Source organism: Panthera uncia, chromosome F2 (assembly GCF_023721935.1).
Source record: "Panthera uncia isolate 11264 chromosome F2, Puncia_PCG_1.0, whole genome shotgun sequence".
Classification (NCBI taxonomy): Eukaryota; Metazoa; Chordata; class Mammalia; order Carnivora; family Felidae; genus Panthera; species Panthera uncia.
Window position 1 is genome coordinate 14,496,699 of NC_064812.1, and position 72,089 is coordinate 14,568,787.

At 40.7% G+C, this 72,089-nt stretch overlaps 3 long non-coding RNA genes across 3 annotated transcripts; 1 reads left to right on the forward strand and 2 right to left on the reverse strand.

Annotated features, from left to right (window-relative positions):
- Window positions 1–36,235: 36,235 nt before the first annotated feature.
- Window positions 36,236–40,956, reverse strand: LOC125924414 (uncharacterized). Its single transcript, XR_007458408.1, has 3 exons — window positions 40,856–40,956; window positions 39,201–39,335; window positions 36,236–38,132 (listed from the first exon to the last, which is right to left on the reverse strand). It is a non-coding gene; the product is annotated as an uncharacterized LOC125924414 (long non-coding RNA).
- An 8,285-nt stretch (window positions 40,957–49,241) lies between these two features.
- LOC125924415 (uncharacterized) lies at window positions 49,242–56,662 on the forward strand. Its single transcript, XR_007458409.1, has 2 exons — window positions 49,242–49,746; window positions 51,470–56,662. It is a non-coding gene; the product is annotated as an uncharacterized LOC125924415 (long non-coding RNA).
- A 4,599-nt stretch (window positions 56,663–61,261) lies between these two features.
- Window positions 61,262–64,873, reverse strand: LOC125924935 (uncharacterized). The gene is made up of 3 exons (XR_007458624.1): window positions 64,769–64,873; window positions 63,920–64,078; window positions 61,262–61,558 (listed from the first exon to the last, which is right to left on the reverse strand). It is a non-coding gene; the product is annotated as an uncharacterized LOC125924935 (long non-coding RNA).
- Window positions 64,874–72,089: the final 7,216 nt, after the last annotated feature.

Below are 72,089 nucleotides of genomic sequence, written 5' to 3' on the forward strand. Positions count from 1 at the left end.
ATTTGCTTCTTCTAGTTCCTTGAAACTTGCTTTTTTTTTAGGACTTCTAGGCTTTCGGTTCTTCCTTTAGCAAAACTGCCTTTTGGAATATCCCTGTCCTTAAAATAGACATTGGCATTAGTTTTTCTACTAACATCTTTTTTTTCTATCTTGAAATTCTCTGGTCAGGTTGCCTTCCCTTCCCAAACTCTAGATGTCAGTGTGTCCCCAGGTCCACTCCATGGGCTTTTTCTCTAGTATACTCACTTTGCTATGTGATGTCATCCAGACCTGTGAATTCAGTCACTCCCAAATTTACGTCCACCTTTACCTTGCCCTGAAATCTGGATTCTCACTTCCACCTGCTCGTTCAACATTTCCAGGTGTTTCTCTAATAGGCATCTCAAATTGAACCAACTCTCAACCCCATCTGCAGCCCCCATCTTTTTTCATCTCTGCAAAAGGCACCACGTTCCCAATATTTAAGGCCCCAAACTTTGACACCTTCTTTGGCATTTATTTTTTCTCTCTCATTCTGTACCCAATCTCGCCATAAAATGTTGTCTACTTGCTTACCCCCTCTGTCACCTCTCCTTAACTTAACTGGCCTTCCTACTTATACTCTCACTTCACTGCCAGGAGATTTTTTACACAATGGACATATGAATCTTTTAAATATCTAATCCAGGTAAAAACATGACCCTGCTCAGTATCCCCCAAATAACTTCCCACTAGACTTAGGGCTAAAATCTAAAGTCCTCAAGGTAAGCTAAGGATCCTTCAACATTGCCACCGGGCCACTGCCCTCCAGTCTCAGTGGTCTCCTGGTCAGTATCTTAACAGCCCAAGTCTCCTCTCATCTGGGGATTTTGCACACACTATGCCTCTGTGACGGTATTTCTCCAACTTAGTAGTGCATTCTCTTCCTCCTTTTAGGAGCTTCTCAAAAGTCACTACTTTGGAGAATCCTTTTCTATTTTTTTTTTAATGTTTATTTTCAAGAAAGAGAAAGAGTGAGCAAGTGGGGGGAGGGACAGAGAGACAGACAGAATCCTAAGTAGGCTCCGCGTTGTCAACGCAGAGCCCAATATGGGGCTCAATCCCACGAACCATGAGATCATGACCTGAGCCAACACCGAGAGTCAGATGCTTAACTGACTGAGCCTCCCAGGTGTCCCTGGAGAATCCTTTTCCGACCATGATCTTAGAAATTCCTCTCCCGGTTATCTTTATCTCCTTACCTTACTTTACTTTTCTTCATTGCACTGTCACTCCTGGCTTTTCTTTTCATCTCTTTTTGCAGATTGTTTGCTTTTTTTCCCTCATATATGTGTAACATACAGATTTTCTTTTGTGTAAAGAAATAAAGATAAGCTTTAAGAAGTCAAAATAATTGAGCTCTGGTCTACCTGCTCTGAGGCTCATTTGCAAAGAGATGACGTTTGGAGAATGAGTAAGAAGCATAAGACATGCAAGCTCATAATTCCCTCTTCTTGAATTAGAAAACCTGAGACATAGTGCAAAGGAGCTTAGAATTTCAGAACTGGAAGAGGCTCTAGTTAATATGTATGTATGCAGAGAGAGAGAGGAGCCCAATCCTAACATTTTACAGAGGAAACATCTCAGAGGTGAAGGCAAGGAGGAGGGTCTTATCCAGTGCCATTCAGTAAGTGAAAAACAGTATGGTGTTGAGGTGGGGGTGTCTCTGGATATTCCATCACATTTTGGGGGAGGGGCTAATGTTTTGAGAAACAGTGGAAGGTCGTTGCGGCTCTGGAAGGAGGAGAAAAGTAAGATGTGACTATAAGAATACTTTTCGGCAAGGATTGAGCTGTGCTCAATTGTGTGGCTAATTAAAAAAACAAAAACCAAAATAACAAAAATGTTTCGCCTATCTCCAAATACCATCCAGATTCTGATAATGCTACTTCCCAGTTTGAACGCTATAGAATGAATGACATCATTCTAGGCATGTCAAAAAGTTAAAACAAAGCCGGATTGGATTTTATTCAGTTTCATTTCTGTCTGAAATCCTCACTCAGTTTAATCTGAAATCGCAACAACAAAAAAAGGTCGTGGATCATGTCAGAGTTTCTCAGCAATTTTTTGAGTTTGAATTACAACACAATGTGTCTCTAATCTTCTGAGAAACCACCATTGCATCTGCCACATACTACATAAAGCACCGTTATTAAAAATTAACAAGGTTTGTAATTTAACTGGTATTGCCATGCATACTCGTATTTCTTATAATCATACTATTATTCTAATTCCATTAGGCCTTTTGTGCAGAGCCATGTTTAGCCTACTCTTCTGTCATTTGTATTTTTAACTCGTGACTGAGTTACTTTGTACATTTCAACTGCTTATAATACAAAGTGATAACATAAAATGCTAGTCCATCATATTCCCTCAGTCAGTGAGATTTGTTCCTTTTATTAGCACTTGTAGCAAAGAATCTGACTCCATTTAGATGTTCAATTGCTGACTGCTATTAAGCCACACTTCTTCTTTCCTTCTGCCCCACATCTGGCCAAACTGATAAGAAAGCCCCATTCTCTCTCCTTTGGCATGAACGGCAAATTCAAGCCACACAAGCTCTGGCCTGGACATGGGGGCCCTTACCTCTACACACACACCCAAATATCATAAAAACCCCAAGCCAGACTTCTTTCCATACTCTCAAGCCAGTTTTGGACCAGCTTGGGCTTCCTGGCCTGCTCCCCAGAGAGCCGCATTACGCAAGTAATAAATAAACCTTTGTCTACCCGCTAGGGGCATATGCGGTAGCCTCATTCTCAACATCTGACCCAAATTTGGGGATGAGGTCCTTCCTCATCATGCAGAGTGGCTACAATAACACTTCATTTTGGCATGCTGGAGGTTCCTTAACAATTATGTAGAGATACTACCTAAACGGTAGAGGAAAAGATCTCCACTGGTCTACATTATTTTACTGAAGAGACAAAACTTGGCATCATGTTAGATTGAAATTGGGTACAGCAACCCTTTCATTTTATTGGCAATTATTCGTAAAGAAATAAAGCAGATCAGGTGATCTAAATTTCCTTTTTCCTGAATAGAAGGAAGGTTTAAATAACTGACAGCAATAAGCATTACTAGGACAGTTGTTTAAAGCTTAAATAATTGAGGGGCACCTGGGTGGCTCAGTCGGTTGAGCGTCCGACTTTGGCTCAGGTCATGAAGTCGGGGTCCATGAACTCAAGCCCCACATCAGGCCCTGTGCTGACAGCTTAGAGCCTGGAGCCTGCTTCAGATTCTGTGTTTCCCTCTCTCCCTGCCCCTCCCCTGCTCATATTCTCTCTCTCTCAACAAAAAAAAAAAAAAAAAAAAAAAAAGAAATAAGCATTAAAAACATTTTTTAAAGCTTAAATAATTGAATTCTATTCTTTTTGTTTTATTTTATATTTGAGCGAGAGCGAGAGCGAGAGAAAGAGTGTGAGCAGGGGAGAGGCAGAGAGACAGAGACAGAATCTGAGGTAGGCTCCAGGCTCCAAGCTGTCAGCACAGAGCTTGACGTGGGGCTTGAACTCACGAGCTTTGAGATCATGACCTGAGCCGAAGTCAGATGCTCAACGAACTGAGCCACCCAAGTGCCACATAAATAATTGAATTCTAAATTTTTTTCAAGTTTATTTATTTTGAGAGAGAGAGAGAACATGACAGAGAGTGAGGGAGGGGCAGAGAGAAAGGAGAGAGACAATCCCAACCAGGCTCTATGCCATCAGGACAGAGCCTTCACACAGGGCTTGATCCCACAGACCCATGAGATCATGACTTGAGCCAAGATCATGACCTGAGCTGAAACCAAGAGTCAGACACTCATCCAATTGAGCCACCCAGGTGCCCCTTAAATAATCAAATTCTAATAAACACACACAATCTGTAGAATAACAAATGGTGCTTATTTAATAAGGTTATATTTCTGGTAGGCTAAAATAACCTTTGTGTTTAATATTTAATAGAGGTGCTCAAGAAGAACATTGTGGTGAGTAGCTTAGAGTGGAATATGACTATCTCAGCAGGCAATTTGTTTCTTCCAAGCAAATAAAACCAAGGACAGATCATTTTTCTCCACATGTTAAACTACTTGACATAATAGAAGCATTTTCTGCCAAGATTTTGTAAGATACTTTAAACCTACGATTTGTACACTAACATAATATACCTAAAATTATATAATTTGATTATTTATTTGCTGATTTATTTTTTTTAATTCCCATGTCAAAACTGAGTTGGCAGTAATTATTATTATTATTATTATTATTTTGGCAATAGTTCTCAGGCATAGCACACAGCCATTGTTTGTTGGTATAAGACCTTTCTTTCTTATTTTCTTTTTTTTAATGCTTTTATTTATTTTTTAGAGAGAGAGGGAGAGAGAGCAGGAGAGGGGCAGAGAGAGAGGGAGACAGAGGATCCGAAGCAGGCTCTGTGTTGACCACAGAGAGCCTGATGCAGGGCTCGAACTCATGAACCAGGAGATCATGACCTGAGCTGAAGTCAGATGGAGCCCAAGTCAGACACTTAACCGACTGAGCCACCCAGGTGCCCCCTTTCTTATTTTCTTACTATGTTACTGTTTCTCTCCATGTTATGGCTGCCAGATAAAATGCAGGATACCCACTTACATTCAAATTTAAGATAAGTAACAATTGTTTTCAAGATACACATTCAGTCTAAGTATGCCCCATGCAATATCTAATATGTATCTTTCCTATGTATGTATATATTTTTAAAAGTATCCATAACATATGCAGGTTCTTGCTTGAATTTTCAGTAAATATTATCAGGCTTTCAATCACATTCTCCTCTCCCTTTAAGTATCGTTACTTTATTGCTTTTCCCATGTGGATATAGCTCATTTCATCTGGCCAATACATAGTATGCTACCAAGCCAGGGACTACAATACATGCACGTTTTCCTCTAAGGATAATACCTAGGTCATCTCAGCTCTTTGCAAACAGCAATGCTTAAATTATATCCTTGTGCATGTGCCCTTCTGTTCCTACGTTATACCTTCTCCAAGGTGCATATATGTTTAGGAGTGAGATCCTGCAGGGGGCACATAGTTGTTCCTCGTTTTAATATGAACTTCTATTGTCAGATGGTTCTCCTAACAGCCACTTCAGTTTATACTCTTAAGAGTGTGAGTAAATTCTTTTTTTGTTGTTGTTGTTTTTTAGACTCCACGTATAAGTGAAATCCTATAGTATTTGTCTTCCTTTGTCTGACTTACTTCACTTAGGATAATATTTTCCGGGTCCACCCATGTTGTCTCAAATGGCAGAATGTCGTCCTTTCTGTGGCTGAGTAATATTTCATTGTTTATACACCACATCTTCTTTATCCACGCATTTCAGATACACTCTTAGGTTGTTTATGCATCTTAGCTGTTATAAATAATGTAAATAATGCTGCAGTAAACATAGCGGGTACATGTATCTTTTCAAGTTAGTGTTCCCATCATCTTTGGGTAAATACCCAGTAGTAGGATTATTGGATAATATGGTATTTCCATTTTTAATTTTTTGAGGAACCTCTGGACTGTTTTCCCCAGTGGCTGCACCAGTTTACATCCCCAGCGCTGCAAGAGGGTTCCTTTTTCTCCACATCCTTGCTGACACTTGCTATTTCTTGCCTTTTTAATTCTAGCCATTCAAACAAAAAGCAGAATTGTAGCTACAAATACAGGGCAATAACTGATGTTTGCCAGCGGGGAGGGGGTTGAGGGATGGGTTAAATGGGGAAACTATTAGAAACTGACAATGAAAAGATGCCCAATCTCATTAGTAACCAGAGATGTGTAAATTAAGAGAATACTTAAATCTTTTATATTCACTATACTGACAAAAAACTAAAGTTTATTAATATCAAGTGCCAGAGAAGACAAAGAGAAAGGAAATTGTCATTTTATTGTATTTCATTTTCTTTTTCTTTGAGTAGGGCTGACAATGTCACATTAGTTTCAGGTGTACAACATAGTGATTCAGCAACTCTATATTGTTACTTTGTATTATTTTATTTTAGTGCCAATATCATTAACATACGGTGTTATGTTCAGGTGTGCAATATAGTGATTCAACTGTTGCATTGCATCCCTCACCCGGTGCTCATCACAAGTGCACTCCTGAATCCCCATCACCTGTTTCTGCCATCTTCCCAACCATCGGCCCTCTGGTAACCATCAGTTGGTTCTCTGTAGTTAAGGGTCTCTTTCTTGGTTTGACAACTCTATGTGTTACGCTGTACTCACAAGTATAGCTACCATCTGTCACCATAAAACACTATTACACTGCTGTTAACTATATTCCCTGGTCTATACAGTTCATCCCCATGACTCACTCATTCCATAACGGGAAGCCTGTACCTCCCTCTCCCCCTCACCCATTTTATCCATCCCCCTAAGCCCCTCCTTCTATCGATTACCAGTACAATTCTTAATTTTTACGCAAAGAATCTCACATTTTCATTTTGCACGGGGCCCCACCACAGCTGCCCCTGGGGAGAGCACACATGAGTTACATGTGAGGACATGCCTAGAGCCACAAGTTGTAAAAAATACTACTGGAAAAATACTACTGGTTTTTGTTGAAAGTACTTACCTGGTGCAGGGGCAGAAACAAATAGACTCTCCCATTGCTTGCATTTTTAGGGAGATAGATTCCCCCCATCCCTGCCCACATACTCTTAAGTACAGAGAACATACTGATGTTTACCAGAGGGGAGGTGGGTAGGGAGGTGGGTGAAATAGGTGATGGGGATTAAGGGGGGCACTTGTGATGAGCACCAGGTGTCACATGTACACCTGAAAATGATAGTTAACATTGCATGTTAACTAACTGGAATTTAAATTTCAAAAAAGAAAATACACTCTGCATAAAAACAATAAAGATATATTCATGGTCTGGTATGATAGATTTTTGTGACTGTTCCAATTGTTACAGAAAGTTCTCTGTGTATCTCTGAATTGTTCTCATTAATCGACTCGCACAAATCTACGATCCTGCTTGTTTTTGTCTGTTCTGTCAATTTCTGAGAGTGATCTGTTAAAATCTCCAGTACAAGATTAATCGCTACGTTAATCTCTCACTTGTCGCTCTAATGTATCTTGGGTTTACATATGTAGCTGCATGCATATATTTGCTGATCTGTCTTCTGGATCTATTACTGTTTTTCCTAGTAAGCAGTGTTGCTCTTGGTCACTGATTATACCCTGCCATTAAAGTCTGTCCTGTGCTCTACTAAAATTCCTACTCTAGATTTCTCTTGATCTACATTCCCATCACGTTTTTAACTTTGCTAAAATCAACTCTGTCTTTCACTCTTGTATGTCCATTAAGAATGTCTCTTACAGAAATCAATGCTGAAATAGAAGTTTGCTACATACTTGTCATTGTTGTTGTTATGAACACAATCTGAGTGCAGACAGTCCCCAACTCAATGTCAGTTCGACTTATGATTTTTCCACGTTGTGGTGGTGTGAAAGCGAAACACATTCAGTAGAAACCATACTTCAGATTGTGTGTTTTGATCTCGACCTGGGCTGGGGATGGGTAGTACTATCCTCTTCCATGATGCTGGGCGGAGGCAGCGACCACAGCTCCCAGTCAGCCAGCTGGCCCTGTCTACGAGGGTAAACAACTGATAAGCTGACAGCCATTCTGTTTGTCATATGATATTGAAAATATCCTAAGTTTCACAAAACAAATATCATGTGTCACTGAACTACAGATACTCAGGCAGTACACCCTGGAAGAGAAATTTGATCAACAAAGTTACAGCTAGGGCAAGGATTTCACACTAAGCGGGATTTTTTTTTCTATTAAGAATTTGTTGCACCCTCGTGGAACTTCTAAAAATGTTAAAATAAATTTAGCTAATAACAGCATTAATTGAGTGGTTGTTCTGGGTGAGGTACTGTTCTAAGAGCTTTACCTGAACTAACTTGTGTCATCCTCACAAAGATCCAATAAGGTCCTAGAAGCTTCAATACTGTCACATGATGCTGCCATAAGTCAGAGAAACACTGTAATCTATTCATATTGAGTGGTAAAGAGCAGCTCTTTAATTATTGAGACCACAGGTCACCAAATGATGTCCCTCAGCAGTAGGGGGAGAGATGGGTAATGGGACCTGGAAGTGACGCTGGGAGGCAGGAGACAAGATGGCTGTTGAGCCCAACTAGGGCTACAGGGATGGGTGTGACGGCAGGGGTATCTTCAGGACCTGCTTGCTGCCCCTGGGAAGCACACCACTGGCAGGGACATCTGACCAGGTGGAAAAACCAGCTGTCATTGTCAGCATGGACCAAGGTTCAAGCAATATAGGATGCATCAACATCTAAGTGAATACCTGGTTATGCCTTACAGGCACTGCGTCCGGCCACCTTCTGGCGGCAGCAAAGCGCTAGGTTCCAAGGACCTAATGACAATGTAATCGATCGGGCTGTTGGGAAGTTTTGATTCAGTTCCTATGTCAAATTATGGCTCGACAGGAGTTTCCCTTAAATAGTGACAGCTCAGTTAAGCAAAAGGTCACAATAATAATTTTTAAACATTAACAAATGTTTTGGGAATTAATAAAATGATCTGATAAAGAATTTGTAATGTTTTACTTAGTAACACTTTACTATATACTCTATGTGCATATTTAGAAAATAAAAGAAAATATATTTGAATCTATGTACTTCTTTAAATAGCAATTTCAGCTACTTTACTAGCAAGTGAGTATTTTGAATACTGCATCTGCCTCTTATTTTACAGATGAACAAACTAGGCACAGAATAGTTATTAAGTAGTTTGCCGAGGTTATAAACCGGTCAGTATCAGAGCTGAGATTCAAACACAGACAGACCAGCTTTGGTATTTCTGATCTTAACCACTACGTTTTACTGCCTGTCAAGCTATCATTCTGCTAAGTTATTTTCCACTGCTTGTTATTTAATGTGTCATTTTAATGTTATTGCATGATACTAAGTTTCCTTTTTAGGAGAATTAGTGCACATTTGAGGTTCTATTCTTTTATCGTAAATATTGATAAGAGACTGCATTTATGTTCTTTTTTTTTTTTCTTCAAAAAAGTTTCACATACATGTAGATCAACCCAGAAGCAAAGCTGTAACAGATATTTTCATTCTTTAATGGATGGGCAAGACATATTTAGGTAAAATACAAGTTTTTCTAAGCCAAATATCCTTCTTAAATTTATTTTCATTTTTAAATCCTAAATTTATACTAAGGCAGAATCACTGAAACACATAATACATATTTTGAGGTTCAGATTTCTAAACCCCAGAAAAAATTCTGAATCCAAACAGGGCAAGTATTGGATGTCCCAGTTGAACGATTTTCTGTTCAGTTGCTGTGGTTGATGTTTTTTCTATTATTCTCTTTTGTGCTTCTTTTTGCCCTTCTATGTGTGTTTTTCTAGAAGAACAAAGTTTCGTTTGCTTTTATTTTCCCAGTGTTTGGAGCATTGATATGTCTTCTTTCTGTAATTCTGCACATACAAATTGCCAAATTTTTTAAAAAATGCCTCTTAAGCTCTACTTCTCTATCAGTGCTATACTTTATTTCTAAAATATAAGATACATTGGGGCACCTGGGTGGCTCAGCCGGTTAAGCGTCCGACTTCAGCTCAGGTCATGATCTTGCAGTTTGTGGGTTCGAGCCCCGCATCGGTCTCTGTGCTGACAGCTCAGAGCCTGGAGCCTGCTTTGGATTCTGTGTCTCCCTCTCTCTCTCTGCCCCTACCCTGCTCACACTCTGTCTCTCTCTCAAAAATAAATAAAGAATTTTAAAAATTTAAAAAAATAAAAGTAAGATATAGAAAGTCAGTACATTTTATTCACTTCCACCTTTATCCCACCCCTACAGTATATAGTATATTTGCACACTGTTTGCAAAAGTAATCTGGAAATGTAAATTGGTATTGTTGTAGTCATATATTATTGTTTTAAATATTTCATGCTTGCACATGGTATAAACAACCATAAAGACACCAATATGCCTCCCCTTGTTTATGAAATAAAAGTTTATGAAGACGAATGAAGGTTTCTCTATAACCACCAGTGTAAATTACCATCTGCAATTGAGTATTTATCTTTCCCCACATTTAAAACTTACTACACATACACTTTACTATACATATATCTGTGTGTATGTACGTATGTGTATATATATACATATATACACGCAATACATATCCATAAACTATGTATTTCTGCTTTGCATGTTTTTAAGCCTTATGAAAATGATATACTCTACAGACTATTTTACCACTTGCTTGTTTCACTCAACATTATGCTTTTTGAGATTATTTATACTCATATATGTGTCTTCATTTGAATAACTTAAAAGTAGTATTGAATAGAACACAACTAATATGATCATTCTCCTGTAAATGGTCATTCAGTTCCCTTCTTACTATTGCAGACCATGTGGCTGTAAAGATTCTTGTACATGTTTACTTGTCTAAGGGCATCTAGAGTCCAAAACTCAGAATGGAATTATGGAACCATAGGTTTGACTTTACGCAGACTTTGATTTTTTTTTTTTTTTTTTTTTTTTTTTTTGTAGACAGTACTGACTTCTTCCCAAAATAACAGCAGCAATTTACATCCCCAGAGCAGGTGTACTTTCCAACTTCATTTATGTCCCTGTGAACACTTGGTTTTGTCAGAATGCTTCATTTTTGCTTGTCTGCTGCATGTAAAATGTATCTCATGATGGGTTTTAAGGTTTTAGTTTTACTTCCCTCGTTATTAGCAAGTGGGGCATCTTTTCCAATTAGTTTCTCGTCCATTAAGGTTTTGTTTTACCTGTGCATTACCTATTCATTTTTTTTTCTTTTTGGTTGCTTTTTTCTTATGAATTTTTATGGCTTTTTATTCAGGATACAAAATACTTGTCAGTTATGTGTTACTGACACCTCCAAGTCTCCTGCTTGTCATTTTTATAATGTTTTCTGGGGGAAAAAGTACAAAATTTGAAAATAGTCACTGTATCCTTTTTTATTTAGTGACTTGGGTTTTGTGGAGTCTTCTTCCCTTCCTCCTTAAGGTCACAATACTGTCTTCAAACATTTTTAAAATTTACTTTACACATCAAGTCATTAATTCACCTAGAATATATTTTTGGGTATCGTGTAAAGTAGAATTATAGCATGTCTATATGTTCCTAACAAATTATTAAAACGACATTATTGAATTAGTCTACTCTTTCCTTATTAGTTTTAATGTCCCCTCTGTCATATACCATATTTTTGCATATTTGTGGGTCTTTTCCTGAGTTCTTTATCCTATTCTTTTTTAAAAATGTTTATTTATTTTTAAGAGGGAGAGAGAGAGAGAGAGAGAGAGTACACAGGCAGAGGAAGGGCAGAGAGTGAGGGGGAGACACAGAATCCGAAGCAGGCTCCAGGCTCTGAGCTGTCAGCACAGAGCCTGACACGGGGCTTGAACTCAGGAACCATGAGACCATGACGTGAGCCAAAGTCAGACACTTAACCAGCTGAGCCACCCAGGCGCCCCTCTTTATCCTATTCTATTGATCTAGAGCTATGTATCCATTTCTGGGACAGTTTTAGACTTGCTTCATTATTATGTATCATAATACACTTTGATATCTGATAATAAAGCTTATATCTAACATGACAATTCAAAAATTTAGAAGCATCCCCTCACATCAATTTTGATTAGACTCTTTTCAGTCTGCATACAGGGGTCTGCGGGGGCGGGGGGCGGTGCGGGGAGGAATTCAGTTCAGGATGCTTTTCTTAAGTCTTTGATGATCAATGTTTCAGAACATTTGCCACTCTACATTTCCAATCTTGTCCTCAATGTCGACAGCCTTTGTTTTCCATCCGTTTGTCCTTTTCTTCAATATTTCTGGGAAGCTTGTCATTGTTTTTGGAAAGCTTATTTCCACATATCCGAGCTCACATTTTATACTTTCAGTTTGGCTTTCACTTTCTCCATGATAGCGTTTGACCTCTATCATGTGCATTTCCTGTGGTCCTTCTTTATATCCTCTGCCTCCCCTTGGCGATTTATTTTCTTAGAGTTCCCAGTCAGCTTATTCTATCCTAATGGCATTCTGTGCCTGTCTCCTAGAGCCTTCTCTCTGCATTCTAGGATTCCAAACAGAGTCCACACATTTCATTCTGAGTCCAGCGGTAGATAATTCTCAGATCTATCTTTCTCATAGTCTCCAGGATTTTCTCCTAATTCTTATGCTCTATTATTTTGTCATGTACATCGGCTGTCCTCTGTACTCAAATGAGATAGGGTTTTGAGAGCCGTCAAGTGTCGCTGTTTGCCAACAGGCAGGGTATATGAATTTTCGGGGCTCTGACCGTTCACTCTTCTCACATCCATACCAACTGGACAGGTTAGTGTTTTTAGCTTCCAGTGTTTCCCAGGTAGAGCAGCCATTCATTCAGTGGAATTCGTCTACATTTAGACAGGAAGAGGACATAGTGGTATCCTCTCCGTTCTATTACGTGTTTCTTCTTTTGTTTTGTTTTTTACTTTAAATGAATGGAATTTATGAAAATCTGTCATCCCCGGCATGTCCTGTCTCACTAGACCTTTAATCTCAGAATGGCTATGCACCCCGTCCAATGGACTTTGACACCTCTATGTCTTACCGCAACATAGTAGTCTCTACTCTTTGTCTTTAATCTCCCATTCCATGCCATTTATCCACTCCCTTCAGACTGCATCCCAACACTGCACTAAACCATTCATGATAACGTACCAGTGACCTTCCTCCACCATGGCAAATCCAGTGATCAACCGTTAGTCCTCATTTTACCTGACATCTGTAGAATTTGACACAGTTGATAAGGTCTCCCTGTTGAAAGTCTTCTTTAATTGCCTTCTAGAGAGCTCTGCCTTCTAGTTCTCTTCTCAGGTTGGTGTCCCTCACTGTCCCTTTGCATTGGTCCTCATGTTACTGACTTCTTAGTGTTGAAGTGATGCAGTGCTCAGTGCACAGAATTTTTCTCTTCTCCATAGACATTCACACCCTAGTATCACTAGCCTCGTGAATTTAAATACAATTTATACACATATAAATTTTTACATCTACCCTGAGTCCTCCCCTGACTGGCAGTCATGTATCCAACTGCCTGTACAGTATCTTTATTTTAATAGTCAATATCAAACCATATACATCTCAACTATTTTCTCCCTCATATCTGACCCAAAAAATACCCTTCTACTTCTTGGTTAATGACTAAATTCATCTGCTCAGGTTTCCGTAACAAAATATCATAGACTAGGTACCTTGAATGACAGAAATTTATCTCTCACAGTTCCAGAGGCTGGGAAGTCCAAGATCAAAGTGTCAACTGATTTGATTTCTGGTGAGGGCCTTCTTTCTGGCTTATAGATGGCTGCATTCTCACTGTGTCCACACATGGCAGAAACAAAGCCTTTTCCTCTTTTCAAAGGACACCAGCCCTTTGGGATGAAGACTCCACTCTTATGACCTCATTAGCTAGCCTTAATCATCTTCTTTAAGGCCCTGATTCCAATACAGCCACACAGTGAGGGTTAGGTTAGGGCTTCAACATATGACTTTTGGGAGGACACAATTCAGTTCATAACAATGACATTTTCATTCATCTAAGTGCTTGATCAAAATACCTTAGAATACCCTTGACTTCTTTTTTGTTTGTTCCTTTTATATTCTATATGCAATTTGCCAGCAAGTTCTTCTGGCTTAACCCTTAAAGATGTTTCTAAAGTCTGCAGCCCTCTCACTACCATGCCTGCTATGCCAGCTGCCATAATTCTCCGTGTAGGAAGAGCCTCTTTGCTTCTGTTCTTGCCCATCTCTCTGCTGTTCCTTCATCACACAGCAGCTGGGGTCACCACTGGAAAAGGTAAGCAGGATTATAGCATTCTTCTCAACACTCTCCAGTGGCTTCCGATCTCACTTAAAGTAAAAGTCAAGTCCTTACAATGAACTCTCACTCTCTACAATCCAGCTGTCTGTGCCTCGATGATCTCAATCCTACCAACCTTGCCTTTTCTTTATTGCTATTTCCTGAGCATCTGAACCAAGCCCCCACATTAAGGATCTATGGTTTGTTGCACCATCCATCAGAAACATCCCCATACTCATACCCTCAGAAATCCCCTGATAGCCTTAAATAAAAAGACTAACTCTCAACATTTCCTTTCCCCCTTATCATGTTTATTTTTCCCCACATCACTGACACTTGTTATTTGTTGTGTTATCCCATAATTAGAATGTAACCACCATGAAGGCGTGGTTTATTTCTTTTGTCTTACTACCTGCTTTATCCGCACCACCTAGATTACATGGCACACGATTGATGCTTCATAAATAACAAGGAATTAATAAATGTATTATAGGAGTAGCTATTCACAATCCTGCTTGGTATATATGGTGGAACGAGTTGACCCCTACATTTTTAAGCATGCGCTCCTTTGTAAGAGGAGATCAGCAGAAGGTCCACGAGACAGAGTGAACTATGATGGTTAATGTTCATCCATCTAGCTCACCTAATATTGGTTTTCTCATCTTTTTCTTCTTATTTCTTGATTCTTTTTAATGGAAACTTGGGACCTGCTTCATGAGGGGCTGCTAGCTATTTGCAATTTTAAAATAGAAATTGAAAAAGAGAAAACTTGTCTGAAAGGATATATTGCTCATGCCGGGTCTAAGCTATGAGAGGGATAGTAACGCTGGGGAGGAGTCAAGGTCATACTTTGAGTCAAATATGCTGAAGAAAGAGTCAGAAAGGCAGTGACAGCCAATAACAAGGCAAAATAACCCCCAAAAGTGACCGGCCAGATGTCAGTATGTGAAAGCCACTGCTCCACTGTCCAAGAAAGGCAGGCTTCTCTGAATCCAACACAGAAAATAGATTATTTTGGTGCTATCCTGAAAAATGGGAGAGAAATGACTCATTCGTCTTTTGGAATGGTATTAAATGAATGTAGAGATTTGCACCACCTGTTTAGAAAGGGAAAACAATGAATACTGTCAACTGACCAGGAAGACCATTAGTGTTGTCTTCCTTTAACATAGAGAGCACCTAGTTGCTGCAGGCCAGTGCCAGTAGGTCACAAATTACTGTAGGTAGATGTCTGTGAATCTTCCCTTGATGCTGGATTTGTGGAAACACGTTCCATAGATTTAGAAGATGGATTACAATTCTCTCCATCTTCCCTTGAGAAATGTATACAGCTAAGGAGTAAGGCAGTCAAAACAAGTGTCTACCACAGCTCCAGAACAGACATTGGGGGACATGAAGAAGACAAGTCTAATATGTAACTGACATGTTTTGGTGAACAAACATATCCTTTCTTATCTTTAAATGCATGTGACTTCTGGATCAGTTAATCTCCCCTCTGGCTATCCTGGACATATCTCCAAGCAGAGTGACAAGAGGTAGTGAATTTTGACAGTCCAAGAACATTCCTGCATGGAAAGGTGGTGTGCATCTTTCTCCTATTGGTTTTTGAAACGTATCCTGGATTGTTGTTCCTTCAAATAGGTCCTTCCACACCATCCAGGGAGCCCTTGAAGGCGGACATTTCATCTTATTCCTGTTTGCAAATTACATCCCTGGCACAGACTAAGTATTCCAGGGTACCCACAATGTCTGCTGAGTATAGATTTAATGAATGTGGATGTCCAAAAACTGGATCTCCAAACATTTATTGAATAAATAAAGGAAAAAATGAGTTTAGCATTTATTGCACATAAAGTATTTGCACCCCTACTCTTCCCCACCTGCAAGCCGTGATTCGCCTCCATTTCCAGAATCAATCACCATGTGACATACACTTTACTTGTTTATTTGTCTTCTAGCATACTCCTAAATGATAAACTCCATTAGAAATTGATGAATGCAGTCTACCGTATTAATAGAACTATGTACAGAAATTTTGCAACATCCCCCTTGATGAGAAATATATTTGACAAAATTCAACACCCATTCATGTTAAAACATCAAATAAAATATAAACTGGTAGATACACCTTTAACATGATAATAAGTACCTTGCCCCCCAAACTGACGTCGTATTTAATGGGAAACACTATAGGCTGTATCATCTTGTCCACTAAAGTTAGGAGAAATACACGGTTACCCACTATCACCCCTATTATTTAGCAGAACATTTAAGGCATTATTAGCCAACACAATGAGATAAAAGGAAACAGTGGCATTTGGTTTGGAAAATAAGATGTAAGTCAATCATTATTTACTAACGATACGGTGAAAAATCAGGGAAGTTCTCCTTTTCTCTTTGGGACCCTCTGCGGTCTGTGGGTGTCAGCACACCCACACGAGGCCTGGATCTTTAGAGCAAACCACTCCTATTTGGCTTGCCAGTGACAGTGGAAAAGGGCCAGGATGCCACTTTGCTTTGAAGCCCTAACTGCCTGCCCAAAGTTAATTTGCTTCCCCTAAATTGAAGGCTATCACACATCCTCCTGATTGCACAATTTGCCAATTAGCCCTCGTGAGGGCAGATCTGCCAGTCAGTGTAAGGAAATGAATGGGAAAAGCTAAGATTCCTGGATGCTCACCCAGAAAACTTCATATCAGCTGCATAACAAGTGGCTCTCAAAGGGCTCTAAATTTCTACTGTAACAAATTACTACAAACTTAATAGCTTAAAACAACACACATGTATTATCTTATAGTTCTGGAGGGCAGAAGCATGAAAGGAGAAGGCAGGGCTAAGATCAGGTGTCCACAGGGCTGCATTCCCTCTGGAAGCTCTAGGGGAGAATCCCTGTCCTTGCGTTTTCCAGCTACTGCAAAAGCTACACGGGTCCTGACTAGTGGCCTTTTCCTCCAACTTTGAAGTCAGCAAGGTCCTTCTCACACTGACTTTTCTCCGGTTCTCTATCTTCTGCTTCCTTCCTCCACATATAAGGGCTCTTACGATGACATTGGGCCCACCCCAATAATCCAGGCTACTCCCCTCGTCTCGAGGTTTGCTGATTAGCAACCTTAATTTCACCTGCAACCTCAATTCCCCTTTCCACGGAGCCTAACATATGCAGATGCTGGAAATTAGGACACAGACATCTTTGGAGGACCATTATTCAGCCTGCCACAGGCTCTTAGAAGAGAGGCCCCTAATTTTATAAATCAGGAATCTGAGATAAATAAAAAAGAGCTGACCTGCCTCAAATCACATAGCTAACTCTAATCTTGGCTGGGTATGGATGAGAATTTAAAACGCCCATCTCTCAGACCGGATCAGTCTTCACAGAGAAGACACACACACATCATATACTTTAGTCCTCCCTCCATTAAAAAGAATAACTTAGGGGCCTCTGCGTGGGTCAGCCGGTTAAGCGTCCAACTCTTGGTTTCGGTTCAGGTCGTGATCTCACAGTCCGTGAGTTTGAGGCCCACATCAGGCTCTGTGCTGGCAGAGATTCTCTCTCTCTCTCTCTCTCTCTCTCTCCCCCTCCTGTGCACTCTTTCTCTCTCTCTCAAAATAAATAAATAAACTTTAAAAATTTAAAAAATAAAAAGAATACCTTACTCCATTTGTAGTATATAGACCATTTTCAAAGTGTAATACACCATATGGAAATGCTGCACGCTTTTTTATTTCTAAATTCAAAACACAACGCCTAATAATATTTTTAGTATACCAGGTGGCAGTGAAGATGACAGCAAGCACAAATTATGGAATTGAAATCTTCATGACTATTACTGCCAGTGTAACAAATCTGAGCCCTGAGACCAGAAAGAAGTTGTTCTTCTATGAAACACACGTTGAACCTGCACATGTCTGAGGGAACTCCTGTCACAGCCTTGAAACCGGGTGTTTGATCTCCAGGTTCAAATTCAAGCTGACACTGCAGTTACTCTCTCTCTCTCTCTCTCTTTTTAATTAATAACTGTCTGGGCTTCTTTTTCTTGAAAAGGTCAGCATTCAGTAATATCATTAAGAGACACCTCTTTTTCAGTGAGGCAGCGGGGAATGTTTGCTCTCGGAGCCATAGAAATTAGGGAACTGAAGAGGTCAATGTATTTGCCAATGTCACACTCAGGACTGCCTTACATGGAAGCTCTTTCGTGATTTGTTCTGTTCTATTTTGACTCCAGAAGAAAAGGCGCTGTCAACCCCATATAGAAGGCGATTCCACTTTTCTAGTTACACGGTGCTCTTTTCATCTAATTTCTTCTCATTTTATTATAACCCAGTGCTCTTGGTTATTATCTTTCACTTCCATTCATACATTGCCCCATGAACTTATCCAGATAATTTGATCTTCTGAAAGAACCAATTAGCTTCTGTATTCTCTAAAGAGGTCTCCCGCCTCTTTGGAGAAAGAGGAGGCAGGAGGAGGAGGGAATTAGAAGACTGATTCCATGGTGGAGTTTGGAGCCTGAGATTAGAAGAAATAGGATTGTTCTCTCAAGAATAATCTGCTCAGGGGTGCCTAAGTGGCTCAGTTGGTTAGGCATCTGACTTCAGCTTGGGTCATGATCTCGTGGTTCATGAGTTCAATCCCTGCATCAAACTTTGTGCTGAGAGCTCAGAGTCTGGAGCCAGCTTCAGATTCTGTGTCTCCCTCTCTGTCTGCCCCTTCCCCTTCATTCTCTCTCTCTCTCTCAAAAATAAACATTGGGGCGCCTAGGTGGCTCAGTAAGTTAAACACCCGACTTCGGCTCAGGTCATGATCTCCAGGTTCATGAGTTCGAGCCCCACATCGGGTTCTGTGCTGACAGCTCAGAGCATGGAGTCTGCTTTAGATTCTGTGTCTCCCTCTCTCTCTGCCCCTCCCCAGATCGTGCTTTGTGTGTGTGTGTCTCAAAAATAAATAAAAACATTAAAATTTTTTTAACTAAATAAACATTAAAAAAAAGAATAATCTGTTCATTCCTGCCCCAGTGCTGACTGGGATTCCATACCTATGACTCCTTGAAAATCTCAGGCTCTCAGACAAGGAGGATTGAAAGGATGTTACTGGGCTACTGGAGAAAAGTCAATCAACATAATTCTGCTGCAAATCCTGAGGTCCTTCTCTATGTACCAAAGATTTTATGATGATAATATACAAAGTACACAAAAAAAATTGTAACCATGTGTGTTGATGGATGTGAACCAAATATATCGCAGTGATCATCTTGCAATATACACATATATTGAATCATCGTGTTGTGCACCTGAAACTAAAATAATGTTATATGTCAATTATGTAACAATTAGAGATATATTTTATATACAATATATAATACTAAAATATAAAAATAAATTTGTATACATACAAAATATTAGAAACAAAGGAAAATAGACATCAATTCCAACATCAGCAAGGGGAAGGAAGGGATAAGGAGCAGAGACAGCTTTATTGAAAAAAAAAAAAGCCCTTTGAAGGTCATGATTGGTTTTTCATTGTCATCCCAGTACTGCATAGTGTGGGGAGCCTTGAGTGTAATACTAAGAAGTGTGACTTTTTTTTTTTTCCTATCTGGAAAGGAGGTATGACTTAACAGATGGAAAAGAGACTTTGTAGTCATATAAACTTTGGTTTGAAAATCACAGTAATACTCGGTAGCTGGGGGAGGTTTCAAAAGGTATTTAACTATTGTTAGCCTCAATTCCCTCGCTAGGAAGGATAGTGGGTAACAGTGTCCAGATTATAGACTTGTTTTGTCAGTAAGGTAAGAAACTATCCAGATACTTGGAAACACCCAGCATGAATCATGCAAATCTCCAAACATTTAGCTCCCAATTCCACATGATCATATCAAATCTTATGAAAACATTTGTCAGATCAAAATAAGGGCTCTTCAGTGTGGGATTCAAACCATCCACAGCCTGGTGCCTATCTACTGCTCCAACTCAGAGACGTAAGACTATTTACTCATTCATTCAACAAATAGTGATAGAACATCTAGCACGAGTTAGGTACTACATCAAATGTTAGGTGAGTAAATTTTATTCTGATGGGAAAAAATGGTGGAGATGGAATTTTATAGATTTAGATTTTCATTATTCCAGTTTCTTTTCCAAAATAAATATGTATTAGTTTATAATTATTTTTCAAAACCATACCAAGTCTATATTATCCCTCTTTTATTGATGAAGACAGAAAGGCTGAGGGAATTAAGTAAATTTCGCAAAATAGAACAGGATAATGAAAATGCAAGCAGAATTTGAATTATAAAATTTTAAAGTGTGTAATTTTTGTTTTGGTTTCTCCTTGGCCTTTAAGTTAAAGACAATGTTGTTTTTTTTTTATCTGTGTCTTCCCTAATTAATTTTGATAAAGAAATTTGTGTTTTCAAAAATATTTTTATTAAGGTGACATTTAACCAAACCTTGAGGAACACTTGTTTTTTTTCTCCTCTGTGCCCCCATAAAGGAATTTCCTGCCTTAGCCAGAAAACATTGAATGATACAGTTGAGCAATGTAGTTCCTGAATCTTGGTAATTATTTTCTGGCCTGGAGTTTTTCTCCTTGGGAGGTTCAGAAGCATTATTTATACATGACATTTTGAGGTTGGTAACCCTCTTCACAAATTTTCTTTCCTTCCAATGTCAAGGAAAAGAAAATCTCTTTGCATACTTTTTTTTCCCCTTAATCTCAAGAACTCTTCAGACATGTAATCAATTTTGATCCATTTGGAGAGCACTACATCCATTGAGAAAACATGGTTTCTCTGACCTCTATAACAATTGCCCCAATTTTCCCACCAGAACCAAGGAAGGTCTTAATGACATCAAACTCTTAGCAAAATGTTCTCACTCATTATGTTAGCCAGGCTGAGCAGTGGCCTAATTGTTCTGGAGTTTGTTTTGTTTTGTTTTGTCGTCTTTTCTCCTTGGGCTCTAGTGCAGACTGAGATAGTCTTGCTTCTGAGAACCAAGGGCATGAATGACAAACCAAAGGATCGGAATATGCCCCACATTATTCTAAGGAGACTGTTTCTCCTCTAGGAGTCTCCTAAGTCGGAATCTTTTCTCCTAATTGTAGCTCTGAGGCAGCACATTTGACCAACACACAAAGCTGTTGGATCTCCTAAGCTCCTTCTCAGTTTTCCTCAAGTGTTGTCTTTCCCCAGATGTTTAGGGATTCCAAGTTGTATGTTAATTTTTGTATGTGAAGTTTCCCATCAGACCGTCTGATGCATCTCTCTGCAGTGTCGGCTGGAGGTAACCACAGAACGTGGCTCTGGGGCTGTCTTCACTGAGAACACTACGTGTCCGAGAGTGACTGCCAACCATTCTTTCCTGGAGTGACCAGTCATCCAGGGTACTGTCTCTTATATGTGACACAAGCTCCCACACCCTTTGCTTGCATCTGCAGGCAAACATCTAGGTGAGGTTATGTGGCTGTATGGTCAAGGGCCAAGCTATTCCTATGGGCCAAACGAGTGCATTGCTTTGCTGGTTGCCACGGAGTTGGTTCTTACTCTGAGTCTAGGTCACTCCGAGGTGTGCAAACTTTTGCTGCCAACCTCAAATTTGTTATCAGACCTCCTTCGGTGTTTTTCGCTGTGGTTTCCATTTTCAATTCTATGTTGTCTATTTCATGTCTTTCAGGGTTTTTTCATGGTTCCCAGTACTGTTGTTCAGTAAAAAAACAATTAAATGTAAAGGAGAGTTTAAATTGTAGGAAGCTGAGACAACCCAAAAGATCAAACTGCGTAATGAGACTCAAGAATCAGAGATTTCTATCTACTACCAGACCTTACTAATGTCTTCAAGAAGATAAGTTGTCACAAAAACACAGGCAGAGCAGGGAAAGGCCCAGGCCCCCAGTGCTACTTCCCAGGCCCTTTCTGCCTACATCAGATGAGTTATGGCCCAGGTTGACTGATGTGGTTTCTAAGTAAAATGTCACTAACTCTCAAAGCTCTTTCACTTTATACTCAGAGACTTACCTAGTTTATCCAACCTCTTCCAGGGAGGCACCTCTCATGAATCCATGCATCCCAGATTTGTTTGCTGTAAACAAACCTAGACAACCAGGCACATTCTACTAAAAACATTCCTTAGATAAGTATTCTGCTAGCAGAAGCCATTGTTTGATTGACAGGAGGTCTAGTATTAGTAGGTTAAAAGGCAATTAGACTGGGACACAAGGCTTCTTTCTCAGGAATGTCTCTTCCCAGTTGCCCCTCCACCACTCCCTCCATAAAAGGAGTAAATGGGTTGACTTGCTGCTCCTCTCTTCCCTTCCCAGCAAACAGTCAACATGAAATCAGTTTTATCTCATGTGGGCCACTGTCGCATTCAATTCTAATTCAGCAGGTGTAGAAAGAACCTAAATTGTTAGTTTTTTTTTTAATTCTTTCCTCAAATCCCCTTGAAAATTCAAATAAAAAGTACAGAAATAGAGCAGTTGTGAGAATCATTCTTTATCTACATAGAACATATTTTTCTTTAGTTTATCTTTTTTAAAAATGTTTTGAAAAGCATCTCATTGGCTACTCCCTCCTAACATATTATGCCACTAAATGTGTGGAATCTTAATTTTTAGAATTTCACCCTTAAAAATTACGGTTTTAATGTTTAGTAAGGAGCACACTTACATAGAGAAAAACTGGTAATTCTCACAGTAAGATGTAGAAAATAGTTTCCATGTTGTTTGCTAAGTCCTATCCTTTGCCAGTGCCTACCTGGAACATTGTATTGAGAAGGATTCGCGAGTTAGTTATAGATTTAACAACAACCAAAAAAACTCTATGGTTAATTGGTAATTTGGGTCATGGGCATGGATCTTACCATTCATGATCTAAGCTATCATTAGACATAGTAACTTACAATTAAGTTGCAGTGACAAATCTGGGAACAGTTTTGATAGATAAATGACATGACCCTGTTTGCCTGAGATAGTTCCGATCTTGACCTACTGTCCCTGTGTAATTTTTCATAGTAATTTTTAGTATCATTTACTCTCAAAGGTATCCTATAAAGAGGTTATGTTGTATGGCTACCCTAGTAATAGAATGCAAGAAACTGAATGAGGAGGCATTAGATTGAGGCTCTTGTTGGGAATCTACATAAGAGGTTACAGAAAATAAGATTTAATAAGAGACCTTAGGGACAGTCAAATGTGGAGAGATGTGAGGATTACTGTGGTAAAGGATTGCCTGCATGAGTCTTTAGAGCCTCTCAAACTTGAGATCCCGGTTTAAATATCCTATTTCGCTGGGGGATCTGGGTAGCTCCGTTGGTCAGCACAGAGCCTGGAGCCTGCTTCAGGTTCTGTGAGTCCCTCTCTTCGCCCCTCCCCTGCTCACACTCTCTCTGTCTCTCAAAAATAAAATAAATGTAAAAAAATAAATAAGTAATAAGTAATAAATAAGTAAATAAGTAAATAAGGAAGTAAGTAAATAAATAAATATCCTATTTCACTGACTGGGTAACCAAAACTCAGAGAATGAGAGTTTAATTTAATTATTCAGTTGCACAGCTTGTTTTTGGCACATCTACTGATTCCCAGATCAATGTCTCTTTCACATACAGCATGCTTATAACACCATTTTCTATCATTTGTCTTAAGAAGCTGTGGTGGGTTGATGAGTGTCCCCTAGAAATTTCTGCTCACCCGGAACCTCACAGTGTGACCTTATTTGAAATAGGGTCTTCACATACAGATAGCTAACAGACATATGGAAAGATGCTCAATATCACTCATCATCAGGGAAACGCAAATCAAAACCACGATGAGATACGGCCTCATACCTGTCGGAATGGCTAAAATTAACAACATAGGAAACAACAGATGTTAATGAAGATGCAGAGAAAGGGGAATCCTCTTATACTGTTGATGGGAATACAAACTGGTGCAACCTCTCTGGAAAACAGTATGGAAATTACTCAAAAATTTAAAAATAGAATTATCCTACAAATCCAGAAATTGCACTAGTAGGTATTTACCAAAAGGATACAAAAATACTGATTTGAAGAGGCACATGCAGCCCAATGTTTATAGTAGCATCATCAACAATAACCAAACTATAGGAAGAGCTCAAATGATGTCCATCCACTGATGAATGGATAAAGGAGTCGGTATATATTTGTTACACACATACATACACACACAATGGCATATTACTCAGCCATAAAAAAAGAGAATGGAATCTTGCCATTTGCAATGATGTGAATGGAGCTAGAGTGGATTATGCCAAGCAAAATAAGTCAGTCAGAGAAAGACAAGTACCATATGATTTCACTCATTACGTGGAATTTAAGAAACAAAACAGATGAACGCGAAGGGGAAAGAAACAGGTAAACCATAAAACAGACTTTTAACTATGGAGAACAAACTGAGGGTTTATGGAGGGAAGGTGCAGGGTGGGGGTGGGGGGCTAGATGGGTGATGGGTACTAAGGAGGGTATTTGTTGTGATGAGCACTGGGTATTGTATGTAAGTGATGAATCACCAAATTCTACTCCTGAAACTAACATTACACTGTATGTTATTTGACAGGAATTTAAATAAAAACTTGAAACTAAAAAAGAAAAAGAAATAGGGTCTTTGCAGATGTAATTAATCTCAAAATTGAATCATCCTGAGTTTGGAGTGGGTCCTCAATCTAATGACTGGTGTTCTTAGAGGGAGAGAGAACACAGAAAGACACAGACACCACACAAGGGAGAATGCCATGTGACACCCACGTGAAGATCAGGATAGTGCACCTACAACCAAAGAATGCCAAGAATGGGAGATAGCCAGAAATTAGGAGACAGGTATGGGACAGATTCTCCCTCACCATCCCCTGAAGGAACCAATCCTTTTAACACCTTGGTTTTAGACTTCTGGCCTCCTATCCTGCAAGACAATACATTTCTGTTGTTTTAAGCTATCCAGGCTGTGGTCCTTATTACAGCAGCCCTAGGAAACTAATGTACCAGCTCTTCCCATTCACGTAGATTTCATAAGGTCATTAAATTGCAATATTTAGAGGGCAAGGATGAGATGATGTTGGTTCATGTGTCTTTTCTTTCATGGAGGAATGAATTTCAGTAGTTTTTTTGATGGTACAGCTAGAAACACAGAAAAGCCTGAATCCTGCTGCATAATTTATCCCTACTTTCTCCATCCTCTCTCCAGCCCCCAAAACCCCCACCCCAACCAAAGACAGTTTCTTGGAGAGCTATATATAAAAGAGCCATTGTCACATGGAAAACAAAGTACTACTTTATTTAGTGGCATAGCACCATGCAATTCCTAGAGCAAAGCTCCAATAAAACTTGAGTAAAGTGTATATATCAAGTTTGAGGCTTAGGTGGGACCTTCTGATTCCCTCCTTCCTTTGAGTCGTGGGATAGAAAGGCAGACAAATTATAGACTCTGACTGAAGGAGCAATTCCTTCTTTCTTGGAGAGGAATGAGGAACTCAGTGGTAAGGAGTAGAATCTTCCTACCGTGGAAAAGAATACAACAAGGTCTTTTCCCTTCTGCTCTTCAAATTGAACCAGTGCCTTGCATGTAGTTGGGCACTCAATAACTGCCTATGGAAATACAAAAATCACTTCAAATGATGCACATAAAATATGTAACTGCTATCCATTTATTGGACCCAGTGTGGTCTCACTTTTGCTTAGATAAAAGGGAAATCTCAATGTGCTTTTATGTCTGTTTATTCATGTAAGCATATATAAAGAGAATATTAAATTGCAGTTTTTTTGATGGGCACTGGATATCCAAAGATGAGTGTAAAATACTTTATGGAGGTCAGAATCCAATGGGAGGAGCGCCTGGGTGGCTCAGTCAGTTAAGTGTCTGACTTTGGCTCAGGTCATGATCTTGCAGTTCACGAGTTCTAGTCCCATGTCGGGCTCTGTGCTGACAGCTCAGAGACTGGAGCCTGCTTCAGATTCTGCGTCTCCCTCTTTCTCTGCCCCTCCCCTGCTTGTGCTGTCTGTCTCTCTCAAAAATAAATAAAAAACATTAAAAAAAAAAAGAATCCAATGGGGATATGCATAGAAAAAAAAGCAAAGAACTATGATACTTGTGATAGATATCATTCTATGGGTATGTTCAGTCTTCCATAGATGCACAGGGGAGATATATCTAACTCTGACAGCCAGGGGAAGGAAGACTGGGAAAGGTGATATCTGAGATGGGTCTTGAATGACACATACAAAGTTTGATCAGAAGAATAAAGGACAGAAGGTAAAATATTTGAGGCAGAGGAGCGTTTCCATGAAATCTCATAGAGAGGAGACAGGGTTGGGTAAATAGGGGAGCCACACTCTCTGAAACACTGGGTGTGTGTAGAGGAAATAGATGAGATTACAATGGCAGGCAGGGGTCCTGGAGGGTCAGGAGTGACAGAACTGCATATCTCAAACTGAAGATTCATGACATCCATGATGATGATGACATCGTCAAGCAAAGGCTAAGTGAAGTTATGTTTGGCATATTCTGATGGAAGAGATTCACTTAAAAAGTACAGTGTTACTTACCCAAAAAGTGAATTTTAATACATATTTATGATCAATAAACTATACAGAAATAATTCACCTATTTTATTACTAAAATTTATATCAGAATGAATTGACTAATGTTCTAAACACATTTAACGAAATATTATCGCTCATGGTACAGTTATCCTCGAAGGCAAGAACCATTATCGTCTCCATTTCACAGATGGGGAATCTGAGGTACGGGGAGAGATTACATATCTTGCCCAAAATGACACACCTGGTCAGGGCAGGGTTCAAACTCAGGCTAAGTCAGGATCGCGTTCACTTATACCAGTGCATTGCCATGTCATTAATGATGGACTGCCAAGACACGCGTGATGTAGGTGCCCCACAGATTTGGGGTTTAGTTGGGACTGAAACGCAGGATATAAAATCAGGGGTGGCTCTACCAGACTGAGAGAAGTCCTAAGCGAAAGCCACACATGAAATAACTTGTTTTCCTCTACCTCTACTTGTTCATTTTCTGCAGAGCCTGATCCAAATACCCTGCTCTTGTCATATTCTTTGTCGCTTACAGACAGTTTTGCGATAGGTATAACCTCATCTTAGTAGTCACTAAACGAATGGGTCCTTGCTTTTTCAACCAGTTTATGTTGTTTATGAATTGCTATATCATCTTGGACTGGAGTCTGAGGTCTCATACCTTTCATAAACAAACCACTCTACGTGTGTGACTCACGCATGAGGCAAGTATGGCTGAGTTCTGATGGGGTGAAATCACTTGTGGCATGACAGGTCTAAGCACATGGATATCACACGCCCCATAGAGCACATAACAGCTTTTATGTGCTCTATGTGACTATCCGGCAATGGGTCTTGCAACAGATTCTGCAGATGCCATACCCCCATATGCAGTGTCTTTCCTTATAAGTGGCCAAGGCAGTCACAGAGTCCTTGAGGCTGAGGTCCTTGTTAAAGGCTGCTCAGCTTCAAATTTCAGCTCCACTTTGTTAGCTGTTAGCTTCCACAAACCGCTGATGTTCCCAAGCTTCAGCTGCCTCCTCTGAGGATGATAATTGTGCCTAGGGATTTTTTTGAGGAACCAAGTTGATAATGCATGCAAAATACTTGCTCTAGTCCCTGGCTTATCTAAGCACTTCACAAACATTGGTTACTATCATCATCATTATTATAAGTGGCTGAAATCCAAATACATTTATATCATGTTGATTACTAGTCTGCACTTAGGGCTGAAATAGGAACATACAATTTCGCAATAATGAAGTGTCCCAAATTTCCAAGTAAGTCAGGGAGGTGTTCATTGTAGTCTGGTTTGAAAATCTGGATGTGTGATGGTTGGCTCTCTCATGGTAGCAAATCTTGTAGGTTGGTTTACTTAACATGCATCCCTAACTATACCTTCTTCCACTATTGAAGGTAAGGGGACTCATACTTTATTTCCTAGCCCAGTGTTGAGATTGAAATAGGAGTCTTCTATAAAGAACCTCCTTTCCTAAATTAAAAGACAAAGCCCACTTAGTGTCTAGATCTTGGTTTCTAATGCCTTTCCAGTAAAAGAGAAAAGGGCACCCAGGAGAAATGGCTTATTCTAGGATTGGAGTACAAAGAATACAAGTTGGGCATGAAGAACCTTGTGCCAAAAAGTAGGGAAGTGCTCAAAACAACAATGGGGGTGTATCAAAGGGACACAGGAGTGAAACGAAGAAGCTCCCAACAGCCAAAGCTAAACCAATTTGAGCAAAAAAAAAAAAAAAAAAAAAAGCACAAGGTAACATTGGATTATAACCCAAGGCATAAAAGAAATGTCAATAAGTGTATATGAACATAAACAGAAGATTGGTTAAATAAATGAATGGGAGAGGAGAGGCAAATCTCTGGTGCAGAAACTAAATAATGCCATTGTGCCTTCAGTGGTAGGCTTTCATTCCATAAGTATTTATGTATTATTATTCATGACAATAATTGTGCAATGTTAAGATTGATTGGTCCCTGTCTCAGCTCAGTTCTTACGTTGAATCTGCTTGTGCCCACCAAGCACAGTTGCAGACATTATTTCTTTCCATACATCCACCATCCATCAATGACCAGGGCTCACCCTTTCTCATGCATGGAGAACTCAAGGACAGTGAGGGTAATTGTTCAGTCAAGAACCAAGCAAAGGGTAAGGCAGACATGGGTATCTGTCCATAGGCAGTCCTGGACGTGCTTTGGACACTAATGACAGCATCATGAGTGTAGCTCCTCAGATGGACAGAACAGTGCTCACTCAAGAGAAACTGAGCCTTCCCTAAATTCTTTTCTTTTCTTTTTTTATGTTTATTTGTTTTTGAGAGAGATAGAGACAGAGTGTGAGCAGGTGAGGGGCAGAGAGAGAGGGAGACACAGAATCGAAGCAGGCTCCAGGCTCCGAGCTGTCAGCACAGAGCCCGATGTGGGGCTCGAACCCATGAACTGTGAGATCATGACCTGAGCTGAAGCCGGACACCTAACCGACTGAGACACCCAGGCGCCCGAGCCTTCCCCAAATTCTGAGTCTACTCCTCCTATACAGTCCTTCCAGTTCTGAGGCCCTCATCTGGGGCCACACATTCCGTCCCCCTTTGCACATTGTTCACCCTTCCCTTTGACAAAGCCTGGAGAAATTATTTTCTCATGTCACGGATGGAAGCCTTGCTCCTCTCTTCATATATTCCAGAGTTACTGTGCCCACCTTGAGTAATTTCTACCGATCACATTTTAGGATTTTGAATCTCAAAACCGTCTTTCTGCTGCCACATCCTTTATTCAAGGCACTCAATGAACGGCTTAGTTTAAAGAGAACCAAATGACGACAGAGCTGGAAACAAAATTAGCTATTTCAAAAGCATTCCACTTCAATCTGTCTTTCCTCCTCCTTTCCCTCCAGTTCTTGAAACATCCACATATTCCCATGATCATAATGCAAAGCAGAAAGTCTCCAGAGCCTTACGGCAGGCACAGATGAAATGCGGATGCAGACGAAGGAGAGAACACTGTCAGCTTCCGGAGAAACCTTGAAGGATTGGGAGTTGGACACTCAGGACCTAGGAAAGGGCACTCCTGGTGGAAAGAGCAGCCGGGAGCCAGGCAGGGAGCAGGGAAGCACACATCCACAGCAACTATAGCTATATGTGGTCAGTGTGTTTGGGCACAGGTCAGAAATTTAGATTTTTCTGACAGTGTGACGAGTGAGGACCTGCTGAAGGTGTCAGACAGGGGTGTGGGGGGGCAGCGATAGAATGGTACTTGCAGAAATGAACTACCATGTATCTGAAGGACAGACAGATAGATGAGAAATGAACATGGGAACAACGAGACTGGTCCAAAAACTGTGCCACCACATGAGAGGTGACAAAGGGCCTAAACCAGGGCTGTCGCCATGGAAATGGAGAAGAGTGTGGTCAACCTGAGGCTACATAACAGCTGGAACCCCTTACCTGCTCACTCTGTGCCAGATACGGTCTTCCAGTTTTACCTGGATTATTTTGTTTAATCCTCATTACAAGCCAATGGGAGTTATATTATTATTACCGTATTCTACAGATAAGGAGATTGAGGTTGGATGACAATCACTGGAAAAACCCTGGGCTCTCTCTCTTTTCCTAGCGTAGTCATTGAGATAGCTTCTCTCCAAGAGGGCCACCCACTGTCATTTATTTCCCCCAACCCTAATTGTCATTTCCCCATCAAAAGGTAGAGTTTCTTCATCCAGCCTTTTCACTCCAGGCTGTGCTACAACTCCTTCGGTCACAGAATGTTGTGTGTACCATACTGCCTTTGCAGTCATCGTCAGCCAAAAAACATAGGAAAGACTACCAGTGAGAACCACCTTGCCAAGCTCGCTCAACAAGAGAATCATGAGAGATGGTGACAATGCCTGCTGTAAGCCACTGGGTTTTAAGTTTGTCTCTGCAGTAACCGATAACAAAAACATTAATGAGACTTCTTTTGTCTCTCAGAAGTGTTCTGCTGTGGACAAGGCATTGCATGGTTAACCTGCGTTTAGGAAGTATGAACAACCGGGACAACCCGAACTCAAACCCAGGTGTATCTGTGCTTTGAACCGTAAGTTCACTATGTAAGAGAGTAAATGGTGTGTGCATTTAAATTCCCTGGGGAAAATGAGATGTTTTATTAATCTCTTCACACATCAGATTACCAGGCACTCTGTAAGTACTAAATTAAAAAGTGTTTGTTAAGTGAATAATTAAATACATGGATGGGTTAAAGAACGGATGAGAATCTGTGGCCCTTAGTTGGTAAAACAGCTGGGGAGACCATGCACTTTTTTTTTTTTTTTTTTGCAGAAAAATAAGCCAGTGAATACATTTATCAGCTCACCACATGCTCCCACCGCCCATTCTTCAGCCTAAGCTTTAACCATTGTGGAGATGAAAGGGTGAAAAAAAATCTAGAATAAAACCTAATATGAGGTTTCAGTAAACTCTAGGGTAGACCTTTTTTAAAAGAATGATCTGATTTTTTTTTTCTAAAACAGAAATTATGCCTAGCTTTTATAATGGCTCAGGCCTTCCTCAAGCACTTTTCTCATAAATTTTAACATTAGCATCCTTGGTGCTGCTTAACTGCAGGTAATGTGTTTTTTCAGCCATATTCTTCTCCTAGAGCTCATTAAAAGCTCTCACTCCTGTAATGATTTCTGGGCCTCCAGTCAGACTTATTAGTGCAAAAGGAGCGATAGATGCCTAAATGTCAGGTCTATTTACCGGCTGAAAGGGCTGTTACTGGAGAGGCATTTGTCTTCTGTGGGGACATGCTGACTGTGGCTAGTTAATTCCAGTCTTCCTGATGGGAAACGGTCCTCCTGAATCCAAAACGATTTAGTCCAACCAGGCTCCAGCTTGGCGCACGGCAGTCCGGGTCATGCAACTTCCCAGTGTGTTTTCAACAGAAGGAGTGATTACTGAAGTGGCCTCAGAAACTGCCCACCAGGCCAGAAATGCCTCCTGGGCAGGCACTAAATGTGCATTTAGCATTTATCCCCCAAACATAAATAAGTGTGGAAAAAGACAAAATAAGGCACAAGAGGTCTGAACGTAGCACCAAGAAGCAACGTGGTTCTTTGTGAGACTGGGGTCACGCAGCAGATGCCGCTGCAAAACAAAAGCCTAATGAACCATTTCAGACGTAGGGAAAGGTGTAGAAAAACAGAACACAAATCTGTGCACCCAGCACCCACTTTTAGAAGTAAATAATTACATACACCTAAAATAGATGTTTTTAAGGGTCAAAAGAGTCTATGCATTCGAAACGTTGCCTGGCTGTTAAAAATCTAATTAAAAAGCACAGCACAAGGCTTAGCACGATGAATGTCTACTCCTTCTCTTCCCCTCCTCGCAAAATGTGTAAATAAGCTCTCTGGCAGTGAGACTTCCAGACCAAAAGATACGTGTTTGAGGGTAAGTTTGGGACGGTGAAATTGTTATAAGTGAATAAAGCAATTATTACTGTTGTACTTTCCAAATGAAGTAATGTATTCTTACGGGAGATTTATTTTCTCTTTTTTAAGTAAAGATTTTGTACTGAAATGCTTTGGAAAGCTCCCAGGGATAATTCCACTATTCAAGTACAGTCTTACAGATTCTGAGGGTGGAGAATGAATGATAATTAACTCCACTCATTGTGGAGGTTTTTGTAATCTCCTGTTTTAGTTCGAGCATGGGGGGAAAATATGTCCTTGCGAATCTGTAGAGAAATTAGCCAAGTATGTAAAATCAACTGAATCAGACAAGGTAAATAACAAGAACGTAAAAGGGCATAACAGTAATGAGCCACGTTCACTGACCAGCTTTGAGGTGAGAGTCATTGTGCTAAGTACTTCATGGGTATCGATTTGTTCAGCCTTTGTAAGGACTTGGGGTGTTAGGTACTGCGATCCTTTTTGTTTTCTTTCAGCCAAGGAAATCCATCATAAGACAGGTTGATATGTCTGGTATCAGAGACGTGGGAGGTGGTAGTGCTGGGTTCAAATCCATGTTTTTAACCACTGTGCCATACCTTGTACCACTCTGAGGATATTGGCAAAGATGGGGATCTCTAGTCACCTAGGAGCAGCTAAGAGATTGCACTAGTCCAACCTCTTCATTTCACAGGTGAGCAAACAGGCTAAATGGGGTAGCACCTCTGCAAGATTATAGGGCTGAGGCTTCGGTTCGGATCCCTGAATCGGACTCATTTCTTCTTTTTCATATGTCCGAAATAGAGTGGATCGTTTTTCTTCTGAAACCTATTTATCCCACCATATTCCAGACCCATGAGATCCCAGTGTTCTCAACCCTGGCTGCCCTGTGGAGTCATCTGGAGAAGATTTCAAACAAAACACAACGAAAGCTCAACCAGATCAAGAGATTTTTACCGAATTTACAGGTCCACAGCGGCTCTCATTTCTATCTCCTCGACCTTGGATCCAAACCTTCGGCATCTCAGTAAATGACACAACCAAGTTGCTCAGGCCAGAAACTGGCCAGTTTGAGTACTCAGGCCAGTATTTATCCTTGATTCCTCTTTGCCTTCCGTCTACAACCAAACCACCGACTTGTGTCAGGTACTGGGTAAATGTTTGTTCAATGAAATCAGACATTTATGGTGTGGGTCTTCATTTGGAAGGGCACAATTTTTTAGGTTATATATGTTTGTGTTGCGTACACGCACACCCTGTCTGGACTACTTCTTCTATCCCTACATGTCTCCTCTCTGAGAGGATCAAATTCAGACTCTAAAGAGAGACCCGGTACTCTGAGTGACATCCTGACCCCATGACGAGAGGGCTTGGGTCGCTTTTGAACTCTTACATTTCTGTTTTATTCTTCCCACCCATCACTCCTGCCTTTTGCATCATTGGTATATCCACAGGTAATTTGTGTGGCCCCGAGAATTCTCTGCTCTGCAAAGAACTGATAGAGAAATGTCCTTTAAAGCAATAATCCCAGCCGTGTTTTAGTCAAGCAAGTGATAAAAGGCTGCCAAGATTGATTAAACAGAGAAGCCAAGCCGCGGCCTCTCCTCAGTCATGAGAGCTGTCTGTCTAGATGACACTGCCACAGACAAACAGACCCCTCTGACTTCCTACTCCATAGCTTCTGTTTGGTGCTGGGAATAGACCTCGCCGACCCCAGGTTGTGACCACCCACATTAGGGAGAGTCAATGACAGCTAACCACTTAAAAAGTCAGAGAGCCGGAGAAGGACATTTTTCTCTTTTGATGTTCATGAGGTCTCATGGCAGGTACGGTTTTTCAAAGTTCATGCTTTGTATTTTTGCCTAAGAAATCAAAAGATCCCAGGGCAGTGCTGTCAACTACAAGCAAATAAGAGCAATATATGGAATTTTAATTTTTCTGGCAGCCGTATTAAAAATAGTAAGAAAGGTGAGATTAGTTTTAATCATAAATTTTATTTGGCCTAATATGTTAAAAAGTATCGTTTTCTCAGGGGATAAATATAAAGATTATTAATGCAATATTTTAAATTCTTTCCTTATAATAAATCCTCTTCCCACATGTCCAAAACATAATGGATCTTTTTTGCTTCTAAAATCTGTTTGTCTAACCATATTCCAGGTTCAATGTGTATCTTATGCTTATCGCACATATCAACTTGGATGCTAAATTTTCAAGATGTTAAGTGAAGTGCAGTCACACTGAAACAATGGTTATATTTAATGGAAAAATATTTTAATTGTTAACAAATTGTTAAAATTATATAAAATCGGAAATTTAGTTCCTTGGTTATACTATCCACAGTTCAAGTGCTTAAAGCCACAGGTAACTTATAGCCATTGTCCTAGACATCACATCTCTGGAGACTAGAATGTGGTTTGTACTCTTTTATGGTATTCTCAGGACCTTTTAAAGTACTCAGACTTATTGAATGGCATTGACTAGCTATTAACTAAAAAAGATAAGACAAATCACCGAAAGGAAGAAAAGAAAGAAAGAAAGAAGAAAGAAAGAAAGAAGAAAGAAGAGATGGAGGGTGGGAGGGAGAAGAGGAAGGAAGGAAGGGAAGGGAAGAGGGGAAGGAAGGAAGGAGGGAAGGAAGGGAGGGAGGGAGGGAGGGAGAAAGAAAACAGAATAAGAAAGAAGAGCAAGTTTGTTTTACATCTCATAAACTCATGTTCCTCATCTGTGAAATAAGTGCCTTGGCAGCTTCCACACTTCATCTGTGGACAAATGATTCTGGAGCAAGCAAGGTGGGGAAATGCTGCATAGTACATACTAACCCATCTCACTGGAGATCCACAAAGCAGATCAGCATTATCATTTTCCTTCATGGATCAGATATATAAAGAACAATCCCTGTTTCACACTATGCTTACACCTTTGGTCTACAACTCTTTCTCTTTGCTTTCTCTTTTTGTAGCAATATAATAAGCACATATGAATCTACTACCCAATCACAAATCCAAAACTTTTATAATAGTTTACATCCCTCATCTAAGACAGTCATCATCCCAAACTCTGTGCTCACCATTCCCTTCCTTTCACTTGATATAGTTTTACGACACATATACGTATTACTAGAGATGTTATATGTAATTTATTACATATACATATAGTCATGGTATAGTGAGTTGTCATGCTATATAAAATCTTGACACTTGCCTAACACTGAGTCAGATTTAAAAATCCATAAGCCATCTCCTCATTCAATCTCTCTTCAAGCCCTTGTCATCTCCAGGTGGACAACTGCATTATTTTTCTAAATACACTGTGCCTAACTTCTGTCTTTCCTCTCTTCAGTTCATCTTCCACACTGCTCTCAGAGTTATCTCTCTAAAACACAAACTGATCATATAATTCTCTGTTACTAGTATATTTTAGAGATGCTCCAAGCAATAAAGTCCAAAATCCTTGTAAGGACTGCAGAAGTTGTTTAACGTCCCTAACCCTTCCTATCTCAGTAAGACAAAGATATGTTGCAGAGCGGCTTTCCCTTTGCCCGCCGTCTGGTTGTGGAATCTGTTTTTCCATCCTCTTGAATCTAGACCAGTATAACTTGCTTTGGCCAATGGAATATGGTGGAAATGACATAATGCAACTTCCGGGGTTGAGCTTTAAAAGGCTTTGCATCTTCTGCTTCGGTTCTCTTGGAAAACTTCCCTTAGCCAGGGAAGGCAGCTGAACTAGCCTACTGGCAGATGAGAGGTCATATGGAGAAAAAACTGAAGAATCTCAGCCAAAGGCCAGAACCAAGGGTCAAACATGTGAGTGAGGTCATTTTGCACCTTCCAGTCCAGCCAAATCTCTAGCTGAAACAACACATATGTGAGCGCAGGCAGAATCGGCTTGGGAATCTCCAGGCTGATCCACGAAACGATCAGACATATTAAAAATCATGATTGTGTTAATTCACTAGGTTTTGGTATGGTTTGTTGTATAGCAGTAACTGTAACACCTTTGCTAAGATCTTTAAATACTGAAAGTGGTGCCCAGTAGACGCTCTCAGGAAGACAAAAGCCCTGGCTCTCTGCATTCGCTTAGGCAGTCAGAATTAGAAGATCTGCCTCTAAAATAATTATGGACGCAGTTTCGTGGCATAGAGTGAACTTCCCAACTTCGTAAAAACCCACAGAATTAAGAGAATCGTATTAGTGAAAATGCTGGCACTGTGAAACACAAGGGACAAAGGTAGTTCAAACTGGGCTCCCAACTTCCTGTATTCAGGAAACAGGCTACTAAACATCTGCAAACACGGGCCATTTGTCTCCTTGTGTCTTAACAGCTCTCTTGAGACATAATTCACATACCATAAAATTCACTCATTTAAAAGGCACAATTATTTTTATTTACAGATTTGAAACCATCCTTACAATCAATTTTAGAATATTTTTGTCATCTCAATTTAAGAAAAGAACATCGGATTTAGCTATCACCTCCCATCCCTTCCCCACCCACCATCCTTTCCAGCCCTAAGCAACCATTATCTCATTTTCTATCTTTTTACATTTTCTTATTCTGGACGTTTCATATAAACGGATAATACAATATGTGGTCTTTTGTCACTGGCATCTTTTACTTAGTTTAATGCGCTCAAGATTTGTCCGTGTTATAGCATATGTCAGTCATTCTTTCCTTTTCATGGCCAAATAACATTTCATTGTATGGATGTATCATTATTTTGTTTATCCAAATATCCAGTTGGACACTGGGTTGATTCTACCTTTTGGCTATTATGAATATTGTTGCTGTAAACATTTGTGTACAACTTTTTGTGTAGACATAGGGTTTTTTTTTTTTTCCCCTTTGGCCGTATCTCTAGGAGTGGAATGTCTGGATCATAGGGTAAATCATTTGAAGAAACTGTCAGATTGTTTTCTGTAGTAATGACATTGCCTTCCCACTAGCAATCTAGAGGGGTTTCAGTTTCTCTACATCCTTGCCAACACTTGTTATTGACCTACCTTTTGATTCTAGGCTAGTGGGTTTGAAGTAATATCTCATTGTGGTTTTGATCTGCACTTACTTGATGACTAATGATCTACAGCATATTTCCATATGCTTATCAGCCATTTGTATGTCATCTTTGGAGAAATGTCCATTCAAATCCTTTGCCTTTTTAAACTAGGTTATTTGTCATTTTTATTAGTGAATTGTAAGAATTCTTTATATATTCTAGATACAAGTTCCTTATCAGATACACAATTTTCAAATATAGCTATAGTCTTTAGGTTGTCTTTTCACTTTCTTGATAGTATCTTTTGAAGCACAAAAGTTTTAATATATTTTTTATTTTTTAATGTTTTTTATTCTTTTTTGAGAGACAGAGTGTGAGCGGGGGAGGGGCAGAGAGAGGTGGAGAAGAATCTGAAGCAGGCTCCAGGCTCCTTAGAGCCTGTGCTCTATCAGCACAGAGCCCGCCATGGCGCTCGAACCCACGAAATGTGAGATCATGACCTCAGCTGAAATCTGATCCTTAACCAACCGAGCCATCAGGCATCCCACAAATTTTTTAATTTTAATGAAGCTCAATTTATCTGTTTTTTTGTCTTGTTGCTTGTGTTTGGAGTCATATCTCAAATTCCATTGCCACACCTGATGTCATGAACATTTACCTCTATGTTTTCTTCTAAGAATCCCACAGTTTTAGCTCTTAGACTTGGATTTTTGATTCACTTTGAGTTATTTTTTATATAGTGGTGAGGTAAAGATCCAACTTCATTCTCCTCTGTGTGACTGTATCCAGTTGTCCCAGAATCATTTGTTGAAAGCACTATGCTTTTGCCTTTGAATGGTGCTGGCATCTTTGCCAAAAATCAATTTTCCATAGACACCTTGACACACAACTCTTATTGGAGTCACGAGAAAAAATGGATGAGGAGTCTTCCATAAATGGTATGCAGAAGGGTGGTGCCTCTTTTCAGTAAGAAACTGAGCACAAAAGATGGGGGATTTATTAACCATCAATGTTTTCCAGGAATACAGAGCTCAGATAAATACACAGCTGACACTGTCAAACCCTCCTTTTGTTCAATAAGAATGAATATAATAAACTAACCTAAACAAGTAAAAGACCAGCATAAACCTCCTGAGTGAGACAAAGCAGGATCTGTCTAGGACTTTTGTTGGTGTTGTTCCTGTAAAATAAGCTGGACCATCTGTTGAGAGGTTATAGCAAAGGTCAATTGTTTTAGAATCTTGAAGTCCGGACATCTTAAACAGGGTTATCTGAAATGAAAAACAACAAATATCAATATAAAAGATGGAATTGGAGCACCCGGATAGCTCAGTTGGTTAAGCGTCTGACTCTTGATTTTGGCTCAGGTCATGATCTCTTGGTTTGTGAGTCTGAGCCCCAACTCAGGCTCTATGTTGCCAGTGCGGAGCCCGCTTAGGATTCTCTCTCTCCCTCTCTCTCTTCCCCTCCTCCCCTCCCCCTATCTCTCAAAATAAATAAACATTTTAAAAAAATGGGGTGGCTCAGTCGGTCTGACTCTCAATTTTGGCCCAGGTCATGATCTCACAGTTCATGAGTTCAAGCCCTGCATCAGGCTCCACACTTACGCTGTGGAAACTGCTAGTGATTCTCTCTCTCTCTCTCTCTCTCTCTCTCTCTCTGTGTCTCTCTCTCTCTCTCTCTCTCCCTCTCTCTTTGCCCCTTCAGCACATGCTCTCTGTCTCTCTCAAAATAAATAAATCAACTTTTTTTGTAAAGATGGAATTAAAGCAAAGAACTAGGAGTCAACCTTGTGAGTCACAGGTTTAGTGGATTCCAAAAGGCTGGTGGAAGAAAATCTTTTGATTAAGCAGCACTTCTGCGGAAATAAATGAAGGCCACCCAAATGAGAACAAGCAAAGACTATTCAGAACTTGCGACCATATGGAAGTCAGCCACCATCACTTATACTTGGCAGAGACTCAAGGCACAACTTAGTGGACCAGCTGTATGGTGAAATAAAAGGGAAGAAAGACTAGGTACGCCCTGATAGGATGCTGTTGGCATGAAGAAATTAGAATGAGACTAACTCGAGTTAGGGCATGCTATTAGTTCCCCTAACTAATTAGGGGAACATTTTTTACTTTTTTTGGAAATGAGGGACAAAACTTAGGGAATCAGGTGGTTATTAATCAAGACCCGACCATTTGGGGCAGTTGCTGCAGAAATGGTGAGTTGGCCTGCCAGGCTGATTGCTACTGAGGCTGTGGATCAGAACTCTGTTTTTATAGTCTGAGAGTCTGGCCATTGCCTGTATGTACAGTCAGTCTCCCAGTTCCTCATTTCAATCATTAACTCACTTGCAAGAAGTTGGCCAATTCAGAGAAAGCTAGTGATCCAGATCTGCGCTGCTCAGAGATTGTTAGTCACCTCCATAGTCAACTGTACGCGAGATCTTCCTGACCTTTCAGTTGTTTTGTCATCATTGGGATCATCTGATGAGAGAACGGCTGTGTGAGAACATTTAAGACTCTGGATAGAATACAACAGTTCAGCATAATGATCGCATGACCAAAAACAAAAACAATTAATAGTCCCTATAAAATGCTTCAAAACAAATCCCAGTTGCCCAACCCAAGCCAAGAGAACAAATATCATAGGCCATGAGGACTAACTTTAGATAGCCAAATAGCATTCTCCTTAAGCAATGTATAGCCTGTTCCACCCTATTTTGTTAATCCAAGTACAGTAAGAACTATTAGCAATAGCACAAGTGCCATTATGACTAGCTTAAAAGAAATTTACAGCAATGCAATTGGCCACCAATGAGTAGACATGTCACTCATGCCAATGAGTTGAAAGTGATCTGTATTCCGTCTAAGCGAGAGATGGTATCATTAGTAAGTTATGCAAATTAGTGAGGTTTCTTACACCTTTTTCTACTTGTATGATTCCCACTGATGGGAATAGTATCATGAACCATGAATCAGTAATTCCTACAGGTAGTGTCCTGAATAATCAAGAGTGGCTTCATTTTTCAACCTATGTCTGGAATTTCTAGCCATGGTGATTTATAGAATTAAGGTTTTGGTCCACAGACAAGCATTGGACTACTGTTCTTAAAGGTGTTAGTCTGAAACAAACAGAATCAGGAATCCTGATTACAAAGAAAGTAGTACTTGGTAGGGACACGTGAGATCTAGGAAATAATGAGTTATATGTATCATGAGGTCAAAACTAATGCCTTCTATCAGTTGGGGTACATATTTGGGTTCCTGTTAATTTCTTCCAGATGGCAAGCATTTGGTCCATTGCCCTTAGAAAGTTGTGGGAAATAAAGTTTAAAATTATATAGGGTCTGACTGATTGCAATAATTGGTTCTTTTGCATACATGGACACTGATAAAGTCACAGGCTTATTTGTTTAAGGTCATTTTTCCATGTAAGTGCAAATGGAAACATCATTCCTTATAGTCTCATTAGACCATTCCTTATAGTCTCATTTGGTGAGAATGGAATTCCTCAGAGGTTTTATAATGGGATACAGTGATAGATGGCATATCCGGCTGTCAGTAAGACCACAGGCAGTAGCTACTGTTTGAGATAGTCTAATGATGGCATTAGAATGAGTATGTTCTGGCCTAACAATTATATAAGGATGGAAAAAGGAGAGAAAGAGCCTTTATGTGTGAATAGCAACCAAGGATCTATAGAAAATAAGGATAATTATTAGTAGTAGATAGATAAAACAGGAATCAGACAGTCTTGGTCCAACACCCTGGGCAGAAACTATTCATTGTCTGAAGCCATCTGCTTGTTCCAAAGAGATTAGGTGAGCTGTTTCCTTCCAAAGATCATTTGTGTCTACAAGATCTCAGAGTATCCTCAATTTAAATTCCCCTATTAAAGTAACTTTGTAATTGTGCAGAATTCTGAATTGCTTCCTTAATTGTTAAGCGTGAAACCAAGCATTGGCTCCCTGGCATTTCACTGTTGTATTTGTTGCTAATAGTACCTGATAAAGTTCCTTCCATTGAGATCAAAGGCAGCAGATTTCCTCTGATGTTTCTTCCAACAGACAAAATATCCTAGCGGAAGATCATGAAGAGGTGATTCAGAAAAATGTTTTGGGGAGGTACCCTTAACCACTGGTGATAGAACTGGGTGTAATACAAGAGCCCCTTGTAAATTTTTTGCCATGTCACCATGCAGTAGGGTGGAGTCTAATATCAGAGATAAAATTCCCAAATGCATGGATCTTGCAGTTACCAGTTCACAGGGGGATAATTGATGTGTCCCGGAGGGAGTGAACTGTAGAGCCGTAAGACCTAGTGAGAGTGTCTTTGACAAGAGAACTCGAGGATTTCTGAAAGTTTTGTTAATTTAAATTCAAGGATTTTCATCAGTCTTTTCAACCTTTTCAGAAGATTGTGGGTGATAAGAACAGTGTAGTTTATAAGTAAGGGTAACATCTTACAGAATTTTCTCACAAGGGTGTCTGGTAAGTGCACATCCTGATCACTTGATATAAAAGTCGAGATGCCTCAGGCTGAAAACACAAAATCAAGCAGCTTTTTAGTGACCATAAGACCTGTAGCTTTTCAGCAAAGAAATGCTGCAGCCCATCCTGAATACAGATGTACAATAACTAAAAATATTCAAATATCATAGAAGTTGATGCCAGTTAAAATCCATCTCAAGATGTTCAAAGTCCCACTGAGGTCCTGGCTGTGTCTCCCCTTTACAGATTTTCCAGGATTAGGTTGTTGACAGGTAACACATGACCTGAAAATAACCTCAGCTATCATTTGAAAATTTTCTCACCTATGTTAAGATGATCAATTTGTCTGTAATGAGTAGTTTCATGAAGAAATGTAGTTAATATCCACTTGAATTTATCTGGTTTAACCACACTGCCATCTTGAGCACTCCAGAGATTATCTGAGTGAAAGATACAACCAGATCCTTCCTTTTCAAAATCGGATGCCATACGTTGATATTTTTAATGGCCTCTTTGAATCCTTCTAGAGATATATCCTTTGAGGGTTTCGGTAGGCTTATAACTTTGGTTAAGGAGAGTTTTTAGCATAATGATCTCCTACAGCATTTTCTTTAGCTTCTGTATTATCTCTTTTTACATGGGCTTCAATCTTTATAGTAGCCATCCCTCTAGGAAGTAGGAGGACATCTAAAAATTCCATAACTTGTTGTCCATTTTTAGGAGGATACCAGCAGAGCTGAGAACCCCCTTTGTTATGAAGAAGGCATCCCAGAGTCTTGTACTACTCCAAAAGCAGATCTGCTATTCGTATATATACACATATGTATTCTCTGATCATTAGCGAGTGGAAAAGCTCTAGGAAGGGCAGTTAAGTTTTGCCATCTGGGCTGATTTTACTTCGGGTAGAGGACTATATTCTAAAGAAGCATCTTCTTAAATTACTGATAGCATTTCCTGCTTGATAATCTCCAGTTTCAGTTGAGATACGCTCCCTCAGCAAATAATATTAGGTCAGATTTCTCAGTGGGATCTTTAATACATTGTGCATCTGTGAGGTACAGATAGCTCCCTAACTGAAGTAAGACAATCAAGCTGTTGCAATTCTTTTAGGAGCAGGAGAGTGGCATGGATTCAGGTTGTCTCAAGGGTGAAGAGTAAAGAGGAGAGAGTTAACAGAATCTCTTCAGAGGTTAATCAGTTGGCTGAAAAGTGTTGTGTGTTCTCAGTCAATAGTAATGTCTGTGTCGCATGAGGAACCATGAGAGTAAGTGGAGAGCCTAGAACTAGTTCAGCAGAAGCACTGGCGACTTTTGTGATGGCACCGATTACCTTAAGTCAAGAGGGAAAAAGCCTTTACAATAGGGTCAAGGGTGAGACAATAGTAAGCAACTGGCTTTTGATGATTCCCATGAAATTGAACTGAAACCCTAAGGGCTTCTTCAAATCGTTCATGCACAATTTAATGAAATGGCTTTCTAGTTAGGAATACCTGAAGAAGGAGGCCATTGAAGGGCCTTCTTTAGGTACACAAGGCCTATTTATATCTGGGCTCCCAGATCTGAGTCTCTTACCAAAGACTTAGACAATTCATAAAGACGTGTTGCAATCACAGAAAAGTTTGGTACCCATTGCCTGCAATTTCCAATTAAACCTAGAAATCCTCCCAGTTGTCAGCTTGAAAGAGGTCTAGGATAAATTTGGATAGTCTTTAATCTATCAGGAGAATATTTCCCTTTCTTACATAGGTCATTTCCTAAATAATGGACTGTATTGCGGAACATTTGTAATTTATCTTTTGAAGCATCATGTTCCTTTTCTGCTAAGGCTGAGAGTAAGTAAAAGATTCTTTTCACAAGCTTCCTTGTCCTCTGAACAAAGTAAGAGATTATTATGTTATATTATATTATATCAGAACTAAATCACAAGGGAAATTTGGATCTTATAAATCTTGATTAAAGACCTGGGGAAAAGTGGTCGATGGCTTCAGTGCACCCCTGAGGCATGACTGCCCAAGGATATTGTGGTCCTCCTCAGTGGAAGGCATGGTCTAGAGGCATGCTGAAAAAGGCAAAGCAAAGATCCTTTCAAATGAACAATGAAGCCAGAGGCGGTAGGCAGATTAGATGGTATTTGAATTGCATACTACACGGAAACAAAAGATAACAATTTTGTTGATGGTCTTGAAGTCTTGAACAATTTATATCTTCATCCATTTGGTTTCTTTTTTGGCAGGATGAGAGTGTAGCAAGGGCTAGTGCAGACTATGAAAAGATCTTTGAGAAGAAGGTTTTTAAAGCTAGGTTTGAGCTCTTCCTTTGTGTGTCTGGCCTCAAAGGATACTGGGAAAGTTAGAGTAATGGTTTGGTATGATCTATCTGAATTTTAATAGATTCACCTCCAATTCCATTCCAATTCTGATGTTGGCATTTTTAGTCCATAAGGTGTCAGTTATGATGTCAAGATTTTTATCAGAGGTATGTATTAAATATGACGGAGAAGGCAAAGGTATATCCAGAGCAGATGCAATTTGATTATGAATAGAGGAGTCCTCTGGAATTTCAATATATAGCTCCTCTCATGCGCATTTGCAAAGTAAATATCCCCTTATTAACTTTGCAAGGGTGGCATCACAGGACAAAAAAGAATGTTTTTCAGTTAAGGACACAGGGTTACAGCTAATGGCTGCAGATTATTTGAGATACCTGCTCCTGTGTGTGCTATGTTTTCTCTGAGGAATGTGTTGAGAAAGAGGTAGGATTTAACATAAAGCAGTACCCATATCTACCAAGAATTAATGAGGTTGACCATCTATATTTATAATTCACTTTGTTTAAAAGTAGTCCAGACTATTGAACGCATTTTCCTTCCTTATTAATCTGAGTTGAGGGATTTTTTTCATTTTGGTTTTTCTTTTGTTAAGATGAGACATTTTTTTTTTCCAGTGCCCCTCCTTTTTTTCTACAATATCTACAAATGTCCTTATCAATAGGTAGTGGTCTACTTACTGTTTGATCTTCAGGGCCCAAGGTTATTTTAAGTCTTGTCTTATTTTTATTCTAAAGCCATTTCAAAATGTTAGGTCAGGTGTTTTAGTTCAGATAAAGGGGCTATTTCCCATTCTAATTTCTTTCTTTGAATTAGGTGCCCAATCTCAGGTTCAGCAACATTGACAAAATGAGATGAAAGGGCTGCTGTTCAATCAACATCTCTCACTCCCACACATTTTTGGAAGATATTTTCTAGTCTATCCTAAAAAATATCCCATTGTTTCATCTTTACTTTTATCACATGGAATTATGGTCCAATGATGGTTTATTAAAAATGTTTTATGTACGGTGTTCAGGAGACTTTACCTAGCTTGCTTTTTGAGCTTCTTTTTGAGCCTCAAGCTTAATGTGAAAAGGGGGTTCTTATAGGTCCCTTATTGGGTAGGTCCAATCAGCATTTGCCATACGGAAGTAAGCATCTGAGTTTCCAACCAACATGTGTACAAGTTGAATTCTAAAAAATTTTTATGGGTATTTGCTGGTCTTATCTAAGTTTAGAGAAATCTTTAGAATTCTAAGAATTAGAGCTTGAGTGCAAGGTTTAGATTCTATAGTTCCCTGCATACCTAGCACATGAGAAGGATGGATTTTTAGAGGCAACTGGTTTTGGTAGTTTTAAGAGTTGGGGAAAGGGTCTGGACAAGCAGATGGAGGTGTCGACAGAGGAAAGAGATTGAAATGATAAGAGGGAAAAAGGAGAGTAGGATATAGGGAAGCAGCTGAAGGACAAGAAAGAGGATTTACTAGAGAAAGTGCTTTGTTGTTCCTTAAGTTTGTCAAATTCCTCATAGCCTTGGCCAAAGAAACTTTTGGTGAAGTAATTTTTTATTTAAACTTTGTTTGGAGGTCTCTGTGTACCAATCGAAAGATGCTGCCCGTATGTACTGAGAAATCGTATTCCTTTCTTTTCTAAGGAACCTTTCAAATGAACAATGTTTTGCAGTCAAATGCCCCAAGTTAAATGCCCACTAAAGGCTTAATTCATACTTGGGAAAATTACAACATTTGGAAAGATAAGTACAAGAGTAAGGACTGTCTTGAGTGGATATGTGAAACAAGAGTTTTCCCAGAAGAGGAGATGATTTAGATTTAAATGATCCCATGAGAGCTGCCAATGCTGATAGAAATGAAATGTGTGTGCAACGCATATTCCAAAACCCAAACTCATGATTGGTCACCTTCAAACACAGACTCGACAATGTGTGCCCTCTGGCATGTGGAATATCAGAGAGAATGCTCTCTCTGAATCAAAAAGGGGGGAAAAAGCCCAAAGGACAAAATCTTGAGATGGAAAGAACCTCATCCAGTTTTATTGGGTGACTTACAACAAAGTTTGTCCAAATGGGCAGTTCTTGTAAGAATGGCAAACTCATTGGTGTGTGAGGCTGCCATGAAAAATATGCTCCGAAGGCATATGCCTGTGTTCTACCATATGATTCTCCTTGTGACCTACAGCACTTTTAGACAGCAACCCACGGAGCAGTAACACAAATGCAAACAAAAAGGGATGAAAAGAATGGCTTGATTCCACCAATGATACAAACAAATGGCACCAATAACAAAACCTGGCTACAAAACTCAGAAGAAAGACCAAGGAACTCAACACGAAGTGTAGAGTTCAGGCCTGTGATGACTTACCACATCGTTGTGGACTTGATGAGCAGTGAGCAGTGAGGCACAACAGGTTCTGGGTGCCTGGTCTAAGACTGGAGGCCACGGTGATGGTCAGTGCCAACTGTATTTTGGTGGAACTTCCAAGAAAACTGTGGTAAGAAATGAAGATCACTCAAATGAAAACAAACAAATGCGGTTCATTCAGAACTTGCTATAGCAAGAGAATTACCACCATCACCTGAGATGGGCAGAAACTCAAATGCAGGTAGAGTTGTGGAAAGCTCTGGAGTGGAAAACAGGACGACCTTAGGTGAATGCTAATTAGAGGCAGTCGGCTTTCAGAAGCTAGAGAACTAACTAGAAGTGGACCATCTTATATGATTGATTAGAATATATTTGTTAGACATATAAGTTAGAAGTGAGGGCAAAAATTAGGGAAGCTGGCAATTATTGACCAGGTCCTGATTTGGGACTGATATTGAATAGGTTATATTGGGCTTCTTAGACTAATTGCTCTAGAGGCTGTGGGTCAGAGCTCTATTTTTGTACCTGGTCTGGTGATTGTTTTTATATTCAGTCTCTTACCACTGACTGAGCTTTTTGAAGCTGAGATGTCAATTGTATTGGTGGTGGTGTCCACAGCATTGTTTCTTCTCCAATAAGGATGGATGGCTTGAGTATTTCTCCACACTTGCTTGGTAGTGCAAGCAGCGGCCTATGCATGGAAAGAGCTGGACCATGAATGATCAGGTGGGATGATGAGTCCTTCCAATCTTATAAAAAGTCCTTAGGCTTCAGCTTGCAGTGACTCTTCAGATTTTGGAGGCAATGACCAGCAAAGGCAATTTCAGAGTCCCAATAAAAACCTGGCAATCGGTTTGTAGTTCTCATGACTCCAAGTCAAGAAGGAGGCAGAAAAATGGGAAAGTTTATTTTGAGGCTAAGATTAGTTTATAGCCAAATATTGAAGGAAACTGTAAGAACTGAAAATCTGGTTAAGGGTTGACAAGTTGTGCAAGGTGAGAAAACACAGTGCAATTTAGAAGTAAACATCAAACTGCTTTTTGCACAGGGAAACAGAAAGCTTAGTTACCAGACAAAACAAAGTTTCCAGATAGATCTGCAATTTACAGAGGTGCAAAATAGCTCAAAGGCAATGAATAGGGTCAGAATCCGGTAATCCAAAAGAGCATGCTATAGTTTCCCATTGAAACACCAAAGGCTCTCTACAGTCCCTTTCCCCTCTTGATCAAAGACAATCTCAAAGAAAGATGACTCTTGGTCACAAAATAAGGCTGGTCTCACTGGAGGTGGCCTGGTTATTTACATAGATGCAGCAAGAACGACGTGGTACCACGTAGGTCTTATACTGGCTTCTCTGGACGCTTTCAGAAAGAATCTCAGATTGGACTTTTCAGAGCCTCTTGAGGCTAGGAAGCCAAGCCAAACCTTCACCATCATTTTCCACCTGCAGTATCTAGTGATTTGGTGGGCATTCCTCTCTTCCTGAGGTCCTCAAAATAGCCTAGGATTCCTGAGCCTGCCAGGAAGTGACCTTCCTTGCTCACCTATAAGGCTGGGAACCCTATAAAGCCAGTTGCCAGGCCAGTTTTCCCAAGACGGACTTTGTAAGCATTGGCCCATCATGTCAACCTTAATTGCTGAAAAGCGTCTGGTCACATCTGATGAAACGAGCGTCATTCTCAACTGTGACATTATAGGCAGAGCCAGCCTTGATTAACCAATGCTTCCAGTTATGTCCTATTAACAAGGTGGACAGGCTCTTACTGAATCTATGCAAATAACTACAGTGCCACGAAAACAGGAATACTCCACGAGACTTCCCAGAATTTGGAAGGGTGAGGCAGGGCAGAGAAGAGGAATGTTTCCTTTGTGTTTCACAAGAGCACAGTCTACTAAATTGTTGTGAGTGCTAGATAGCTTGAGAGAAGAGAGAAAGTGCATCCTTACATCCAGAAAATAGAACACGAGAGCATCAGCACTGTTCCAAACAAAGCTCATAATCATGAATTATCAGTTCATTCAGCCCTGTGTAATAATTCTTGTTCCACTTGATCCAGGGTTAGTAGTCTCAGGAACACATCTACTTCTTGACTGGATGTCTGGAACTCCTGACTCAGTCCACTGGTATGATCTCATAGTTAAACAATGCCATCAGAAGCCTGCACCCAAGAGTATCTGGCAGAGTCTCCAGGCTCTTAAGACAATCCTTTGTTAAATATGGAACACTCTGCCTTCCAGCTGATTCCAGGTATTTTCATGGAAGCATCAGGAGTAAAACAAAGCATACAAACTGTCTGTAGATGACAAAAGACTAGAAGGTCTATTATTTACTTCCTACTGATATTTTCAAAAGAGAATGATCTGAAGAGAGTTCATGACAATAATCATGCAATCGACAAGCATATCTGGTTGTGTCCATGGCACAGAGAACAAAATAAAGTCAATCCAAAAAAGGTTTTGACAAAACATGTTTAAACACAAAGATTCGTGCCTATTTTCAAAGAAGAGATTGCATTTAATTTATGAAAACACATAAACATAATCTTCACAGAGAAAACATTTTCAGGTATAAGATAAAAATCCTGAAATATTAGATGTAAACCTAGTACAAAGTTAGAATATATCAAGAATATGTCAAGACTATCAAGTAAATAGATTTAATACATCTAAAGTAGGCTTTTAAACATCAGTAGTAGATTAATAAAACTTTATAGATAAATGATGTGAATCCCCAGTAGAAAACTAGCCAGGAAATACACTGAATTCGCATTAAAGATGTAAAGTTGCAACCAACTTAATGTTTTTAAAAATAACTAAAATTATGACTGCTAATATAATACTGCTTTTGTTTTACAGGCAAAGCAACACTAAAACTCTGATACACAGAAACGTATCATGGTCAGCAAAAACACTGATCATTGTCTAGAACCTTCCCATACAGGATACAATTGTTTAAATATTTACACTAATAATGTTTTACCCAAACAAATTTAACCTAGGGAGGTCTAAGCATTTCTTCTGATTTGAGAGTATTTCCCACGTAACACATCATTAGTAACCTATCAATAACCCTAATTATTCCCAACATTTCTTTTTTTACAAGGTGAAAAAACAAATCTTAGTGGGAACCCTTTGCAAAATCTCAAAAACAATTTTAAGTGCTGACAAGGTTAATCAAACTTTGAGCTTGACACAACTTTGGAACCACAAAGCCCTCAATCCCATGTAAATTTTCTGCACTTGAATTTGTTTGCTCCTCTTAAGAGCAACCCCTGCCCCATGTGCTTAACCACAAACCAACACTTCCTGCCTTAACTTCCCTGTTAGTACAATATTTGATGAAGGTTAAGTTTCAAGAACCCCCTCCCCTACCAGTTTTCAGCTCCCCACCTCCTACTCTCCACAGCCACCTATCCCAGGCGTCTCTGCATTTAAAAGTTCTGCCCACCCATCCCTCCCCAGATACATTTCTGACTTAGTCTTAGAGCATCTTCCTATTATGATACTCCTCTCCCCCTATTGCAAGAACCCCCTTCATATGAACATAGTAACATCCTTCATAGTAACATCCATTGCATTTTTTTTCTTTCACAGGGATGACGCTGTAACTCTGACAGAATGTCAGATGCCCCCAGGACCTTGCTTTCTTCACCCAGGCGTCAATGCCATCTGATCAGATGCTGGCTCCTTTCCTGGCTGGGGAAGTTGGGATCCACAGTGGTGAGTCTAAATCCTGGTCCAGTGCTTCACACATGTGTCTATTGTAGCATGGTAAAGACTTGGCTTTATTCTTCATTTTTGTCTTTTTTCCTTCTATTTCTCTGCCTTCTTCCAGCTTTTCTGAGTATAGTTAAAGCCCCTGACTCTTGGATTACATTGACTTATTCTGAGCAGGGCTCCTGAATCCCATGACTCCAAGATTTCATCCAAACGGTGCCCTGCTTTTATTGTTTGGTACAAAGAAACAGAACAAAGTCTCTTCCACAAACATTTTCAGAGACCACTGCTTCCTTCCAAGGCCATTTCTCTTCCTCGGTGTTTTCTAAGACCTATCCCTTCCCATCATCCTCCTCTAACTCTGCCTCCCTTTTTCCACCTTCAACTTTCCCTTCAGCTCCCTAGAATCCTTCGTTCTCCCCCCTTCAACGCCTCTACCTCCTCTGTCATCCACCCTGCGAGGCCTTTCCTTTCTCACTCAGGCTCCTCGTCCTGTAGACACCTGATATTTAAGTCCCTTACCACTGTCGGGGCTGTGAGGAGCCCAGCGACCCCAGGAGCAAAAGCCTGCCGCTGAAAAAGCTAATTAGAAATAAGCTTCAAGTTTTCTTTACTCAGATGGGCTTTGGAGACACCAATGGCCACTTGGTCTCTCCTCTGTCACTCTCCCAAAATGTAGTCCACAGCCTCCATTGGATACATATCAGGGACAAGTACATCTTGAGGGTCTCCTCCACAAATACTGGGGAGACTGCTTCAGCTCTTACATTGAGCAGGTTACTTCAATTTGCCCCATCTGCCAGGAACACAATCCTTGTAAAAAGGTAAAAGTGAGGCAGGGATTAGAGTCAGCTCTTTTACATGAACCAGTGAGTTTTGAGTCTTTGCGTTTATGTCTGAACCAGCTCTAAAATTTTTTAATTAAAATTTAAAGCTATAAGCTCTTTGTGTCTATCTGTATGTGCGTATATGTATGTTGTATTATACACGTGTACTATTTTCCTACCTCCAAATGGTATGACCACATTAAATTCTAAAGTCCCTTAAAGGAGCTCCTTCTGGATTGGATAAGAGATAAATAGGAGTTTATAGAATTTTAAATATTTCCGAAATTCCCAGAAACCGAGACAATTAAATCTCTAATATGTTTAATGTGGGGGAAAAAAGTATTCTTATAAAAGTTTACCAATATGTTTTTAAAATTCAGGCTCACGAGGTAAATCTTTGGCAAACGAGGCTAGTTTAAATGTTGTTGGTTTAATAAATACAGTTATGCCTTTTGAGTTATCAGCCTTGTAAGAACACATTTTTATTTTACTCAAGCATGTTCTTCCTAAACTCATTCAGGTTAAGTTTACTTATTGCTTGATTATCTGGATATACCATTGCTATATTTTAACAATATGCTTGATATATGTTCATGGTATATCATGTCTCAGAACCATGATATTGTATCTGTCATGTTTTCCTCTAAAGATTATACTCATCCATTTTCATAAACTACATATAATATCCAGTCTTCTTTGAAAACAGGATTAACGATGCTAATTAAACATTAGCATGTTTTGCCTAAAACTGATTGAACTGACTTTTTCAGTGTCCCATAAAAATCAAATTTCTTCATCAATTGTATTATTTTTATAGTGAACTCTGCTCAGATCTTTCACCTTTGAAAATTATCAAAATGAACTAACCATGGCTATTTTAAGTTTTCTGTCCTTCACAGGTGGTTTTATGTTACTCTGATGCTTCCCGAAGAGCCCTTGCAAATCAGCTACCGACTGAGTGCTCTGTCTTCAACAAAAAAGGATTATCTTAGAGACCCGTGGAAGCAGACTATGCCAGCCAGGTACTCTTGGGTAAGGCTTCTGATGGCACTGCTTAAATAACTTTGGGACCACCCTGGTAGACTAAGTCAGGATTTCTAGAACTCTAGGGGAGAATATAGATTTATGGACTATTAATCCAAGATCAAATGGAACAAGAATTATTACATAGGACTGAATGAACTGATCATTCATGATTATGGGCTTTGTTTGGAACAGTGCTGATGCTCTCGTGTTCTATTTTCTGGATGTAAGGATGCACTTTCTCTCTTCTCTCAAGCTATCTAGCACTCACAACAATTTAGTAGACTGTGCTCTTGTGAAACACAAAGGAAACATTCCTCTTCTCTGCCCTGCCTCACCCTTCCAAATTCTGGGAAGTCTCGTGGAGTATTCCTGTTTTCGTGGCACTGTAGTTATTTGCATAGATTCAGTAAGAGCCTGTCCACCTTGTTAATAGGACATAACTGGAAGCATTGGTTAATCAAGGCTGGCTCTGCCTATAATGTCACAGTTGAGAATGACGCTCGTTTCGTCAGATGTGACCAGATGCTTTTCAGCAATTAAGGTTGACATGATGGGCCAATGCTTACAAAGTCCGTCTTGGGAAAACTGGCCTGGCAACCGGCTTTATAGGGTTCCCAGCCTTATAGGTGAGCAAGGAAGGTCACTTCCTGGCAGGCTCAGGAATCCTAGGCTATTTTGAGGACCTCAGGAAGAGAGGAATGCCCACCAAATCACTAGGTACTACAGGTGGAAAATGATGGTGAAGGTTTGGCTTGGCTTCCTAGCCTCAAGAGGCTCTGAAAAGTCCAATCTGAGATTCTTTCTGAAAGCATCCAGAGAAGCCAGTATAAGACCTACGTGGTACCACGTCGTTCTTGCTGCATCTATGTAAATAACCAGGCCACCTCCAGTGAGACCAGCCTTATTTTGTGACCAAGAGTCATCTTTCTTTGAGATTGTCTTTGATCAAGAGGGGAAAGGGACTGTAGAGAGCCTTTGGTGTTTCAATGGGAAACTATAGTATGCTCTTTTGGATTACCGGATTCTGACCCTATTCATTGCCTTTGAGCTATTTTGCACCTCTGTAAACTGCAGGTAGCTGATTGATATGCAAACTCTATCTCGTCTTATAGACACTTAATTAGCTTCTTTTCCCACTGTAGATAAACTAGTGGTGATACCTACTTATAAATCAGATTTGAATCTTTTACTTTAGAGAGATTGTCAGCCCTTACCAAATTTTCAATTCTTGCAGATTCCTTCAATACCTGGCTATAACTTTTCAAACTAACCTGTACAACTTTTCTCCCTTTTTCCTGACTTCAAGTCACTGAGAACCAAAACATGATTTCCCAGATCCTTATTCGGACTCTAGGTTGCTTTGTCACTGGCCTTTTCCCCCAGGATCTGAAGAAACACTGCAGCAGTCCAGGCGTGAACCTGGTTGCTCTCTGGACAAGCTGCTGTCTGGGTCACTAAGAAAGTCTGGTGAAATGCTCAGGTCATGTGTCCCCTGATAAGGGAGATAACCCGAGCTCTGAGTAGCATAATTAAGATCACGATACGACTCAGGGAGCAGTGCTGCACAATGAAACGATTTCATCCACTGACCTCCTGAGTTTCACTAGATTGGATACTCTTAGGGTTTGACTTCTGGCTCTTTAATACATTCCTTTGTGCTAACATTTATCTTTTTTTTAATTTTAGGCATCCCATTTAAGAACACTGAAACAATTGACCTCTGCCTGCACTCCAAACAGATGATTCAATTGGTCTTCTAGGGTCATCACTGAGAATATGGTGGCCCTGAGGTCTATCTCACTCAGCCATCCGCTGTTTGAGTTATTCCTTATCCTTGAATTGTCCATGAAGAGTCTCTCTGAGCCCACCTTGAACAAAGAGAGGGACTGACAAGGCTGAGGCAACTTTATGCTTCATATAAGTTTAGGCTGCTTTGCTGAGAACCACTAGGTCCCAACTCTGCAAACTTTCTGCACTTTTGCTTGTTTACTTCAACTGAGACCAGAATCCCAAGTCCTTGGGCCCGAGGACACAACTTTCCTGCCTCAACTTTTCTACTAGTACAACACTGGATGCAGTTCATTATGTTTCAAGGCACCTTCCGCACACCAGCTGTTAGCATGGCGTCCTTCTGCTTTGCACAGGCACCTATCCCAGGGTCTCTGCTTACAGAAACTTTGCTTGTCCCCCCCGCTCCCCCCCCCCCCCCCCCCCACCTGCCTGACACTGCTCTGGCTCAGGCTTTGAGCATCTCTCTGCAATAGTCTCATTCAATAATACCTCTCCTTACTCGGGTCCAGACTTAACTTTTTTTTTTTTTCTTGACAATTTCTTCGGCAAAAGATATCATTTAGGATTTGATTTTTGGAAAGTAAAATACAAAAAGTAGTCAGGAAATTTGAACACTTGATTAAATAGGACAGTGGATTACTGAGAAATAATAGTTGGTTACCTAATTAGCCAAAATGAAGATATAAATTTAAAAGTAGGCATAGAAGGGACGTGACTATAAAGAACTCCAGTTCTTTTCAAGTGAAAAGACTTTGTTCTCTCGAGTAATTGAAGATATGATAAAGTCAACACAAAGTATAGGAAATGAGTCTAATAAGACCCTGAATAGTTGTTTTCTAGGCAGATTATTCTAAAGGTAAAGAAAAATATTTTTTACAAGCACTTATTAAGAAAACACCAGTAATCCAAGGAAAAAAAATGTCATTTTAATAGAAAGAAAACCAAATGCTAGTTTTGAAACAGCATATTTGGTACTAACACTCTTATTAAAAATCTTATATTTAAATTAAAAAAAAAGAAATGGAAAAAAAGATTCATAAAAACAATCTTATAAATAAGCCCATCAGCCTTAGCCAGCTTTGACTCTAAGAAATACAATTCCTTTTCCATGAACCATCTACAACTTTCTCTATCCAGACAAGTTTGTCATACACTTGTCTCTCATTTGGGAAGCAGTTATTTTACTTTGGAACAAAGCTACTCTTGTTTTTCTTAACGAAATACCCCCTGCACACTTCATGTGCAAAGTTGCTCCTCTCTGCTACTATCACTCCTGTTAGAGTCTCATTCACATATATTGATTCTAAGTTTTCACTACAGCCACTTCTACTGCATATAGAAAACCAGGAGACGGTGTAAGAGAAGAGTTATTCCCAGGGAATGTGTTAAAGCCGCGAGGCAGATCTTATTAGAACTACTGCAGTAGAGGAGAGAGACTTTGGTATCCCATTCCCATGCAGCACAGACAGCTGGAGATCTCAGCCAAGGGGCCAGGGAGGGGGTGAGTGGATAGGAAATTACTAAGAAGAACTTGGTTAGATACCAAAGTAGGGGGATTCCTGCTAAACTGGCTGAACAGGATTCTTACTAAAAGCAGGTGCCAAGGACTTAGATATCTAGGGCAGGGTATGAGGAGCTTGATCAGATATCAAGGATGATCCCATATAAAGGGGGGCAAGTGTCAATTAACTAGCTTAGGATTCATTGCTAAAGTGGGGGCTCAGCAGGCCAAGGTCGAGCCTAGTCTAGAAGAAGGCTCACAGGAGCCTAACTAAAGTTTGGACAAGGAAAGAGTATCTGCTAGTAAATAACTGTAAACTGTCTTTCATATACCAGTATTTTCTAGCAGACTAGCAAAGTTTATAAATATACATCTCAACATCTCATAATTTTTATAGTCATAAGCGTTCCTTATAGGTACAGCTTCTCAATGTGGCAAAAATGAACATGTGCATTAACAGACCCAAATAGATAGCCTCTCTGTATTATATAAAAGTAAAAGTCCAAAAGTATATAAAATGAAATTGTATTCAGCAATTAATGCGTCAATTTTTTCTCTTACTTAGATAGGATTTAGGTGTCTAATGAATATTCATAAATTAAGTCAATTTAGCATCAGTCCAAGGTTTTAAGCTACCAATTCATTTTGGACACTGTCTTTAAGCTGACATACTGCAAAATATAATTACTTTGAAATAAAGTTTGTCCAAATAATGACTTAATTTGACTAATACAAATGTACATTTTTATAATCTTAAAATATAGTAACTGAAATGATAGTGTATTAAATCAGCCAAACTTTATAAATTGAGGAAAAACATGCTTGCATAAAATTAAAATATATGTTTCTATTACATTTAATGCTGACAACTCAGAAGATATAGCTGTTTTTATTAAACCAATAATATTAAATTAGTCTCATTTGCTAGAGTTACCTAAATTATGTAAACTTGAATTCTTAGAACATTTGAATTACTGCCTATAAGAATGTATTTTGAGGACATTGAAAGTATTAGAAATTTAATTTTTTCAATATCTGGGAATTTTTAGGAATAGTCCTTTATTTGTATATGCCTTTAGCTAACTCTAAGTCAATTAGAATAAAACTCTTTAACAATTTTGTTATAATCTAATTTAGTAATACCATCTGGAAGTAGGAAAATATTACATATCTATAGACACATAAACATACATAAAAACCTAGAAAACTTATAGCTTCTATTCCAAAATTTTAGCCCATACATCAGGGGTAAACCTAAAAATACAAAACTCATTTTTCATATAAAAAGAGCTCTTCTCTAATGGGTACAAATTCTTAGTTGGTTTGAGTTCAAAATTGGGGAAAAATGAACAAACAAACAGAAAAGAGTAACAAACATGATTTTCTGTCATCTTTCATTCAAAAGAGAAAAATATCTATAAGCCATTTAATTCACTTACAGAGATAGCCAAATTATCTAACTACAAAACAAAACAAAACAAAACAAAAAAATCCATCACCAGAAATCAACCAAAGACTCAAAAAAAAAAAAAAAAATCAAAATCAAATTCTTACCATGCTTCCAACAGACAAGAGTCTGGACATAGGACCAGGATCAGGACTCACCTTTAGTCCCCTGGGTTGCCAGCCAGGAATGGAGCACAAAAGGCTCCAGATGGCCTTATTACCTGGCTGGAGCAGATGGGAATCTGGAGGCAAGGTGCCATCCTGAGGCAAACTGTCAAAGACAAAAACCAGACAAGTTAGGAGACCAAAATGAGGGAGACTATCACAATAGGAGTATCAACCCCAGTCTAAATATCTTCGGAGCACCTCTACTTTTATAGACGTTTGCAAATGAGGTGGTTTTACACCCTGGCTTTGCAAGCTGCAGAAATAAGCCTTATTTATCAAAACAGGAAATGGTTTTTCCCAAATATGGCTAGCTTGCTACCTTCGGAGAGCAGAGAGTTTTAATCTCCGTTAATCAACCATGAGCTAAAGAACAGGATGTGAAAGTGTCTTGTTTTGCCTTGTCAGCACATTCAGACCAAAGGGGAAAGTGCGTGGGGTTTTGTCACACGTGATCAAAGATCTTGGAGCCAAGAGCTTCGAGCGGAAGTAACAGCACGTGATCAAAGATCTGGGAGCCAAGAGCTTCAAGGGGAAATAACAACACAGGAAATGAGACTTCTAGCCCCCCCCCCCCTAAGCGAGGCTAAATCCTTCCACAGCCCAGTGGGCTCTTCTACATGGAATACACTTACTTTCCATGCCCCCCACCCCGCCACGCACACGTACCTCCTTACATGTAGCCTCTCTTCCCCTCTTAACACTTCTATCCACATCTCTCCATTTCCAGATGCCAGCCCGCTCTATCACCCGATCCCTTCAAGGCTACTGCGATACCACCTAAATGGTTTCCTGTCTTCCTGACTTTTCTCCCACAATTCAGTTTCCAAGAAGCAGTCAGAGCGAAACGAGGTGAAAACTGATTTTTTACTACCCTGTTCAAAAGTTTTCAGTCTCTCCCTGTTACCTTTCCAAAATGGTCTACACTGCATAGCAGAATGTGCAAGCCTTTCACATTCTGGCTCACCTCTTCTTTTGCCAGCCCTGAGCAGACTCTACTCTCCAGCTCTGTTGAATGCTTGCAGTTCCCAAACAGCCCATGCTCTTCTCCACGTCTAGACCCTTTTCTGTGTTTTCCTTTCTGCCTCCAATGCCCTCTCTCCACCCGGCTACGTCCTTAAGGACATGCGGGCTAAGTCCTGCATGTATACATGAGGTTTAGATGACACATACTCCGGGCTCGCCCCTGGCCCCACCTGTTCTCTCAGCCTTCCCAAATCTGAATGGGCTGCAACTTCTCCATTCCATACTCTCTTCTTTCATAGCACTTACTGTACCATTTGGAAAATTGCTCTTTGCCTGTCTCTGCAAATAAATGAGAAACTCCCTGAAAGTCAAGACTATGTGTTCTTTATTGATTTTTCATGGCAAGAGCGATGGGGGGGGGGGGGGGAGAGGGGTTGCGGTAGTGAGTGGGCATCGTTCCCAGAAGTCAGTGCCTGATGTATCACAAACATGCAGCGAACCCTTGTGAGATTGATTATTAAGTGGGTGAGCTTACCGTGCGCCGTTACAATTGAACAAGATGGTGGGAGGATACAACACATCGCACAACCGTGTTGGGGAAACAAAACAAGCTTCTGTGAAGCAATTAGAAAAAGCTGAGGGCTACATGGGGTAGCATATGAAATTGATTTATTTTTTTAAAAAATGTGTCACATTTTCACAAGACCTAATAAACGTGTGCACGCACCAACCAGCCGCCTTAGGGGTCTGGATGTGCGCTTATTTGGGAGTGGCCTCTCTTCACTCAAAAACCGGAAGGAAGGGGCGCCTGGGTGGCGCAGTCGGTTAAGCGTCCGACTTCAGCCAGGTCACGATCTCGCGGTCCGTGAGTTCGAGCCCCGCGTCAGGCTCTGGGCTGATGGCTCGGAGCCTGGAGCCTGTTTCCGATTCTGTGTCTCCCTCTCTCTCTGCCCCTCCCCCGTTCATGCTCTGTCTCTCTCTGTCCCAAAAATAAATAAAAAACGTTGAAAAAAAATTAAAAAAAAAAACAAAAAAGGGGAAGGAATTCCTCTCTAGATCCTGGTTCCAGAAACAGTATCTGAGCAAGCTGCATTCTGAAATCCATTTCGCTCCTTTTTAGTTAAGCACAATGAATATCCTCCCAGCTTTCATGACTAGGGAAGGCACTCCCCAGGATCAAATTTACAATGACAACGATCCTGGCACCACACAGTGCCCTATGCATACACAAGACTTGGTAACTTCTTGCTGAATCAGTGACCTGCAGAAGAGTTTCCCGACCACCTCGGGAATGATTGTGATTTTCTTAATTTCCCTGATTTTCTTCTGCTGAAACATTCCGCTTGCAATACCGCTCATGATTATTCAGACCAGAGTCAAAAGGAAAAAAAAAAAAATCTTTACCCTGAGTAACCATATTCATAAACATGAGTTACGGAGTCTGAAACATTTTCCAAAGGAGCGTGCTCTGAACCTGCAGAGCGGCACCACAGGTAAACTGCCTTTTAAAGAAACTGCATCTCAGCAGAAGATATTCATGAGAATACGGAAGTCCTGAGGTTGAACCTGTCTGTCTTAATTTGGGCTCCCCCAGAAGCAGATCCTGACACAGGGTTTATTGCGAATAGATGTGGAATAAGATCCCAGGAAATATCAGTAAGGGGATGGAGAATGGGGACAGGCAAGAAGCAGCCGCCGAGAGAATATCCTTGTGGGAGACCGGGTCTCAGCCTCCAGGAGGCACGGTGGCACACTTCTCAGAGATCGTGGGAAGACTGAGAAATCTGGGATATGTCATGCACTAATTCCCATTGGACGAGAACGGCTCTGGGGATATTAATGCCGCAGCATCGACAGCCCATCTGACATCAGGCCAAGCACGCTAGCTTGCCAGAGGAAGCCCTTAGAACACCACCGGTCCTTGTAGCCTGAGGCAGTTTCCCCAACCACCGAGTCCTCAGGAGACATTGGGCGAGGAACACGGGCAGTGTCCGTAACGTACACTTTGTATAGTCAGGTTCTGAACCGCAAGATGCATTCGCAGAACTTAGACTCAGTCGCACTTCAGTTGAACGCAGCCAACTGCACCTGTAACAGGCTGTCTGAGCTCATACCCAGCAAAAAAGAATTAGGAATTTCTTGGGGCGCCTGGGTGGCGCAGTCGGTTAAGCGTCCGACTTCAGCCAGGTCACCATCTCGCGGTCCGTGAGTTCGAGCCCCGCGTCGGGCTCTGGGCTGATGGCCCGGAGCCTGGAGCCTGTTTCCGATTCTGTGTCTCCCTCTCTCTCTGCCCCTCCCCCGTTCATGCTCTGTCTCTCTCTGTCCCAAAAATAAATAAAAAATGTTAAAAAAAAAAAAAAGAATTAGGAATTTCTTTAGCTTCGTTACATTTCTGCAAGGTGCCATGCAGTAACTGGAATTCTAAACTCTTCTCCAAATTTTTCTGCCCTCCTTTTGTAGCTAAGGGAGTCTAGTTCCCTCAAGCAAATTAAGCATGCTTATCCTCTCCCTGGAACCTTGATCCAACCCACCCTTTCAGAAGCGGATCCTATAGAGAGCAGTCCAGTGCGGGGGAATGTGTTAAGGAAGTACTCCCACAAGAAACCAGGAGGGGAGGAAAGGAAGCAGAGGAGGGAAGAGGAGGAATCCAAAGCAGGCTGTGATTTCCATGAAGCCCCAGTCTGCAGCCTGATCTCGCAGAGAGCTCTGGAGTGTAAGCCGCACTCCGGTGGTGGTCTTAAGACGAAAGAGGAGGGCCCTTGCATTCCTACAGTCACCCAGGATTAGCAACAGCCTGCCCTGAAGGAGTGTGAGGCCCCAGTGCCCAGGCACAGTCCTCTCCAGCAAACAGGAAGAGGCTAAGAGCCAGTAAAAGGGATCTGAGGGCACATTCAGTTCACTCCTCTGTCAGAGTCTTGCATTTTCTGGACAGTCACAATTTCTGGGGGAAAGAGAGTGGAATAAGCTAATCTCCTGTGGCTGCTTTGGTCCTAAGACCACAGGTGGTACCGACCCTCTCCTTTCTCAATCCCTCTTGTAGATTGCCCTTAAGCTTTGGTGGATGCTTCTTACATTCATCTCTGAGGAGCCTGGGCCCCCAGTTGCCATGTTTTATGAGACCATAGCACAGGAGTACCAAGAGATGCCCCAGTGGGCTTCCTGAGTGCCAAACGCTCACTGCCTGATCCCATTATACAGCAGCAACCCCTGCTTATGCCCCAGTAACTTCCCTCTTTCACCCTCTCCTGATGCTATAGTCCTGCTGAGTTTCAGCCCAAGATCCCACCTCTTCCATGAAGCCTTCCAGATGCTTGCAGACCTCAGAGCTTTCTTCTTCCCATGACTCGCAGAACTTACCTTAGGTCTCTCGTTTGGCCTGAATCACATTTCACACTGTGATTCCTCATTACAGGGTCTTTATTGACTTGGGACAGTATCATTTGGTTGACTTCTGAGGGTATGTCTTGTCTTTCCAGTGGGAACCTGAACACTGTTTACTGGCTACCTCCAGGGCCCAGCACGGACTGTGTGCATCCCGGGGCTTAGTGAGCACACGCTGAGTTCGCAGCTGCACAGCTCACAGTATAGCACCTCAGCACCCTCGGACTGGACCCTGATTTTCTCGTCAGCAGTCTTGCTTCCCAGAGCCCCCTAATTTATTTGGCTTTCAACGACACTCTCACTCAGTCCACACTCATCTTTCAAACAAGAACAAAGAAAGACAGTTTTGATAAATGTAACTCTTTCACATTTTGAGGCATATATTTTTAGATATTTTATTACACAGATCGAGCCATACATTCCCCCCTCACCCCCCCCCCCCCCAGAGAAATCTTCTCTTTTGTGGTACTGTTTCGACCTTGGTGTTGACAAACGTAGTTTGTTTGGGGGTAGTGAGCATTTGTGAAGAAGGCGTAGAAGACATTTTCAATAATCACATAAAAAAATCCATTTAACTTACACTCAACACCTCTTTGGTGCCAGGAATTGCCCTAGGTATTTCGTACAGACTGGATTGTCTAGAAATCTTTTTTTTTTTTCCCTCTTCTTTCTGTTGCAGTATTTTGAAGCATGGCATAGCCTCTTGTGGAAGCTTAAAGAGAGAGGGAAAAACACAAGTCACATCGTTTTGCAATTAATTGCTTCTTCTGGGAAGGCTCTTCCTTGTAAATTGTATTTATCTCTCTGTATTTATTATTCCTGATTGTTTCCGTCTTGTATACTGCACGCAGAAACAGAAAATGTATACAAAAATAGAACTAATCTTGACTATATGACTCCAAGTATGTCACCTACTCTCTACAGGCAGTACTGGAATGAAATCAAGTGTTTATATGACTAGTAATAAAAGGTAAGGTACATCTCAATGCTTGCTGTGGGCCAGGCACTCTGTAAAGTAGTTTATACACATCATCTCAGTCAATGCTCACAGCAAGTTCCAGAGACAGATGCTGCTATTAGCTCTGTTTTATAGATACAGATATTAAGGCTCAGAGAGGCTGAGTCACTTCCCAAAGCTCACACAGCTAGTAAGTATAGAGGCTGAAATAACACCGCAGAGGGCAAAGAGCCCTGGTTCTCTACTTGGAGAGGACTTACTGAGGCCTATTCTCAGCCCTGGTCTTGCCAGCCAAGGGACCAAAAGTAAATCACGAACACTTTAGGCTTCCATTTCTTCACTTACCGACTATAACCCCGGACTGTTATTCACACCTGTCCACCCATCCATTTGTCTGTCTTCGAATGTTTAACTTTCACTGCTTTTTATTTTGTTCATGAGTCACTGGAAGCTCTCAAAGAGCAGGAAGTAGGTCACGCTCATATTCATGCGTATAGCTCCTAGGCCACTGTTTCATATACTTAAGTTGACTCGTTTAATCCTTAAAATACCATAATGAAGGTTTTATTTTTATCTGCACTTATTTCACACTTAAGAAGGTTACTAGACCCCAAAGACGATTATATTAAAGATGTCAGATGAAATGATGTCAGATGAATCATCTGGCTTAGAATCCATGTTCTTAAAATGACTATGGTCTACAAGAAAGTAGTTTACTTCTTTTTAAATCCACGTCTAGTTCAGAGTAGGTTTTTAAATGGTTTTCGTCTCCCCTTTCATTGGACTCTTTCACTCTCGTTTTTACTCTGTGATCTGTTTTTAGTTTTGTGTAATCACAGATGTGATTTTCATTGCACTCGATCTGAAAAATCCCAGATGTTGGGGCACCTGGGTGGCTCACTGGTTAAACCCCCAACTCCCGGTTTCGGCTCAGGTCCTAATCTCATATTTCGTGGGTTCAAGCCCCACGTCGGGCTCCACGCTGATGGTGTGGATGGAACCTGTCTGGGATTCTCTCTCTCTGCCCCTCTCCTGCCCACGCTCTCTGTCTCTCTTTCTCTCTCTCTCTCAAAATAGATAAACTTAAAAATGTTTTTAATTAAAAAAATAAAAATCACAGATATTAAATCTCATATATATATTAATACTAATTTCTCATTGATCTTTTTCTTAGGAGCAACATTGAAAGAAAAACGGCGTCCTCTAATTTTCAAGCTTTAAAGCCTTAACTGTGAAGGGTAGCAACATTTGGCCACCGCAAAATATGCCACTTCAGCATATGGATTATTTCAGACTGAAGGCAATTAAGAAGGAACGGACCTCCCTCCCCCCAAAAGAAGAAGAAAAAAAGCTCTCTGCTTTTCTCCTATTTGCCTAAAAGCAAGACATAAAATTATAAAAGCGTCTCCTTTCCCCTCTCTACTGGAAAGGACAAAAGTTAATCACCATAGACCATTTTAGTCCCTTCTCAGCCTGGAGGTGGCATGAGAGAAATCCACATGCCAGACTGTGGTGACTAGCCTTTATCTGCCATTAGTTTCCCTTAGAGTTGTTCTCACACAATTTGCTGGCCTGGAGACCCACAGTCCTTTTCCTTTATCTTGTCTCTTCCCTAAAAATACCTTTCCTTGCTAAGACCAGATTCTAACCAAAACTACGAGTCACTCATCCCCAGTCTCTCCTATGTATACATAACATAAACACGTTAATAAAATTTCTCTTTGTTTCTCTCCTGTTGATCTGCCTTTTGTTACAGAGCCCTGGTGTGGGGGTGGAGAGCCACCAGTCAAGAAAGAATTCTTGGGCCATTTTTGTTGCAAAAAGGCCCCGTGGGCAGAAAGAGCACACTGGGAGTGTGAGGAATAACTGATTAGGTACTTTTTAGTTAGTGGGGGGTAGGAATAGTGTTAAGTCTCTAAGGAATTTGGAAGCAAGGTTTCCAGGACCCTGAGGGGCTAGGGGCTGTTAAGATAAGGTTATTTACTACTATCTAGTAAAACATTAGTCATGAGACCCTTCCGATGTGTATCAGTGGGCCCTATGTTTGAAGGACGATTGCTAACATATATGGGGTGGAGGGGATATATATGGTTATCAGAGGGAGGGAACACTGACCAGAGCAAAGCTCTGGTGGTGAAACATTAAAGGAAGTCCTCGAGGTAGCTGTAGGAGTGTCACAACCTGTGTGCTTCAAGAATCCTGCCTGGAGACTATGAGCCGCAGCGAAGTCCAGCCTTTTTTCCCTTTTTCTCCCATCAAGCCCTCGCTGAAAACCTAGGAGGGTAAAAACATAAATATTTGTTTCCTCCCCTACAAATGCAAGGTCATAATCTCACACAGGTCCAGGATGAATGTAAGTAACAGATACAAGAATCTGAATGACTATAGATCTTGCCTCTTAGACTATGAGAAATCCAGGGTTTAGATGAAAATTAACGCACATCCGAGAGAAACAAAACAAACACCATGAGCATTAGGTCCCAGATATGCTAATTTGGCCCTAGGAGGACACAGAAAACATAAAATACATAGGGACTGAAAAAGATTGCTAATTCCCTAAAAAAGAAAAGCAAGAAATGGTTCAAGAATAAACCTAAATGAAGTACCATTTTAAAAAATAAGCTCTCTTAATTTTTTTTAAAGGAAGCAGTAAAGTATCTGAAGAAAACTAGCCAAGTCGGCATTTCATTGTGAAAATCTGAAGGTATAATCAAAGAATCTCCAAAACAATTTCTGACAATCAAACCCCCCCCCCCCACAAAGATTTAGATCAAGAAACAAATGAGTCCAAACCTAACATAGAAACAGATTCACTTTTTAAGGTGACTTTTATCATTTACTTAAAAATCTGCATCAGGAAATATAAAATGGATATTCACCAGCCGCCAAATGACTACTTCCCCACAAGTTCTGAACCCACTGCAGCTCATTGTTACAGTCATTACCAAAACCATATACACATACCTTCTTCCCAGCCTTCCAGCCATTGTTTTGGGATTCACTAGGAAGATATGCCCTTGTGGCCACAAGTTAAACAAATTCAGAAGGGAATGGAATGGAGTGAATGCAGTGCAGAATAGAATAGAACACAACAGAACCGAATGGAATGGAATGGAATGGAATGGAATGGAATGGAATGGAATAGAAATGAAACAAAATTCAAGGATACAATTTGAAACTATGGGAATAATATGCAAGGTAAAGACAGATGGTAAATAGACAATTGATAGATGATAAATAGGTAGATAGATGATAGATAGACAGATAAAGAAATACAGAGGGGCACCTGGGTGGCTCAGTCAGTTAAGCTTCCAACTTCGGCTCAGGTCATGATCTCACAGTTCGTGGGTTCGAGCCCTGCGTCGGGCTCTGTGCTGACGGTTCTGAGCCTGGAGCCTGTTTTGCATTCTGTGTCTCCCTCTGTCTGCCCCTTCCTTCTCCACTTACACTCTGCCTCTCTCTCTCAAAAATAAACATTAAAAATTTTAAAACAATAAATAGATGTGGAGAGATTTCAATAAATTTATGTTTAAAAAGGTTGGTCACAGTATTCTCTCAGAATGCTTAACTTCGGAAATTGATACTCCTAGGCTGTCCCCAAACCAGAGCAAGTCTGCAAACTGTTCATCACCCCCCTCCGAGGAGTACTGATATTGAGAGTAAGTCTTCAGAAACTTACAACAGTCTAGCAGAGAAAGCTCATGCCTGTTGAATCTAATTATGCCTTTTAATTTTTGCAGTGATTCATTTTTATGGTATTTTATAAAAGAACCAGACTGTGATGGATTAGAAATGTAAACAGTAAAACTGCCCCTTTTCCACAGGTAGCCTGAGACGTGTGTAATAAAGTTAGATTTGGTCAGGGGATGCCATGGATGCCTCGCCTCTCTGTGGCTGTACAAATCCCTGCTTTCACCTTTCCAGGAACTGTAATTGTTCCCTCGCACTGTAAGAGAGGTGAGAGGAGCTGAGTAGGCTGTGGGAAAAGGGAAAGTGGCCTTCCTGCCTAGCAGCTACCAGCTAGAACTGTAAACGAGGTGAACCCTCAGAATTCTGCAGGGGGCACGAGGCCCCCATCTTGCCCATTTACACCAACTAACCTAAAGTTATTGTTCTTGCCTCTGCACGCGGTTCTTCAAAATTTTGTCCTAGACTTCATTCATTCACCCACAGACACCACAAGATAACCTCTCCTTTGAACTCCTAGGCTAATGGGCAGTGGATATACGGGCCCCTTTCTGGCTTTGGGGAGTTAAGACAGAACCCACAATTCGCTCCCTTGTTTTGGTGGCGTTTATTATATGGATGTGGTTTGCGGTCTGTGTAGGGCTGAGCGGATTCCCAGTGGCCTGTGCGTGCACTGGAAGAGCTCAAAAGTGTACAGAGCTAAGATCTTTCTGCAAAAACAGAAGCTGTAAGCCTCAAGGTTACACCCCCCCCCCATACATGCTGCTTAGCTCCAAACCACAAGAAAGTGCAAAAGGTACTTTCTCAGATTTGTTTACTTTTATGTCAGATTTTTTGAGAAGAGCTGAGGGTTAACTCCCAGATTCACTTCTCGGAAAATTAGTAACAATGCATTGGCCTTCGAGAGCATCTGCCTGGCACCCCCCGTCCCATATTCCTACTGCTTGGTCCACTTGTCTCAGGGCCCATAAGACCTATAACACATCAAATCTCTGCTAATTGCCAGATGTCACAGCCATTTCCCTCCTAGATTGGCTCTCCTCCTGGCAGCAAATAAAGCCTCTTCTTTTCTCACCTCTACATCCTTCAACAAGAGATTTGTGTCAGAATACAGTCCCTCGTGTTGCCAGCCAGTGTTTTCTGCAGAATTCCTTTGTGTCCATGCTGTTTGTGAGCTGGGATGTACGCCCTAATATTGAGTTCAGTGCTGCAGATGATGCTGATGTCGAAAAGGACCTCGGGATAGAAGTGAGAGTGTGTCCCCCAGGTGTTGGAATAACTAGAAGAGTTTAAAAGCTCACTGGCTGAGCCCCACCTTCCAGTGATCTGTAGCCCCCGCGTCCATCCCATCGCGACAGTTGGAAGTCCCCAAGGACACCTGTAGGTTGTTGTGTTAAAACTGACACTGACTGACAGAGGTTTAGGCCAGAAGGCTGCCTCAGAGAGTAGAGGAGTAGTCTGGTTTAAAGATGGAGAAAAATATGAGGGAAAACAGAGTTCTAAAAACTCGCGTTAATATTTTAAAATAGAAGGAAAATTAGGTGAGCGCCAGTTATCTTCCAAATGAGTTTAAAAGAGAAAGCGTTTCTTTTTTTTGAATGTTTATTTTTGAGAGAGAGAGAGAGAGAGAGCGAGAGAGCGAGCGAGTGTGAGCGCACGGGGGAGGGGCAGAGAGAAGGAGACACAGAATCCGAAGCAGGCTCCAGGCTCTGAGCTGTCAGCACAGAGCCCGATGCGGGGCTCGAACTCATGAACCGTGAGATCATGACCTGAGCCAAACTCGGATGCTCAACCAATGGAGCCACCCAGGAGCCCCGAGAAAGAAAGAATTTAAATGCATAAGTTGCACATAGTATAAATACATGAAAAGAAAACTCTGGGAACAGGAACAGGAAACCTGTAGGGTAAAAGAGGAAATCCAAAATGTGTCCAATGTACCTTTTACTGTGAACAACCTGGCGGTTTCTATTAAAAAGAGCCTCTTCTAAATTTCAAAATAAAATACACTTAATTATAGCCTTTGTAGAGAAGAAAAATTCCTTCCTCTGTCCTTCAAGGTCTTCCAGCCGGACTAAAAATTAAATTGACATGAGACAGATTAACAGGAGGGAAAAAACCCAACATTTTATTATGTGCCCATGGAGACCCATTACTGAAATTGAGACCTAAAGAAATAACCAGAGAGGGCAGTTTTCATACTTTTTAGGAAAACAGACAAGAAATCTGTAAGGAATTGCCGGGACAAAGAAAACAACTTTGTGAGCTTCAGTTAGTGAGGAATTGTAAACAGCAGGTGGGCTGGGGTAGTAACTTAATAAAAAGTAACAAAAGTTGTTTATACAGCCTTCTCTGCTCTAAATGCCCCATCTCTGGTGATAAGGATGTCTCTTTACCTCCTGGTACAGGAGGACAGCTTTCACAAGGGAGATATATCTCCTGCTTTTGGGGGGAACAGTGTGGGGGGCAGAGTATCCTTCCTGCACAGGCTGTCTTTAAGTAACTTTTATGTAAAATAATCAATATTCCAAAACGGCACATTTTGGGGTGGACTGCCCTTGGCTCCTACACCTACAAAGATGTGTTTAATATAACAAAATGAAAACATGCATTCAAAGTATAGGAAATAGTGCCAAAGAGTAATTAACCGGCAAGAATCTGGTAAGTGATGTTATTACTATCACTGACTAGCACAAAACCTACCCTCAAATATGTATTAAACAAATAAATATTTCAAAGCCATAAAAAGGGAGAAGGAATATGACAACACAAAATCATGAATAAAACAATGAAAAGATAAATTAAGATTTGTATGAGAATATGATAGCAATATTAATAATGCTTTGGGAAAAAATCAGAGTGTATATGTTGGAATTTAACCACTGTTTAAAAAACTGGAAAGTATAACACTTAATAAAATTTGGAATAAGAAATGAGAAATCTAGTCATTTACCTGTACCTATATAATTTCTATTATTTTATTGTGTCTACAGTGATTCAGTTCAGTGTCTGACTCCCTAATAGATTGAGACTTTCATGGGGATAGTTGGTAGGTTATGCTCAGACTCTGGTTTCCCACATAACAAATGCCTGGTAAATGCTTCTAAATGAATAAAAATGGGGGAAAAAAAGAGATTTTGAAGACACAGGACAAGATCAAGAGAGTTAAATCAACATAAAAGGTTAATAGTAACTTAAAAATAAAAGCACTTGAGTCTGACAAATTTACTGGACAATGTTTCCACACATCTGAAAAAAAGAAAAAGAGAAAAGAAGGATAAGAATGAACAAACGATTATTCTGGAGGAGATAATATATGCCAGGCACCAGGCTCAGACTTTACATTTTTAAAAAGGGAGGTGTGAGAATCAAAACAGAAGACATTGAAATATCAATGTTTGTGGGTGAGACGATTGCATAGCTAGAAAACAAGAGAGAAGTAAACCCAAAAGACAAATTAAGCTCTTTTTGCTGTAGGATGGAAGGAAACACCGAGCATTGCAATTAAATTCTTAGGCACTAGTGGTAGCCAGAATATGAAATAAACGAAACCCATTCCTGGCAGCAAAGAAACTGAGTACTTAGGAAGAAATGCATTAAGAAACAGACGTTCATCCAACACACACACACACACACACACACACACACACACACACCCCACACCACCCTAAATGCACAAGAACACACACATCGATGAAGAGATAAAGTCTCCACAACATTGAAAAGACTTTAAAATATCTGTATTATTCTAAGCGCCGGTCCATTTCAGTGATATCATTTCTGAGTCCTATCATCCCCCCAACTACACTCCATCCTAACTTTCACCACCAGATCAATGATCCTAAAATAGAAATTTATGATGCACCCACTGGGCCAAAACTTCCTCATCCACCAGACCCCGATCCTGCCATAGCACAGAACAAGGTCAAAAATCCAAAGTCGTGAACAGGTATCTCCACTTACTTCTTTCAATTTATAATTGGTTTTTGAGATTTTTTACATTGTAGAACGCTCAGAATGAGATTTACTCTTTTAACAAATTTTTAAGTGTATGATTCAGTAGGGTTAACGGCAGGCGCGATGTTGTAACAGCAAATGTCTAGAACTCAACTCATCTCGTGTAATGGAAGCTCGATGCCGGTTAAATAGCAAGTCCCCATTCTGCCCCTTCCCCCAGCCTCTGGCAGCCACCATTCTTCTAGGAGTTTGACTATTTTAGATTCCTCCTGTAAGTGGAATCACACGCGATTTGTCCTTTTGTGACTGGCTTATTCCACTTAGAATAATGTCCTTAGAATAATGTCCTTAGAATAGTGTCCAGGTTCACCCATGCTGTCACACTTAGTTTCTACATTCATTTTCTGACTTCTCCATAGTTGCCTATTAACTGACCTCCAATGACCACACCACATGCTCCCACCCACGCATTTTTCTATTGGTTTCTTTTCACGAAGCTTTCCCAGATTTTTCCAACTTGCGCGACCTATCCTTTCATCATACAATACGCACTGCCACTTACTGAAATCTTACTCTTCCTTGTGACATTTCTTGTGGGCTTTACCGGCACTGCAATATATCAGTCTGTGTGTTTCTGTCTGTATTTCCAATTAGGCTAAACGCGTATCCCATACAACATTTATAGCCTTCATAGTATTTAGTACAGTGTCTTTACACATAGTAATTATGCAGTAAATACTGTCTAATCGATCGGATGGTTGGAAACTCCTCAAGGGAACATTTAACTTACCTTAATATCCCCAAGGCCTAGGAAGTACTTGACATATAGTAAATGCTCAATAACTATTGTATTGTGTATGGGGAGAAACAGAGAGACTGAGATCATTTGCTGAGACCACACACAGAGGTCAATTCTCAGTTCTCTCCTTATTTGACTTAGCAGAGGCATTGACCCAGCTCCTGGCTCCTTCCTACTGAAAACATCTCCTTCACCAGACTTTAGGGCATCCACTTTCTCAGCTTTCTTCCTTTGTCACGAGCTGCTCCTTCTCAGTCTTGCTTTCTGTCCCTTTGTCTTCTCCCAGCCTCTTCCACCTTGCAATGGCTCAGGACTCAGTTCCTGGTCCCTTCCTTCTTCCCCGCTCCTCTCCTCTCCTCCCCTCCTCTTTTCTCCTCTCTTCTCTTCCTTTTTCTAACACTCACTCCATAGGTGACCTCATTCATTCATGCCTTCAAAACACCCATATTCTGAGAACTGCTGTATTTAAAACTCCAGCCCTGACACCTTCACTAACTCCAAACCTATAACGTCCTGATCCCTACCTGATATTCCCACCTGGACGTCTAACCATGTTCCAGATGGAACACATCCTGCGCTGAGCCCTCAGTCTTCCTCCTTGCACCTGGTCCTCCAGCAGTGTTCCTCATCTCAGTTCAGAATGGGAACATCGTTCTCCCAGGATCACAGGCATTCTTGGCTACCTCATTCTCTCACATCTCAATCCATCAGGAAACACTTCGGGGCTCTACCACCAAAACGCATACACATGCCAACAACGTCTCACCTCCCGTCCGTCCATCGGTGTGATCTGAGCTGCTATCATCGCTCACCGGGGTTGTTACAACAGTGGCTGCATTTGATTCCCCACTCAGCAGCCAGGGAGACCCTTTCAGAATGTAACTCAGATCGTGTCACTGTGCTTTCGTGACCCTGTACCGGCCCTCCACTTCACTCAGGGCAAAACTCGAAAGTTTTTAGGAGGCAATACCCAACTGGACTTCCCATGTACTTTTCTGACTTCATGTCCCTGGAGACTAATTTCCCCGTGGCCCGCTCCCCTCGCCCCACAGTCTCCTCCTTGCTATTTATCCCAGTCACCTCTTCCTTCATAACAAACTTCCCCCAAATTAAGTGGCCTAATACACTTTGTTATCCCTTGGTGGCTCTGTAGGTTGGTTGACTTTGGCTGGGCATTCTTGCTTAAGGTTTCTTGTGGGGTTGCAGACCACTGTCAGCCGGATATGCAATCACCTGCTGGCTCAGAAAGGCAGGCGTCCAAGATGACTCATTCACATGACTCACGGTCGATGCTCAGGTCTGAGCTGAGGCTGCAGGCCAGAGCGCCTCCATGTGGCCTCTCTACGCGCCCTGGACTTCTCACAGCGTGGCCCGGGGAGGGGAGTCGGTGTTCGTAGACACTGTCCCAAGAACAACTGTTCCAGGAACCGGGAAGCCGAAGTTTTCTGCCAGGTAAGTAAGGGCCACACGTACAACTGACACGGCAACACTTCTGCCATGTGCTCTGGGTGCCGGCAGTCCCAGAGCCTGGCAGGACTTAAGGACTTGGAGAAACAAAGTCTCCCTGTCCATGGGAGGGTGGCAAGATGGCATTGCAAGAAATGCATGTGGGATGGGAGATATTACCGAGGCAATCTTCGGAAAACAGAATTTGCCGTGCTATTTTTCACACACAACAGCGACACTCCCACCGCAACGCCTCACGCTAGCCTTCCCTCTGGCCGCGATGCTTCTCTCTCAGTATCAGCTTTTTGTTCTCCTGTTGCTCTGAAGTCTTTGCTTATTCACTTACTTCAGCTCTGACAATATGCCAGTGAGCCCCCCCCTTGACCACTGCGTTTAACA